Source organism: Adiantum capillus-veneris, chromosome 21 (genome assembly GCF_014529385.1).
Source record: "Adiantum capillus-veneris isolate H3 chromosome 21, ASM1452938v2, whole genome shotgun sequence".
NCBI classification, from domain to species: Eukaryota; Viridiplantae; Streptophyta; class Polypodiopsida; order Polypodiales; family Pteridaceae; genus Adiantum; species Adiantum capillus-veneris.
Window position 1 is genome coordinate 34,594,868 of NC_140951.1, and position 72,089 is coordinate 34,666,956.

Here is a 72,089-nt window from a genome sequence, read left to right on the forward strand (position 1 = left end):
TTGCATAGTGGTGTGATTGTGGATGAATCCAAAACAAAGGTTATGCTTGTGAAAACCAACCATAGGGAGAAGCCATGCATAGTGTACAACAATGAGGCACTCGAAGTTGTTGGGAGCTTTAAGTACCTTGGCCTTGAGGTTCTGTCCAATCACAAGTGGCATGAATGTGCTATGCATCATTTGAAAGTGGGAAAGAGAGCATATTATGCATTTGAGAACATGTGTAATGCGGGAAACATCAAGTGTTGGGTTCTCAAGAAGCACCTTTTTGATGCATTGGTGACACCAGTTCTTCTTTATGGAGTTGAAGTGTGAGGTGGGAGCATCTCAAAGTCTACTTGGAAACAGTAAAATTTCTCTAAGTTAAGACACAAACACCATATATGCTCCTACTTCTTGAGTCGGGATCTCTTCCAATTGAGGTTATGGGCATAGAAAAGATGCGCCAAAACCCCTCACATTGACTTCCTACAATTGAATGGGAAGTAAGAAAAAAAGTTTAAAAGACACATAAAAGCAAGATATTGAGCACGGAATGGATGCAAGACATAAAGAAGTGGTTTGGAATATGGGATGCATTAGCTTGCTACATGACGCTTCAATTGACTCCAGGTGAATGAAACTTTTCTACAACACCAATGTATTACGGCTTGGGAGAAATCCGGTGGGTCACGCTTCATACATTACACCACCCACATTGCCCCCAACAGCTACAAAACCATGTTCTTTGTTGAAAGAGGAAACCGCACTCACACTTACATGCTTGAGCCTATCCCCTTATCAGTGATATGAACTATCGCAACCATTCCGCTTAGTCCCCCGGTCCCTTTGATGCGAGATAGGGCGTTGGGGCAATGGACAAGTGTCAAACCAATTGTGCATATTATGCTCACGGCAAGTTCGAGAGTCTAAGTACCACACACTACTAGAGTGCCCATGTTTTAAACACATCTGAACTTTCTTCTTTCACATTTTCAGCCATGACTTAGACCTACACACTTTTCTCTCCCAGCCACAGTGTGGGCTCTCCATTGTGACTCTCATCACCATAATTTTGGAGCATCAAGATTCACTCATCAGCCATACACATACTACATCACATCTAACTTTGGTCCCATAGGTCATGTTTGACCTCTGAGGACAATAATAAAATTTATGTCTCTCTCTCTCCCTCTCTCTCTCTCCCTCCTTCCCTTTTTCTCTCCTCTTATCTCTCACTCTATTCTTCTCTATACTCCGCTCTCTCCCTATACCTCTCTTTTCCTCCCTCCCCTCCCCCCCCCCTCTCTCTCTCTCTCTCTCTCTCTCTCTCTCTCTCTCTCTCTCTCTCTCTCTCTCTCTCTCTCTCTCTCTCTCTCTCTCTCTCTCTCTCTCTCTCTCTCTCTCTCTCTCTCTCTCTCTCGCTCGCTCGCTCGCCTTGATAAATCTTGATACAACTATGGACAAAGAAAACTATCAAAGTCATTTGCATACATACAAAGCATTTATTCAAAATAAGAGAAGAAGATGGGAAATAAAGCAATAATTTTTTCAAGTTCAAGAAAAGGCACATGCATGTGGAAGATTGTGGAGAAACTTGAGGGGCAAGCGGGTTGAGATTTTTGGTAGCTTGAGTCTTATGAATATGAACACACATTGAAGAAAACTATATGAGCAACAAAATGCTGAAAAAATGTCATTTTTTGGTTTACTTCCATGTATGCCCTATTTTTTTACTATTGAGGATGTATGTGGTGGGATCAAAAAGTTGGCCACTCGCAAAGCGGGAGATCTTCAAGGTATCAATATAAAAATTATTAAATAGATGGGAGATTTTACACATGCGTGGATGTGTGACATGTTCAATCTTATACTTCAACATGATATGCCTTATGATTAGAGTACTAATTGGGTCAAACCTTTGCATAAAGGAGGGGATATAAAGAATGTAAATAATTGCTGGACTATAATGATTGGATCTCTCATGGCCAAGTTGTTTGGGTGTATAATGGAGATAAAATTGAGTGATTGGGATGAAGAGAATGATAAGTGTGCAAAAGGACAAGCGGGCTTTTGTTGACACCATAGCACCATTGATCATCTTGTCACTCTTTGTATTCTCATGGAGGAAAGTCGAGTGAAAGGCAAGAAATTGTATTGTTGCTTTATGGAATTTAAGAAAGCCTTTGATATGATTCGACGTAGCAATTTGTGGAGAAGGATGGAAGAACTCCAAGTGTAAAGTGAGTTTATACTTGCAATTTCTCGGATTTATGAGAAAGTGATGTGTCAATTGCGCATGAGAAAAGGAATTTCAATAAAGTTTGCAAACAATATTGGGGTTAAACAAGGATGTCCATTTTCACCTACACTCTTTGGTCTATGCATCAATCAATTGGAACAAATGGTACTTGACTTTATGCAAGAAGAAGACATTGAAGAGGTCACTATTTGCAATGCGGTAATCATGCTTTTGGTGTATGCGGATGATGTAGTGCTTCTAGCACACACTTTAGAGGATGCACAAAAGCTTATGGTTGTCCTTGAGAATTTTTTCTTGCATAGTGAGCTGATTGTGAATGAATCCAAGACAAAGGGTATGCTTGTGAAAACCAACCATAAGAAGAAGCTATGCATTGTGTACAACAATGAGAGACTTGAAGTTGTTGAGAGCTTTAAGTACCTTGGCCTTGAGGTTCTGTCCAATCACAAGTGGCATGAATATGCTATGTGTCGTTTGGAAGTGGGAAAGAGAGAAAATTATGCATTTGAGAACATGTGTAATGTTGGAAACATAAAGTATTGGGTTCACAAGAAGTACCTTTTTGACACATTGGTGACACCGGTTCTTGTTTATGGAGTTGAAGTGTGGAGAGGGAGCATCTCAAATTCTACTTGGAAAGAGTTTGAGAATGTCCAAAAGCGTTTTCTTACAAACTTTCTCCAAGTTAAGACATAAACACCATATATGCTCATACTTCCAAAGTCGGGATCTCTTTCAATTGCGGTTATGGGCATGGAAAGGATTGTGGAGTACATGATAAAGATACGTCAAAACCGCTCACATCGACTACCTAAAATTGCATGGGAAACAGGAAAAAAAGTTCAAAAGATGCATAAAAGCAAGATCTTGAGCACGGGATGGATGAGAGACATAAAGAAGTGGTTTGGGTGGGGATGCATTACACTTGCTACATGATGCTTCAATTGACTCCCAAGTGAATGAAGCTTTTCTACAACGCCAACATATTACTATTTAGGAGAAATCCGATGGGTCACGCTTCATACATTACACCACCCATAGTTCCCCCAACTACAATACCGTGTTATTTGTTGAAAGAGGAAACTGTACTCCCACTTACATGCTTGAGCCTATCCCCTTGTCAGTGATATGCACTATCGCAGCCATTTGGATTTGCTCTCACTCCCTTCAATGTGAGACAGGGCGTTGGGGCAATGGTGAAGAGTCAAATCAATTGTGCACATTATGATCACTGCAAGTTCAAGAGTTTGAGAACCCCACACTACTAGAGTTATCAAATTTTGGTCACGTCCAAACTTGCTTCTGTCACATTTTTAGCCTTGACTTAGACCTACACACTTTCCTCTCCTAGCCATAGTGTGGGCTCTCCATTGCAACTCTCATCACCACAATTTTGGAGCATCAAGAGTCACTCATCAGCCATACACATACTAAATCACATGTAACTTTGGTCCCATAGGTCAGATTAGACCTCCGAGGATGATAATAAAATCTCTCTCTCTTTCTCTCTCTCTCTCTCTCTCTCTCTCTCTCTCTCTCTCTCTCTCCTCCTCTCTCTCTCTCTCTCTCTCTCTCTCTCTCTCTCTCTCTCTCTCTCTCTCTCTCTCTCTCTCTCTCTCTCTCTCTCTCTCTCTCGCATGACACGGGGGTTCCAAATGAATACATTGGTGCCACTCGTGACACCTTCTCAAAGGCAAGACTTGAGAATGTCAAGCTTACTTGAAACTCTGAACCATCTGAGACAGTGATGAGATTGAAGGCTTAGACTAGTGGGATTAAAGGCTAGAAGTTTGCTTATTAAGCTCATAGTGAAAAGCTCAAAGGTTCAAGGTGGTAAGATCAAAGGTTAAGGTGAATAAAATGGGGAGAGAAATTATGTGCAAATGATGAGAGACAGAGTCTGCAGGTCATTGGCCTATGTAAATGGCGAGAGACAAAGTTTGCAGGTCACATCGACAAGCACAATAGAGGGGATCATAGCACAAGAGAGTGTTGAGCTTGACTGAGGGCAAAAATTGCTTTTGAAAGAGAGAGAGAACTTGTTTTATGCTTTTAAATAATTCACTCTCTCTCCCTCCATCCATCTCTCTCTCTCTCTCTCTCTCTCTCTCTCTCTCTCTCTCTCTCTCTCTCTCTCTCTCTCTCTCTCTCTCTCTCTCTCTCTCTCTCTCTCTCTCTCTCTCTCTCTCTCTCTCTCTCACACACACACACACACACACACACACACACACACACACACACACACACACACACACATATGCCAAGTGGGCACTAGCGCAAATGGTTTCTTGAATGGTTCTACATTAGCTTTTCATTGCATGTAAACTGCTAGAGTACTAGTATTGTGTTGTTTGTTTATCAGCGAGTTTCCAAGACAACAAGGAAAGAACCACAAGAAATGTCTCCATCTATTAGTTTCTGGCTTGCCAAGAGAAGGCCAATTAGCACTATGACCTTGCCACCCATTGTGACAATATCTAAAAAGGGTGCAAAAGGAAAAATAGAAGTGCAAGAAGGAGCCTCTTCTAAAGTTGTAGTAGCTGATGTTGAAGACTCTGAAGAAGAGATCAATGATAGGGATATGGAGGCATACATTTTAGCACAAGAAAACATTGGAGGTGAATTTCCAATTAACAAAGATGTTATAGTTCGCCAAGATATGTTTTCGAAACATCTTCAAAACTTAAAGGCATATAAGAGCATTTGAGTGTAATGGAGCAATAATTATTGCAAAGTGTGGGTTTTAACATATTTTGGACCATGTAGGTGGAGCACAACACTCCAGTACCTTGGGTTCCTCTTTGCTAATTGATTAAGTTGGAGAAAGAAAGACAAGCTAGTTGAGACACTAAACGGATAAAACCATTGGCCGATACATTCTTGTTGGAGGGGTATTATGTGACCAAGGGCTGCTTTATATGCTCGCTTGATGCAGCAGGCCATCCTTTCATCAATGTAGAAGATGACATCTTGCAAACATGGGATCCCTTATGGCAAGCAGCTAACAATGAGTTTGAGGCCAAAATCAAAGACACTTGCTGGGATGACTTGTCTGGAAAAATTTTATACACTTGGGATGGCAATCATAGACCGGCCACATGGATGGGAGTTCTAAAAGAGAGTAAGCTATATCGTTAATGTTTTAAACTTGCATATGTGTTCACTGCACTTATCATGTGTCATTTTCTTTTGTTTTAGGTGGTTCTTATGAGAAAGGCGTCAATCTACACCCAAGAGTTTGAGTTGAACTGGTGACAACACACTCTGCAAACGAGGTTGATATGTTGAGCCTTGTTATGCATATAAACAAGTAAGATCCTTCGGTTCTTGGTGCATGAGAACCTTTTAACATTTTGTCTTTACGCTTTCTTTTTCAATCACATGTAGATTGATTGAGACAGGTTACGTGGTTACTTCTTAGACGGACATGCCTTGGATGGTGCATGTAATGGGACTTGCTTTGAAAGAGGCTATCATAGCAAAGCTACCGTGTGTTGTCTATAGCTAGATGCGGACATAGATTGATAAGAGAGTTGGAAACAAATCTTAGTACAATGTTCCTGTCCTTCTGATGTCATGGCTTCTTCATCCTGTAAGTAGCATCAAATTGTTCAAATAATAGTTAGAAGAATTTTTTTTGTCAAAGATTTGAATCATCATTGGCACCATGTGTGTAGAAAATGTATACCCTTGCCCTAAAAAAGATTATGGCAGAGAAGGATACAATTTGCCCTCAAAGTTTCAAGCCCAATACAAAAAATCATTCTTTGAGATGGATAGGCCATCCAAAAAAAAAAGCAAAACATGCATTGGCCATTGTTGATCCAGCCTTGGGAGGTAATTGGTGGAGGTTGGTTGCATCTAAATCTATAAAGGTATATGAAAATACGCATGGAGTACAGATCAATATTGATCCATATGGATGTCCATGTAGGACACTATGCACAATCAAAAGGACCAACCGTCCAAAGTGGGTGACGGAAGAACAATTGTACAGAATGGCTTATGCAGACCTCCCCATTATTAAAACACCTACTTTCTTCAAGTGATGGCTTATAGTGATCCAACAGATGTGTAGATTTTAGACATCCCTTAGACTGGTAAGTTGGCTATCTTGCTACCTTCCTATTTTCTAGTTGGGCAAAGAGAATATTTGAAATATACAATGTGTAATTGAAATAGGAGAGTTTGTTGTCTTTCAAGATTGGTTGCACATCAAGGTTTTGTGGTCATCTACTACAAAAGAGGCAAAAAAATTCCATATCTCTATTAGAAGTCTACATTTTAAATTGATACCTGGTCTTGACCTTGACTCGTTCCTCAAGGATGCCAAAGAGTAGCATAGGGGCAAGACCTTGCTTATGAACTAGGTCTTATGAAGAAAGGATTACAATCTGAGTTGTGCAAGAAATTGGCAAGTGCAGGGAAAAGATGTCTATGCAAGTATGTACATTGTGTATATACATTAAGAGTGAACAAGTTAGTTTTTTTGCTTACAGTACACTACGGTGTGTTAGATGGTTACGGATGCGCAACTTCAACATTAGAAGTGTCAAAAGTTAAGAGACAATGCTTGAAGTTGAAAGGCAGACTATATTTTCAATCCAATGCAGATAGCATGTAACTTGGGTACTTCCCTCCCAACAAGGAAAAGGTAGAGAATGTTGTTGCAAAGGATAAGAAAGAAAGAGCAAGTGGATGTGAACAAAACCAGCTGTGGAGTCCAGTGTGCAAGTATCTCAAAGAGAAGAGATTGCTACAACATCTTAGGTAGTGTGATTGGTAGTTCATGAATTTCTTTTTGCAATTTCTTCGTACAAACTAGTATTTTATAGCAATATCAATTTTGTTGTGCAGATGGAGCATTTTGAAGAAGTTGTAGGCTCGCAAGGACCAGTTTGTAAGAAGGAAAAACGTAAGTGTCTTCATGATGTTCAAGAAAAAGGATTGGAATGTCTGTGAAGGAAGTAATTGACTTTGCAAAAAGTTTGGAAACAAAAATATTGGATGTGTCAGACCTCCCATTGGTTATGTACTCATCATCCGATAAGTGTCCTTCATGGATAGTAGTTATTGTAGGTCGCATGAACTAGGATCTTGCTCCATCTGTTGACATGTTGTGGTCTACTATGAGGATTATGTAGATAGTAATGGCAATTGCATTTAGATTGCACATTTCAATTTGGACAAGACAGAGGATGACATAAAGGATGCTTTGCTGAGCATTGTGAAGCCACACAATGTGGAAAAATTCCTTCGTCTACTCTGTGACGATACCAATTTACAAGAAAGAAAACAGGAATGTGTGCACATTGTTAGTGCCTGCAATGAGGAAAGAGTACACTTGGCCAAAAAAATCCATTGAAGATGCTTGAGGATGATATGTGGTTTGATAGGCTAGAGGAGGAAGATTGAACGGAAGATGAAGATGGCACACCATGCGGAGGTACTCTTTGGTATCTTCTATCCCAAAACAATGTTTGACTACTTTGTTTGACTTTCTTTTGTTTTGTAGGAGGTGTGGAACGTGTGCATTGCTTTGTTTGGAAATTTCTTGCATACTAGCACGACGTGTCGTCCAATACAAAGGAGACTGTGGGGCAATGGATTTATTGGAAATCCATATGGGCCGTAAGGTGAAAATATTTGAGAGCAACAACGTTTTGGATAAGCCCTTCATCTTAGAGAGATGGAACTTGGAAAGAGGCATGCAAAAGCGGTGGACCATACATTGAGAGAGGCATGTTTGGTGGGGCTGTTGCCAAATATTGTAGAGTTAGATCCAACATGCCATGGCTTAGAGTAGATATTTTAGGTTACACATTACATTGTGCAAAAAATGATTTTTTTAAAAAATCATTATAAGTGATAGCTTTTTACATGCAATTCATCAAAGCTATATTTATTGTCAAGTAAAATTATCTTGTAATTATATAGATTTATTCTGCTCTTGTGACCCTTTTTGTGAATTGTGAGAAAGATATAGAGATTTGATGTGTGGAAAAGAGAGAATGAAGGGGGGGGAGGAAAGGGGAGAGAGGAGTGTATGATACATGGTGGCAACACCTCCTTCTACGAAACGAGTTTTTTTGAGACGACTAGGGATTCCATGACAAATCAATTGGAGAAAGATTTTTTGAGCATTTTATCATCCGCTCCATTATCCCAAAAAGCCTCCCTCTAAAGCTTGCTCCAAAAGCTCGCTCGATACCCCTACTCGACCATAGTGGCTAGGTTCTGGCTCAAAAATTTGAGAGAGGTACATGGATCGCAATCCATGTTTGGAGAGCTTTTGATCCCATATTTGAACCACGTATAGATGAAGGTATTTCTAAGCTATCCCCGAAATTGTTTTGAATTTGGACAAGTATTGGTCATCAAAAAGTGAAATCCTATGTCTGACTTTGCGATTTTAAGCGTGGAATTGTTTTTTCCCCTTTACTCACTTTTTGAACTTTTTTGGCTACAATGCTTTGGGAAGTATTTCTCACAATGACCTCTACTATAGGCTGATATAGTTTCTATCCAAAGACTCAAATGAGATACATCAATCGCAATCCATGTTCCATCACATCTCGACCTAAAACTTGACCCGCTCATTGCTAATGATATTTATAGGCTACTCCAAAATCTTTTTGAATTTGGATCAATTTTAGTCAATCAAAAGTGAAATCTTCAGTCTGCTTTGGCGGTTTTTGACTATCCTCTATTTTTGGCTCTTTTGACCACTTTTTTCAACGTTTTTGCCAATGTGCTTTTCGGAAAAATTGTTTCAAACGGTCTCAGCTACCCACCATTGCTCAAATCTCAGCCAAACTCTATGATGAGGTACATGGATTGGATCCATGTTTGACCTCATTTTGACATGAAACTTGGTCAGCTAGTTGGCTATACCCAGTAGATGCTAATTCTCAACCTTTTTTAAATTTCGATCTTAAAATCTCAAGAAATGCCCAATTTTGTGTCAGTAACCCTTTTTTTACGGTTTTTGGCCTATCATTCAATTTTGATGTGATTTTTGATTTTTTCTTGCAAACAAGCTTTTTCAGAGAAATGTTTTATTGATACAGAGTGTCACTGATTAATTTTCTGCAAAAATAGCCTTTGAGGTACATGGATCTTGATCCATGTTCCTCCTTAAAATATTCTCAAACTTATGAGTTTGCTTTTGATGAGTTTTTTAAAGTTCTTGATCACCAACTTTTTGAGTATTGATCAACTTTTAGGTATCTACCATCAAACTTTAAAATTTCAATGTTATGGTCGTTTCATTCGAAATATGCAGTTTTTGCCTTTGTCTTTTAGCCCAAATTTGTGGTATTGGTTTCTACTTACCCTACTCCTATGTACTGAAAAGAAACTAAGAACAAAAACAAACAAAACATTGCAAAAAAAAAGTTCATAAAGGAGAATGGTACAACAGTCTGAAAGAAATGAGAAAATCAAAGAATGAAATGCTTTTGGCAATCTTGCTCACAACTCTCTTTACCTCTAGAGAATAGATCTAACAAGTCCCCAACTTCTAAACTCTATCAAACACTAAACCCCGTGTCTAGCTGCTTTGTTGTTGTTGTAAATGGAACAAAAAGACAAATGTTTGGAAAAGAATGCTCTAAATACGCACCCGGTCTCTCACCATCTAGGGATCATTTCTTGGCAATGGTGCTAATGTTAGCGGATCATTGCAATCCACTTGTTAGGGAATATGACATAGCTAAGTAGATAATTGAGTAGACTACTTAATGGAGAGAGATAAATTTCACACACGAAAGATTATAGAGTAGAGAGAGAGAGAGAGAGAGAGAGAGAGCGAGTACACACATATACATGGTTCACCCAATGTTGGCTATGTCCATGGAAAATCGGTAACTCAATGGCTTTAGTACTTCAAACAAGGTTACAAAGGGATTATACCCTTTTGGAGCTCCCGCCTTGCTTCACTCTCACCACCTCACACACACACCATGTTGCATCAACTTCACAATGCTTCACCTCTTCAATCTATTTTTGTGTGTACAAAAGGCCTCCTATTATAGGCCAAATGGGATGTCCTCTCTCATGAGAGGTAGCCGTGTGTAGCCGCCCTTGTATAGACAAGTCTGAGTTGAATTCTCCCATGCACCCATGTGTGGCCGCCCTTGAGAAGACAAGTCCAATTTGAAATCGGCCATCGACCATTGACTTTCGGCCATAGATCACCACCCATTGACTACTAGCCACCGGCCAACCGGGACAATCGACTAGCCGTTTTTTCGACCACTTTTTGACCGCCATCCGGCCATAATATTCCGATGAAAAGGAATATTTCGACACAAAAAGCTCGAGACAGGTCGTGAATATTTTGGTTTTCGGCGAGTGATTTTTCTTCACGCACAATGTCTTCTCTTTATAACAAGGGCCTTACAAATGTGTATTTTTAACACAAGAAATTACAAGGGAACGAGCTCAAATTGTCAAGAAACTTTAAAGAAAGCTTCATAGGCCTAAAGAAACAAGTCTACAAAGTTTGACAGTATTCTAACAAGGTGCATGGATTGAAATCCATCATGACCCGAGTTGCAAAAAACGCAACAGAACAGCCCAAACAGGTCTCCCTAAGGTCAAATAAAACTCTCCTATGGTCAAAACATCAAAAGACAATGAGTTAGGCACTCAAATATGAAGATTAGGCTCATAGATGCATAGTCACGTGCCACAACAAAATTTGTAATTCTTACACTTAATTGAAAGAGCAAGGAAAGAGAAACACAATGAAAATTTTGGGATTGAAATCTGATTATCCAATCACAAGATATATTAATTGCAATTTGAAGCCTCTTGGCTACTTGAGCATACATACACAAAGCTCCTTTCTTCTCCAAAAGATAAACCTCCTTTCACATTAGGTTATTTTCTTTTATATCTAGGGCTTTCTAAATGGCTAGTGGCAGACTCATAGGGGCAATTACACATATCATGATAGAATTACAACTCAAGGAATCGACTTCATACTCTAAAATCAGATTTACACCTAGTGTAGCTACACTAGCTCAGAAAAATAACAGAGTACAAATGTGATATCCGGCACAGTGATGTGATATCCGGCACAGTGAGCGCCCGTATATGGAATCTACCAAAGATGGGATCTCAACAACGTTGATGAGATCAACCAATAGATAATGAGTTATTTTAGAATGCTGAGTTATTTTAGAATGTGGCATCATATGGGCCAGATTTGGAGTGGTAGGATGCTCAGGAATTCCTCGAGTTTGGGGAATTTCTAGAGGACTGGTCCCAATTCAGTAAGAAGGCACTGATTATAAAGAGTATGAAGTTTAATATCATAGGAGGATCATTATACAAACTGGGAATTGATGGGTTGCTTAGACAATGTGTGTCTATGCAAGGAAGGATGTAGATCATAACAGAACTCACAATGGGGACATTTCTCCATTGACATCACTTACAAGGAAATTTTGCAGGCAGAGTTGTGGTGGCAAAGCATGATGGTGATTGATATGAGGGCTTTCTACAAGATATTTTCTAGAGAATGGGAAGGTCAATAGTAACAAATATGATACCCTTACCACCATACATCCATTGGGGTTATTCATAAAGTGGGGTCTAGACTTCATGGGTCCATTCAAAAAGGTCACCCCAAGGAAAAATAGGTATATATCATTCTTACTACTTTTGGACATTTTCTCAATTTTGCAAATGTTTATTCTAAAAACATTCAAATGAAGCAATGTAAATAGATCTCCATTTTACCTATTATTCTAAGAGTTTTAAGTGAAAAGCAAGCACTTCTACTTTGGTTGCATACATGCAAGTGATAAAGAGAGAAAGAGAACCCCAAAATTACATCATCGCATGCACCACACCTTCTCGACAGGAATGATCTTCTTGGCCCCCCACAAGGGAGACGAGTGCTCCTTAATTATCCTAATTAGGTGACCTAGTATTTTACTCCCCTTTCAAAGCCAATGGAGCCATCAAAATCTCCATTAGAACCAAGCCACCTTTTATGCTAATCTTCTTTATTAATCATGGTATACACTCTCTTGATTACGTAGATCATGCTTTCTTATCTTTCATATATTAATCTTATTGTAGTTCATGCTCCATGAGATGAATTAAGAGGCAAAAATCAATCAAGAATATCAAGAATATTACTTTTGAAAGTATCTCTCGTGGCTTAAGATGCAAGAACAACAAGCTTCATCATTTCAATAGTTTTGATTGCAACTACAAACAACCTATTCCAAAGAAAAAAATGCAAGTAATTGAATAAAAGCAACAAAAGCAAGTAATGCATCACTTACAGTCTCAAGGGACAATCACAAAGTGTTGGGAAGATATCATGAAGTCAACAAAAATACAAGTAGGTAGAAGCACTCAAGATGATAGAGAAGCTGTGGAGCTCCCTAGTGTTGAAAAAGCTATTAAGATGTGACTAGCTCTCCAATTTTGAAAAATCTTTTCAAAAAAGAAAACTCCCCAAGCTTCTTACTCCTGTACTCATGCTATTTAGTCTAAGAAATAGGGATGGAACAGTTACAACCAATTGACAAAGATAGTGGCTTTTGGGTAGAATCAATCTGAAAACTTGTGGTTCCACTTGAACTTGACTACCCGCTTGAGTTCCTTTCTCCTCATTCACTTTTTGATTCTCATTCTAAGAGGCCTTTGTGGTTGTTCTACAATCTTGTTACACACTTCTTGCTTGTGTGGGGCATGGGCTTGAGGGACACACATATGATCTCCAAGGATGGTATCCATATGGATCCTCAAAAGCTCAAGGTAATAAACACATGGCCTAGACTAAGGAGTCTATATCAACTAAGAAGCTACTGGATATTCATTGAGAATATTTCTATGATAGTATTGTTGCCTTGTATATGGTAGTGATGTGTATGAACACACTTAGGACTGCCATGACACTTTTCCCCCTCACTAGACTATATTTGTATATGTATCCCCCATATATCCATCACTCTAGGATATATTAACTTGTATTCACACACTTAGTAATACATTATCCATTATGTACCTTGAGCTTCTTCTCCATCTCCAAGTTGTATGTAGATTACTACCACCCTAACTCCAACGATTAATATCAGAGCAGTTGTGTCCTCCTAAGCATACTCACTAGCATCACTAGCATCCTCCTAACTTTCTTTAATTTGGGTGAGATTTGGTAAGCATTACATGTTAATAAATACTATGGGAGAGCGTCTTGAGAATAGTGTGCTTAGAAATTCTATTTGAGCTCATTTTTTACCTTTGTTTCCACTAGTATAAGTGCTCTTCAAGCAATTTTGTCCTTTTGTGCAAAATTTTGTGTACCACAAATTTTTCACTAACAGGTTTTGGATAGTCTAATGTGGTTTTTGCTATATAGTACGTAATATTTTCCTTCAATTTTACTCTATTTTGGTATTTTCTATATCACGTTTAGTCTTTCACTATGTTTGAGAGCAGTGATGTTTTGAAAATGTTGTCTATACTGATTAAAAAATGGATAGAGATTAATATTTTGTGAGCTTATATGATTCATCCTGTACTTGTTTCCAAGGGTGTATGGAACATTGTTAAAGGTTTTGATGGTTGCCCATGTTCTATGGAGAATGTTGTAGGTTCTGGTAGTTATGCTCCTGCTGCTAGTGTTGTTTTACCTACAACCGATCAGGCTTGTTGGGATAGTAGATATGCACAAGTACATGCATTAATTTCACCATCTATCAAATGCACCATTACTCTTCACATTTGTTCAACCAAAACAACAAAATAATCTTGGGACATTCTAGATGGATTGTATGCAGGTCCCAACGAGGCAAAAATAGCATATCTACATAAACATCTAGATGCATGAGGAATATGAAGATGGGAAGTGCTACATACTATTTCTTGAGTCACTACAAAAGATGAAAATAAATGTAGGAAAGGGTCACTTTTATGATGCACTTTTTTTGTAGGGTATTGAAGACTCCGACTCTTAAGAATGTCGTGCGTGCAAGACCCAATTCCCACAAAATTTGGTTGCTCTTTTGGTGAAGAGATTTGACCAATTATGCCTCAAGGGTCTCAAGGAAAGCTGGACATTAGAGCTCCTTCTTAAAGTTAAGAACTTGCATTCAAGGCTCATGATTTGTTGGACACTCAATATTGAAATTGTTTCTGACAACATTCAAAAACAAATTTCCTTGCTTTTCTTCTCTTTGTAAGCATTCAAGGCTCATGAGTTGTTGGAGACTCAATATTAAAATTGTTTTTGACAACCTTCAAAAACAAATTTCCTTGCTTTTCTTCTCTTTTTAAGTTGCAATCAGTCCTTCCCAAACCGGTTCAAAATCTTCAAAGCTTATCAAATTTAGCTGAAAGTTCTCTTCTTCCACTTCTCTTCAACTTGTGCTACTTGCAACCGGATTTTCATGAATAGTCTTGAAACTCACCAATTCTTCTTGTTATTCTCTTTGAATAGCACTTCTTGAATTTCCAACCATTTGACTTGTCTTCTTTGCCTACCACTTCTTCTTCTTCAACCTCCTCTTATATGTAACAGATTCTTGGCTTCTTTTTAATTGCATGTAGCACATGCAAAGGAAAAATAACCATAATTTGATGATCCAAGGATTGTCTTGAATTTTTTATTTCCAAATCAATTAGCCTAATCTCTGATACTACTGATGGGGGGATAGGATAATGGTACCCAACTACCTAAAAATATGTGAATGAAGTGGTGAAGAAAGATCGGGTAGATAAATTGCAAGATTCCTTGTAGACATTTTTGTTGAAGATGATCAATGGCGCATTCAGATTAGAGAGCTAATAAAGATCACTAATGAATTACTTTAGCTAATAGTCAAAGCCTCCAAAATTCCAAAGAAAGACCTAGCAAATAGGGAAGCTTTCTAACCCTTGTTTAGGGAGGTGGCTAAATTCCTCTTCAAAGCCAGAATCAAAGTCAACTAGCCACTTCCTAAAGGATGGATTCACACAACCTCATTTTTTCACAAGCTTGCTAGAGCCAGATTGACCAGAGGCCAATTAATGGTGTATAATGCTGACACACAGACACAAAATCATTTAACACCACATGAAATGTAAATGAGTAATGTGTGCAAGGACAAAATTGAGCAAAACGCCCTCTGCCACCTAATTTAGAAGCAAAATGTTGGTTTCGATGTCCCAAAAAATTCCAGTATTCCACCAAAAATTCTCTAGAAACCTCCAGAGCAGAATGTTGGTTCCGATGTCCCAAAAATTTCCAGTGCTCCACCAACAATTTTCTAGAAACCTCCAAAGAAGAAGGCTCTAGATTAAAAAAAGATAGTTAGGTGGATTGAGAGTTGGACTGAGAGTTCTTAGTTCATATTGGATTAATCAGAGGAATAGCTGAAATTTTGAAAATATTCCAAAATTCAAAGAAAAGGGGGAAGGAAGGGACCATGTCTAGACAAGAATCCAGACCGGTAGCAGCTAAACTGGTAATATTGAGCTCAATTATAATTAGTAACTACACAAGAGACAATCATACAAAGGCCCAATTTGATGGCTATAAATAGCGCCCACTATTCATTTTGTGGGTTTTTTGCACTTCCACTATCATGGAGTCTAGTATTGGAGCTCATTATGCTCTTGTACTCTTGTACTTCTTTTGTCATTAATCACAGAGCAGACTTTGGCTCATATTGTTGTATTTGCAGTTATACTGACCTAAATACATGTTTTAGTTCCAATTTTCATTTCAGTACCAGTCTCATATTTCATTTTAGTCTTTGTCTATTCTAATATCTAAAGTCTCTATCTGATTCTGCTTCCTTGGTCTAAACTAACTCTAACTGACCAACCTACAATAGCTATCACAAATGACCAGCTACCCATAGCTTTAGCAAGGACCTTCCATTAAGATGAAATATATAATTGCTAATGTTTTGGTGAGGCACCAAACATGACTCCTCAATAGATTGCAATAGTGCTTTGAATTTTGCTATCTAGTCATCTAGGCCAGTGTGCAAGGCCTATGATAGTAATTGTCCCTTCTTCAACATGGTTGAGCTCTACAATAAGCTTTATGTTGAGAAGGAAAATTTTCTTGAAGTTGACGGCAATGCAAACCATGAGTAGGTGGGTGTTTCAAGATTGTGTAGCAAGAGCTAAGAAAGGTGAAGGTGATCCAAACATGGTTGCAGATTGTGTAGATGATTCCTAAGAAATCTCTCAAGGGAAAGGTGTAAGAATCACAAGAGGTGAAGAATGAAACGTAAGGTCACATATGTGCCTCATAATACTCCTAATTTTGGTCATCAATGCACCATTCCTCTGGCACCTTGAGGATATGCCCACTATATATGACGTGTTGCACATGCATTTTTCTATTTTGCTAATGATTACAAGTGGGATACCCAAAAAGATTTGGCTCTTATCGCTCCACCAGTTACTTTTATAGGATTCAAAAACCTTTAGATTGTTCCTACGTGGTTCTAAAACTGAATGATATGCAACATTGTTCAGACCCTCAACTGTTCCCACCACCTCTGATATGATATTAAACAGATCCAATAGCTCATCTTTAGAAACAAAATCCAGTTTGTTGTGTTCCTTTGGTGTTGGAGGTTCTTGTGATTTGAACCTCCTCCCATATGCTTCTTACGTGTGACAATTTGAATAGAACCAACAAAGTTTCATATTTCTTTTTCTGCAAGGTGTTTGGAATAGCTAATTAAACATGTTTGTTAATTTGAATGCTTAATATTTTCTAAAATTAGCAAGGAAAGGTGAAATCTAGTTGTCATCATCACTAGTGTCATTCTTGTCATTGTTGGCTTCGTTATTGTCATCATTGGCTTCATTGACTAGAGCGGCAACTTGCTCGATATCCCCTTTGGTTGGATGTGCATTGAAATCAAGGCCATGCATGGCATTGAATATGGACATTGTGGCATTGTTGACTGTACAAAAAGCTTCCATGTAGTTGTGTGCACTCTGCGTTGTGCATAAAGCATTCATAGCATACACATTGTTGAGAATGTGATTAGTGTGCACATTGTTGATAGGGTCAACACAAGGGGGGGGGGGGGGGGGGGGGGGGGGGGGGGGGGGGGGGGGGGGGTACTTCAAAGATTGTTTGCACCATGTCCTCCATAATATTTTCACATAAAATAAAGCAAAAAAAAATCTCACTAAAAGATTAACCACCTTTGATTGACTTGCCTTCAAAAATTAAAACATAGTTACAAAAAACAAATCATAGTGGCAAGCACACAGCACATGATGCTCATCAAAAATTAAAACATAGTATGACCAACCAGTAAGTTTTGGCGTGTCATTACATAGAGAATAAATTCATATGGATTAATAAAAAAAATCGGGATTTAGGTTCCTTATGGCCGCAAATCCTGAGGCAGTTGTGCTACTGGGACATGTGCAGGTGGGGACCCCATGGGTAGTGTGGGAAATAGTGGCCGATAGAGCGGTTGACCATGGCTTGGCCAACCTAGAACTATAGCTAGAGGTCTACTTGGAGGAGGAGCAAATGGCACAATAAAATCATGGTGACATTGTAAAGGAGATGGAGGTGGCTATGAGTGTGATGAACGTGATACCTCATCCACATGAAGAGTCAATCCTAGACCACTAGGAAGTTGCTGATGCTGATGAACAGGTACTAAAAACAATTTGTGATCTCAAACAATATTGATGCAATGTCATTGTAGATGCTCCCACTCCATTGCCAAGCCACCACATCCTGCAAGACAATCCAAAACTGCATCCCCAACCTTTGTGAAGGTACCCAATAATCACCTGTTTATGATAGGAAATACATTAGCGGACATTTCAATGGCACATTAGCAGACAATTCAATGGAAAATTCAAGCATAGAAGTGCCCTCCTCAACTTACCGAGTAAATAACTCACTCTTCTCCACTCCATGCCAAAATGGTGCTACAAGGGCATCTGGCATCCATGGCAACGTAGTGGCTCTCAGATCATGTCACTATCAAACTCAAATCCATCGTTGTCTGCTGCCACATCTCCTGCTTGACAATCATATAATGGAATCACTAGAAGGCCTTCAATTTTATGTGTGAACATGACCAACAATAAGGTCTCGACCTACAATATGGTTACTGTTTAAAACAATATGGTTACTATTTAAAACAAAAAACACACCAATATCTACCAACCATGAAATTTATGGATAAATGGTTGAGAACTCAGTGGATCCATGAAGTCACCTATCACAACATACATGCGTGACACCATCTAGAGAAAAATGGTGTGAAGATAACAAAAATCACACAAGCGGGCCTCCTCGGTGATGAGTGCCAAGTGGTCTGCTCGGTACTCCATGACTATTGTGCCATCTGATAGTAAAAACTCTGCAGCTAGGGTGAACACCATGGCAATGAGCTCGGTACAGAATGCATGTCATTGGGGTATGCGACCAATACCGACTTCAAGTTTGAAGTGTGTGGGAAGGTCTTCCCACACAAGTTGCACCCCTCTAAGCTGCTAACTCGACTTCATTTTGCCGGAGTGTGAGAGAGACCCAATCCAACATTGGATCACTCGAAGACTCCTAGAATAAACAATACCATGCGAAGAAGATTGATTGAGTTCTTATCAAGTTCAGGTTTGAAATAAAATGCCAAAGTGTCATAAACTTATAACTTTTGTCATTTTTGCATTAGAGTGAACCAAAACTGTCACGTGCATAATTTAATCAAATGTTACCACCAAATTTTAAAGAAAAAGCATTGATTTGTGGTTGTGTTTCTTACCTAGTGTAAAGGAGGCAAGTGGTTTGAGTGGCCGAATTGAAACTGGGTGGCTGCCCTCACTTTACCTAGTAGCAACGGATATGGTTCGCTCGGGACCCTTGGATCTCAAAACCTAGGATGGACTAGATCTCCATGACTCCAAGTGACACTCGAAGTCACCCTGCTCATAGTTTGACCCGCCACCTTGATGCTCACTCCTTTCACTCTGAAACTATTCCAAGAACTCAAAAAAATCTTTGATGACTAGTTGTCCTCTCTTCTTACTTTGTTTTGGTCTATCCACTGCAGTTTTTGGGCTTTGACATCCCTTGGTCGTGCTAGAGGAAATGGCATCAGTGGGAGACTGATTGATGGTGAAACTTTTGCTTTATTTCTTTCCCCTAACCTTCTTGTGCAATACTGCAAGTCCAAAAAGAAAATGAGGACACTATAGCAAACCAAACACATTAGTTGAAGAAGAAAAAAAAACTTATCGTTGTATTCTTCAGCTTCGTCTTTGGAAAACTTGTCATCCACATAGTCCAAAAACATGAAAAATCTCTCCACATTTCCTTACCATGGAGCTTCTCTATCCAATTGTCGGGATAGATCTTGCTCTCCTCTCATGCTTCATTGGGATTCTTGGGGTATGGACTGTAAAGACCTAACTTAAGGGTATCCAGCCACCATCTACAAATAACAAGAGGAATAACTCCATCATTCAAAACACACAATTTTGATATTGCATCTTAATAAAGCTGTATAGTTCAATACCTATATAGAAACCGTCGGGTCAGTACATGAAAAATTCAAATGCTCCTCTGCGTTGTGTGTGGCTTGTATGGTTGGTTTCCACCATTAAAAGGCCTTGCTAGAGTGCTTTTGTCAAAAATCCTGCATTGCCCTGCCAAGAGACATTCCACAATCGCATGGGGCACATGCATGTAGCTTCTTCAACATAGAGTTCTCGGCCTCCATCTTCTCCGCCACCCTCAATACATCCCTTCAGTTTAAGTATCAATAATGTGTCAATATTAGATAAGACCACGTACTCTAATGTTATTACACACACCTTTCAAGCTGCCACCAATATACGTGCATTCTCAACCATTGTGAGAATGGCTTCTCCTGTGTTGGAATAGATGCCTCCACCAACGACACATTGCCCTTGGCCAATATATTAGTCAGGCGACATTTTTGCATTTTATCATTAATTAACAATTTTAATAAATTAAGGAGAACAAATAGTGCTTTCAAAAGTAGATAGTACTTACTCCACAAAACTAATGTGTGTCCGTGCAACCTCAGAGACTCTAAAGGGAGTCAATTGCAACCCTTCTCTCTGTAACCCGCGAAAGAAATGAATTTTCAAAAAAAAACTGTCATTCTCAGGATTGTCTATGACCGCTATCTCTAGTCTCTTACGCACAAAAAAGTTCTCGATCTCTTTCACATGCAAATCATAGCTTGCCTTGTAATCATCTTCGTGCATGTGGTACTCTCTACTCCCCTTGGATGGCAAATTTTGTGTTTTCAGTTGACCCATTGCATCAAACTCTTCTTGCAATACAAATCACCAAAACAAAGTGATTTTCTAGAAAAAAACCCGTGTACTTACCTAATGCATGGGTATTATCATTATAGAATTACCTTCCACAGTAGTTGCGCTAGCAAAGACATAGGTAGTCTAAGACATTTTGAACGGTTCATTGCCGTGCCACGAAGTGCCCTCTCAGCTTTTGCCCTATCTTCTTCATTGAATTTGTCCAATAAGGACTGTGGGTCGACAAGTGCTTATTTTTGGATCATAAATATGTCGTGGCCTTCTCCCAAAATCTACAATGGCAAATGTGTGTTGGTAGCCAATCACGCATGAAAATTGAATATCATGTTTTCCAACAATTCCATGAGGTGTTTGATGTGCCGACCTGTCGATTGCAATTTTATTCTTTGTGGGGCTCTCTGAATGATGAGCCTTGCTATCTTATTGTAGTGACGGCCCTGAGAACCACCAACATAAATTTCATACCGTGGGACTTGACTAGTGCATGGAGGCTATGGGAGGTTTTCAATCTCTTAAAAAACACACTCAATCTATATCTTACTCAAATCTACACTCTATAGAATGTCAGGCAGCAGAAGCGAACTATGATGCTACAAGAAAATCTCAACAATTTACCAAGCAAACATAGTCCAAGTGAGACAAAACTTATATGAAAGGTAGACAGCATCTAAGACACATGTCCATGCCCTCAAATCCCCCTTTTGACCACTTACCAAAATTGCACTTATTGCACTTATGATGCTACAAGAAAATCTCAACAATTTACCAAGCAAACATAGTCCAAGTGAGACAAAACTTATAGGAAAGGTAGACAACATCTAAGACACATGTCCATGCCCTCAAATCCCCCTTTTGACCACTTACCAAAATTGCACTTATTATCTACAGGGCAGATTTGCCTTGACCATTTTCAGCCCGGATTACACCGTAGAGCTTAGCAATGATGCCCCAACACCCCTCCAATGCATAAAATGTAGTTTTGTTAAGTAAATCTTGAGCTATGAGCAGATTAAGGAGCAAGTGAGCAACAACAAAAACATAGTTTTACCACAAGAAAAGCACAACGTCGCGAAGAGCTTTCACATGTGAATGTAATGAAGCATACAACACTTCACAAGAGAGTTATGAGCTTGAGAAGAAAGCAAAAGAGTACACAATTCTCTAGGATAGTCGTAACGCTTAATATCCAAAAAGTCTCTTTTACGTTTTATAAAAAATGGCTTTTATATCTTAGCCAAAGGTTATGGGTTCAAAAATGAGAACTTTTTCTATCTCTTTGTAGCCTAGGATTTCATTGACACAATTTGAAAGCATTTAGCCCCACTCTACCTCGCTCATAATCACATAATGGTTTACAAATTAGTTTTGAGAATAAAAGCATCACAAAGGCTTAGGGCTATGGATTTCTAGATTAATTAAAAAAGTGAAAAATTACATCATATGTTGAATATATATAGGTTGCAATGTTAGTAGTGTACTAACATTTCCCCCGTCCGATGTTAGTAGTGTGCTAACATCCCCCCCCCCCCAGTTTGGATCATCCATGACGTAGCTTTAGAAATCGAGTAGTGTTCATGCTCGGGGGATTCACCATGGAAAACTTACCGCACCACATAAGTGCAGGGGAGGGGGGTTTTTTTACAAGTTACATAAGCGTATAAGTTAGGGGCAGGTCCTCAATAATTTATCTCCCAAGCTTAAAAATTAGGGAGGGGGGTATCATTTTTTTTTGGGGTGGGGGGAGGGGCTGATGTGGGTTGATTACTTGTAACGATTGGTCATCGATGTGCACTAGAACTCGGATGAATTTAGGGGAAGCTTTTTATCAGGTCACACATTAAATTTTGCATCAAGCCGATCATAGATAAAGACTGATTTGGAGCAGGTCAAGAGTTGATTTACACCAACTTTGGATGGGTCAAAATTGAATGGAATGCTTATTACATAGACCAATGAGGAGTAAACGCTTAAAATGCAACTAAGTGCATACTTTGACACTTGTCTTTTAACTTGAATTGGCGAGTGGACACACACATACTTGTCTAACTCCATAAATCAAGTGCAAGCTACTTTGGATATGTGGCCTAGCCAAACATAGAAAAGGACCATAGTCAACTTTCTTAATATGGTAGGACTGATCTAACCTTAGTCCTTTTCTTTTCTCTTCAAATAATCAAAAACATAGACTTACCTTTAATGTAACTAGCTCATTTGCAAGATCTTTGCAGTATGCTTTAGAGGTTCGATGAAGGTGACATGGGCTAGAGTCCACTTGCTAATTTAGGACCTATTAAACTAGCACAAACTCTGATAAAATTAAACCTACCCTTGGGTTTTAAAGCTTCACCTCCTATCTAAAACCTTAGTACAATCCTTAGAAGGTTCTATGAAGTTGGCCCCAAAACTTACTAAATTTAAATCTATTAAATTTACACTATCTTTGGCAAATCAAAGGCTTCCCAAACTTCAAAATTTCATGCTAAGGCCTCCCAAACTTCATACTTGGAGTTTAATGAGAAAATTTAATTACATAAAATTTATACAAGTAGTTTTTATTTTTAGACTCTTATAATTGCTCTACTTAACCCCTTCGTCCCGTACCTTTGATCAAGGTTGCTCGGGATAGACTTATTTTTCCTTGACCTATACCTTTGACTTGAGATAATTAAATAGCAATTATCATTGCTCTTTTATAGACTTCTTTCTTTTGGTCCCAAGCCTTTGAATGAACTAAGTTTATAAGCACTTTAATCAATTTCACTTATTCTCTTTTATTTTTTACAGACTTAAGTGACCAATTTAAGATGGAAAATACGTATAGAAGGTTAGAAACAAATTTTCATGACAACAGACAAGGCCAAGAAGCTCTCACCTATTTTCAACAAATGCAGAGCCGAGCTTCTCTCTAAATGCGAGCAATTATGGTTTCATTTTGAAGACATGTGATATGATGCAAGAAGTTGACATGGACAAACAGATGCCTGGTGAGATTGATAGTCGAGGACTAATGAAAAACATTGCCGTGCCTTGATGGAGGTTTCGTTGGCATGTATGCCAAGTGTGGTATACTTTTGTGAACACAAGTTTTTTACACGCTTCTAGTGTGAAATGCTCCCTCGCTGATTGCATTATTTGTAGGCTATTCTCTCTCTCTCTCTCTCTCTCTCTCTCTCTCTCTCTCTCTCTCTCTCTCTCTCTCTCTCGTCCAAGACTCTCCAGATAGATCCTTGAGGTCTCTTGGGATTGTTCATATGACGTTGAAACTTCTTATCACATGGGTGTGTTCTCATGCGCGTGCGTGTGAATAAGAAGAGGAAATTGGAATAATCTCCTTATCACATAAGTATGGTAGATTGGTTTAACATCAAGTCTTGAGTTCAAGACTCATCGGATAGATCTTTGATGTCTCTTAGAATTCATTAGGAGGATTTTAGGGTTTCAAGAGGGCCCTTTAAGAAATTCAATGTTCTCACCTCTCCTTCACCTCTTTCAAAATCGGATATCCGATAAACTTTTTGTAAACGAGCTCCAGACTTTGCAATGGTTGGAAAATTGGATTCTTCTCGTCAAGAGCTATCCGCTAATGTATGGATTGAAAAGGTTTGGCAGTGAGAGACGGATGCTACATGAAAAATTCTATTTCAACCAATAAAGTAGTCCTCTCACCTCTAAACCCTATAATCAACCCATGGGCCAAACATCCCCGGATAACTGGGCGAAAAGAAACTAAATCTCCAACATCCACAAAATTTGGAGCTCGTTGGAGAAAAATTAATTTTGCCAGACTCCAATTTAGAGAAGAAGAAGAAGAGAATTAATTTTGAGCGAGAGAGAGATCCCGAGAGAGAGAGAGAGAGAGAGAGAGAGAGGCTATGGATGTCTTTAGGGACCCTTTTGACGTCCTAATAGTCTTTCTAAGGACTTCCGTTTCTAAGGACTTCAGCACTTGGCATTGCACAACGCTGGGTTGAGAGTCTTGAGACGACGTGGTGGAAATCATGTGCACAGGGTAACAAAGTTGCATAGCCAGAGCTCGAGTTTCTCTTCCCCAGGCCTGCCATTGTTCTTTCAAAAGAAGACTGCTCACCACTCTCAACCTCTCTCTCCTTTCCGCTCTTCCTCCTCCAATGTCGTTCAGACGAGGCGGTGGCAGACTTGAAAAAAGCTTTTCTTCCTCCGGGCTCGTGTGAACACAACCAGGATTTGTGTATGTTTGGGATAAAGGGTTTTCCCTAACATGATGCCATGGGTGTTGTTATATACACTGGGTGTGCCTACACAGTTGTCTCACTTGGATCGGTTTTTGTTCTGTAACATGGCGACACAACCTAGAATGTTTTCCAAACTGCAATTTTTGTTCTCAGAGGAAGAGTTGCAAAGCACTTCAATGTTTGAAGGTTGCATCAACTTCTACTTTACCTGTTTCAAAAGAGAAGGCACCGCCAATTGCTTGATGCCTTCTCACAATGAATGCAACATGTTAATTAGACAACTGCATTTCTTCCAATGCGAGGTGCTATCAACATCTTAGAAGTCATTGCTCCATCGACAAGGTAAACGGCACTCGATGTATGCTTCGCTCGTACACGCGTTATTGCTTTGGAATGTCCCAAATTCCATGCAACACTTTGAAGCTGATAATCATAGGGTCATGAGTTCAAAGTTGGTAATCAAAGCGGGGTCGATTTATTAACCGTAACGTATGGCAAACAAACCTTTCCACCATAGGTCAGACACACAAAAGGGCAAATAAACCCTCTTTATAAATTTTGGTCTTTCTTTTCCATTGCATCAATGGGCCCTCTTTTTATTGCAAGACACATATCTTCATGTGATCACTTCTTACTCACTGCAGTAATGTTACATGGTTAGCATCATCCAACATTCCAAGAGAAAGAGTAGATGTATGTGTTTGTTGGGATGATGAAGACATACTATACCAAAAATATTATCTTACAGTGTTATGCTGCTGCTGTCGCAGCAAGCGTTGTCGCTAGACACCTATATACACTGCTCCACTTGAATTGCCAAGCCGCGCTTTGCTTCCAACAATGGCCAATCCACTTAAGTCTTGTCCGTCACTCAAAGTTTGGCATGTAGTAACCTTAATCCCCATGCTTGCCTCTGATGGCAGCCAAGAAGAAGAAAGTCCGGCCCCTAAAGCGACCCTTCTTGATACTCCTCTTATTTGCATTGACTGACAAGACCTCGAGCGGATTGGCCACTGCTGGAGGTGAAGCGCAACTAGCCATCACTAGCCTGAATGCCGCATCCGGGTCACTTTGATTACTAATAAGCATTTCAGCCATGGCAGCAGGGGTGATCCGGTGAGGGGCCCTTGTGAGAGCGTCCTCAAGCTCCGTATACATCGGATGGTCCTGAATGCCGAGATAATTGCTCGCAAGCTTCTTAAAAGCTGGAAAGGAGCAATAAGATAGCAGGATGTGCATGTCCATTCGTCCTGGCCGGAGCAGAGCAGAGTCGAGCCTATCCTTGTGGTTGGTAGTGAAGATAAAAATGCGCTCCTCTCCGCAACATGACCACAACCCATCAGTGAAGTTGAGAAGCCCAGAGAGGGTAAGCTTCCTCCCTTCATTTGATACGCCCGTGCTAGACTCATGGGACTCACTTGACATAGAGTCCATGTCTTTGGCTGCTGTGCGATTGGAGAGCTCGACACTGCAATCAATGTCCTCAATGACAATCACTGCCTTGCGGGTCGTCTGTATCAAAAGGGACTTAAGTTCTGCATTGTCAGACACTTTAGTGAGCTCAAGGTCGTAGATGTCATACTCCACATGGTTGGCAATGGCTGCAATCATGCTAGATTTTCCAGTGCCCGGAGGGCCATAGAGGAGATAACCACGCTTCCAAGCACGCCCATTCTTGTGATAGAAGCTCTCCCCTTTGCAGAAAACATCTAAATCAGCTTTCATGCGATCTGCAAGGCCATCGTCCAGGGCAAGAGTGTCGAAAGTGGAGGGGTGCTTGAAAGGAGTTTGCTCCCAGCTACCATAATTGTTTGTGTAGAGAAGGCGTTCTGTATTCCTGTGCTCAATCTCTGCACAAACCATGGACACGTGATCCAGATATGCAGGCATGATGATACTCCTCTCAGCTTTCATGAAGCGAAGGGTGAACCCTCTCTCATCCCTGCTGCCATAGCCGTTGTTGCCTCCTTCCCTCTCCCTAGATGTGTGAGTCCACCACACATGCAGCCCTTTAAAGCTGTCCTCCAGCGCCTCATTGTCGGGAAGGCTAAAGGCAAGACTGCCATTCTCCAGAGATCTGCACACTTTGAGGTGTGTGTGCGAATCTATGGATGAGCGAAGAGAGCCGAGGTAGATGCCTACCTGCCTGTAGAAAACATTGACATTGTGGTTGCCGCCCATTTTCTCCTCCACTTGGAGCTCCATGTATGGATCTGCTGTTTGGAAAAGCTTCTCCCACAGCAATTCCAGGCCACGATCCAGGTACTGCCGCAAGGGAGGAGGGAGGAATGTCTGCAAAAGAGCAAATGCGCCCATGTAGGAGCAGAGTTTGCTAAACAAGCTCTCCATTGCACTAACTCAGTAAAAAGCACAGGATGTGGAAGTTTCAGCAGCAAGAACCCTAAAACAAGGGAGCAACAGTTGCAACAGGATGGAAAATATTCAAGCGATTCTTTGCAGGCTGGATACTTGCAATGGGTGAGGAATGACTGCATTTTGTACCTCTGGCTGTCGATCTTCCTTCGTAGGCAAGGCTCCATGTCTTTCTTCGTCCTCACGCAAGCAGGTAGTGGACAGATTCCACCCACCCACAATACCTTGTCACTTTACTTGGAATAGCCTGTTTTTGTGATTTGAGTGAACGGCTCTTGAGTCTGGTTCGATTCTTAGCAGGTTCAATTGTGTCATAATAATCAATATCTAATTCTCCTAAATGACTTTCTCATATTAAACTGATCATTTAATGTGGGGAAGTGCTAGGGGAGAAAAGGTTAGAATATTGGTGAAGCTAGCAGACCGGCCACAGTAGGGATCCAAAGGAGGGAAAATAGGGATCCAAAAGGGGGGGCATATGCAAAAGAGCCATGTGCAACAATGGGCTAAAAAGACCATAAGGTTCAGCCCATTAAGACTTCCAAAATGCTAAGGTTCCAAAATTCAAAGGTTAGAATATTGGTGAAGCTAGCAGACCGGCCACAGTAGGGATCCAAAGGAGGGAAAATAGGGATCCAAAAGGGGGGGCATATGCAAAAGAGCCATGTGCAACAATGGGCTAAAAAGACCATAAGGTTCAGCCCATTAAGACTTCCAAAATGCTAAGGTTCCAAAATTCAAAGGTTGTGTCCAAAGGTCAAACCTAGGGAAAATTGGATGCTTTGTGTGTGTAAAAAAGTCTTTGCATATCCCTACATGGGAGGGTTAAGCCCTAAAGGTAGGGGATGAGAGAGAAAATCACACACACACACACACACACACACACACACACACACACATGCTCCCTTTACACAAAGGGAATGAGGGACCCATATCAGCTCCCTAGGCCAGATGCCCACAAGGTGTGCCCAGTTTCTATTGGATGACCCTTGAAGTGGACCAATGAGAATTTAAAAACATTTAATAAAAGAAACCAATGAGAATTAAGTCTCCTAGAAGACTATTGGACAGTCTCCCAAGGGGTCCAATGAGCATTCAGGAGCCCAATGGCTTGCCTGATTCCTATTGGCCAGGAGGCAAAGGGGTCCAATGAGAGTTTAGTTTAATTATTTAATTACTTAAAGCTCTCACAAAAGGGAAAAGGGGGACACATGTCAAAAGGCTATCACTTATGCTGCTTAATGGTCATTGGCTTGACTTGGGGAGAGTCAATGAGGGCTCAGCAAGAGCAAATAGCAAGAGGGCTCGCCCAAGAGAGAGAGGGGGCTGATTTTTGCAAGGCATTATCACACACACACACACAGTCTAGGTGTGAAGCAAAGAAGACTATCCCTTCCCAAGCTTTAATGGAGAGCTCATCACCTACTCCAAGCTTGTGAGATAGAAGCCTACATCAACACTCTCTTGGCATGTGGATGCAAATCCAACCAAGAGCCAAGCTTCAATGCATGCTCATCTCATCTACCAAGCTAATTACTAAGCTAAGCTATGCTAATATGAGTGATTATGTGAGGAGATGTACATCTTTCTCGTAAGATACTCCTTCTTCCTCTCAATCTACTCTCATACCCTGCTAGCTCTCACCATCTTCGAAGGTGTGTGAGGTCTTGGGTCTAAGAACGGGGATAATTAAAGTTGTGTTTGTTAAGTGTTTTGCTTAGTGCATGAAGCTTTCATCTTCATTGCACTAGCTAGTCTTGAAGGAACACAAAGAATTGTATTGTACAATGTCTCTCTTGTTGGGAGAAACCATAATACAAAGCCTTTTGGAGGGGGGACCGGCTCCATGCAAATCCGGTCCTCAACTGTTGTCAATAGCTTAATTTCACTCTCTTTTGAAAGTATTGTCGATGCTATCTAACTAGGTGTTATGATTTTTGTTGCTCTCTCCACCCAAGTACTCTTGTAATTCTCATTAGGAATCTATTCTAATGAAATGCCCACTATGTTCATGCTAATTTCCGCTACACATAAGTTATTAGGCCATTAAATGTTACATTGGTATCAGAGCTCAAGGTTTCTCTTTTGTTGCTCAAGAAGGGAGGTCCTCATGCTAGCTACAAATGGTTGGTATTATTAATTGCCTGTGAGTAAGTAGAATAGGGATTTTTCAGCCTTGCAGTGCGCCTGCCTTCGTGCAGTTAACGGGGCATCACCGTCGAGAGCTATGGTCTTAATAGTGGAGTCCTACAGGGCTTGCCTACGGCTTAACCACTATTGAGCTATTAGAAGCTTGACAGAGCCGGTGCTGTTTTGGTGTCGAAAGACCCTCTCTTCTATTCCTTGCAATTAATGGTATTCGAGCCGCGGGTACAGTAGCTTGAGTGCTTTTTCTAAAGGGGTAAAGAGGAGTAGCAACTAGGGCTTGAAGTGCCAAAGTACACCTAAAAAGTTTACACCTAAAAGTTGTTAGAATGGCTGACAATAGTAAAGAGAGTGAAATTAATGTTGATAACTTTGATTTTGCTCATGAGCAAGCTACTAATGATGCTTCAATGCTTGTTAACTATCTTGTTTCTAGGCTTCAACAAGCCATGGGCAATCCATCTCTCCAAAGTGAAGTGCAACGGCAGCTCCGTGCTCACGGGATTCTCCAAGCTCATCACCATGATGAGAGAACACCTAGGAAGCCTCCTTGTGAGACTACCAAAAGAGGTCTCTCTCCGATTCGGGAAGAAGAAGAGAATCCATATGAAGGGCTCAAGAATTTACTTCTTGATGATGCATCTCCTTCCCAAAGGAGAACTCAAGAGCCTCCACCGAAGGAACGAGAAAGAAGCGAGTCTCCCGCCACCTCGACGGAGATGGCTCCACGAAGACGGCGGGCTAAACGCTCTCCATCACCACCAAAGCGGAGAAGACCATCACACTCTTCTCCACGCCATAATTCAAAGAGGGATGATAAAAAGCAAGAGAAGAAAAAGGCGAGAAAGAGGACACCCTCTTCTCCATCTTCTTCATCCTCTTCCTCTTATGAAAGCTATGGTGAAGACGACAAAGATCAAGACAAGAAAAAGGCGAGAAAGAGGTCACCCTCTTCTCCACCTTCTTCAAATTCTTCACCTTCTGAAGAAAGTGATGGTGCAACCTTTGAACCATCAAAAAGAAGAGGCCATAGGAAATCCTATGCCGCATGGAAGAGGTCATCCAAGCTGAAGAAATTCAAAGAGGGAGGGAAGAGCATCTCTTTCCTTACCTATGATGGTACCTTTGGTGCTACGGACAAAGTCTTGGCCTTTATCCAACAATTCGATGCGGCGTTTGGAGATGAGGGCTTCACGGAGTCCTCTAAGCTACGCCATGTAGCTATGTACTTTCAAAAGTCCGCCAGACAATGGTGGTCTAGCCTATGAGCCAACGGTGAAGCTCCACGAACATGGAAAACTTTAAGAGCTTCCATTATGAAGCAGTTTTTGGCCATCGATGCCAAAGACAAAGTACTCACCGAATGGCGAAGCTTAAAGCTCTCTCCCAATGAATCCATCCACAAATATGTAGACAAGTTTTGGGACCTACAACTCAAAGCCACTGTCTTCAAAAAGTTGGATTTTGGAGATCAAAAGCAACAATTTTGTGTGGGCTTAACCGAAGAAATGGCGGAGTATGTCAACTCCCAAAGGCCACGTACCATATCGGCGGTAATACACCACACTATGGTGGCCTCTCGAATCAATTTCCAAACGGGGGCTAAAAGAAATAATAAGCCCCCGGAAAACAAGGGCTCCAATGAGCCTAAGGGGAAGGAAAATATCCAAAAGTCTCCTAAGGGCAACTCCAACAAAGCTAAAGAGAAGGGAGTTTACAAAGGTAAGAATAAACTCTCTCCTGAAGAGCTTGAGCGTTATCGTAAGGATAACCGGTGTTTCAAGTGCGGCGAACAAGGGCATGCGTACCGCGCTTGTCCCCAAAAGAACAACCGTCAAGATCCTCCTAGAGCTTCCTTGGTTGAAATCCAAGAGGAGGAGACTCACCAAACTCACCACAAAGGATCTCCTCTATGCCATGCTTGGGAAAAGATAAGAGAACATGATGCTTTTATTCTCTTTGACCGTGGTTCTACTCACAATTTTATATCTATAGAGTTGGCCACCAAGCTAGGCATACCATCCTATGAGATGGGAGATGTCCTACCCGCAGACAGTGCCTTCAAGGGGCAAGAAGCTTCAGTCACTCCCTTAATCGGGAAATTGAGGCTTCATGTCCAAGGCTATGTGGACAAAGAGGACTTCTTTATCTCTCCTCTCAACCATGAGGATGTAATCCTAGGGGCACCATGGTTTGACCGCCTGGCTGCCGATGTTAAATTTCCTGAAAGGAGAATCTCCTTTAAGTTTAGGGAAAAAGACATGTATATAGATGCTAAGGAAATGGGTAACACTATCCCCATTGTACATACACCAGATTTCAACAAGTCAATAAAGAGCTCTATTTTTGTGTACATGATTTTTGTTAAAGATTCTCAAAATGAACCTAATGCTTTAGCAAAAGAAAATAAAAGCAACCAAAAGGAATTAGAGTTATCCAATTTTCTCAAGGGGTTTCAAGATGTTTTTATTGACGACATCCCTTGTGAGCTACCTCCTAAACGAGGTAATGATGACCATGCAATTGAACTTCTTCCAGGAAGTTCACCGCCTAACAAACCTCCTTATAGAGTTTCTCAAGCTCAACAAGAGGAGATTATGCGGCAACTGCATGAGTTAGTTGAGAAGGGTATGGTTAGACCAAGCTCATCTCCATTTTGCTCACCTGTGCTATTAGTGCAAAAGAAAGACGGCACATATCGTATGTGTGTCGACTATAGAGCACTAAATAGGATCACTATCAAAATAGGTTTCCCGTTCCACGGGTAGAAGACCTATTTGATAAGCTACAAGGATCGACCTACTTTAGTAGGATTGACCTAAAAAGTGGCTATCATCAAATAAGGATAGTTGATCAAGACATTGTAAAGACCGCATTTCGCACCACATTTGGTCTTTACGAATACATTGTCATGCCTTTTGGCTTGACCAATGCACCAGCCACATTCAACCGCTTGATGGAGAAGCTGTTCAGGCCTCATCGAACCTTCACTGGAGTGTTCTTTGATGATATTATCATCTACTCTAATTCATTGGAGGAACACAAGCAACACCTCCAGGTAATATTTCAAGTTTTGAGAGAGAATAAACTTTATGTTAATCGAAAGAAAAGTGAATTTTTCTTGCAAGAGATTCAGTATTTAGGTCATATTATCTCTCAGGATGGCATCCAAATGGATCCATCAAAGTTAGAGGTAATAAAAGGATGGCCTAAACCAAGGAATCTTCATGAACTAAGAAGCTTTATAGGTATGTGTGCATACTATAGACGCTACATAGAAAAGTTCTCACAAATTACGGGACCATTACATGACCTAACAAAGAAAAGCGTTAGGTATACATGGTCTGCTAAGGAGAACAATGCTTTCGAAAAGCTTAAAGAAAAGCTTATCTCTCAACCTGTGCTTACACTACCGGATCTCTCAAAACCATTTGAGGTCCAATGTGATGCTTGTGGTGATTGCCTTGGAGTTGTTTTGCTCCAAGAAGGGCACGCCATAGGCTTTGAGAGTCGAAGGCTCGACCCTGTTGAGCAAGCTCTAGGCATATACGAAAAGGAACTCCTTGCAGTTTTACATGCCTTAGACTCATGGAAGCACTATTTATTGGGGACTCCTTTCATTCTGCGAACGGATCACCAAAGTCTTAAGTACTTCATGACGCAGACCAAGCTCTCCGACAAACAAATGAGGTGGACAAATTTCCTTTCGCAATTTCATTTTCATATTGCTCACATTGCTGGCAAGCATAATCAAGTAGCTGATGCACTCTCAAGACGGCCGGGAGTGAATGCGGTTTCCATAGCAACTCACAATGATCTATCTTCAATGATAGATGAGTACGCTATTGATCCCGATTTTAGAGATGTGATTTCAGCCCTTGCATTAGGGAAGAAAGAAGAACCATTTACCTTACAAGATGGTTATCTTCTCTATGGCAATAGACTATGCGTTACTAACTGACTACGTGAGAAAGTAATGTATGAATCTCATGCTCCACCTTATGCGGGGCATAGAGGGATTCAATCTACCTTAAAGGGAATTGAAACATATTTCTATTGGCCTACCATGAAAGTGAACATACAAGAGTATGTTTCTAAATGTGTGGTATGCCAAAAGACAAAATTTGATAGAGGGAAGCAACTTGGATTGCTTCAACCCTTGCCAATCCCTAATTCACCATGGGAGAGCATATCCATGGACTTTATCTTTGGATTGCCTAAGTCTATCCATGGGAATACGGGAATATGGACGATAGTAGACAGGTTCAGTAAACAAGTTCATTTTATACCTGTCAAAAAGACTATCAAAGCCCATCAAATGGCAACCCTCTTCATTTCACAAATCTTCAAGTACCATGGCTTGCCAATGTCCATAGTGTCGGATAGAGATCCTAGAATAACCAATAATTTCTGGAAGGGTCTCTTTGAGAATTAAGGGACAAGGCTAAACTTCTCTTCGGCCTATCATCCACAAACGGATGGCCAAAGTGAAATAGCTAACCTAACCATTCTCGATCTACTAAAAGCCTATGTAACGGAAGTAGATCAAAGATCCCAATGGGAGAAGTACTTACCCTTAGTGGAGTATGCTTACAATAACACTGTACATACTTCCACGAGAAAAGCACCTTTCGAGGTAATTGAGGGAAGATCAAAAAGTCCTTTGCTACAAAAGATTAAGGATGCTATCTCTATCTCACAACAAAGGCAAGAAGCTGTAGCTGACAAGCACAGAAGAGCCCAAGCCTTTAAAGAAAACGATTGGGTCTTGTTAAAGTTTCCCAAGGCTCGATTAAGGCACACGACGGGCAAGAATCCTACGGGCCACCAAAAGTACTATGCTAAACTAGCAAAAAGGTACTATGGTCCCTTTCAAATTCTTAGGCCAATCAACGAGATGGCCTATCAACTGAAGTTGCCCAATCATTGGATCATACACAATGCTTTCCATGTGAGCCTATTAAAGCCTTACAAAGGAGAGCTACCTCAAGAACCAACTATTGAAGACCCACCGGAGATCTAGGACCAATAGGAGGTGCTGCAGCCCGAGTCCATTCTCCGACATGAAGACAAGGTATTAAGAGGCGGTAAGACTATCCGACGATATCTTATTAAGTTTAAGAATTATCCTTTTGAAGATGCTAGATGGATGCAAGGCATACAATTAAAGGATAACCTAAACCTTGTCAATGCTTACAATGCTTCCCAAGAGTAAGCAAATGTACAAAATGTTAAAAATGAACAAAGTTTTTGTCTTATAAGACTCTCTTTTTCTTTATTTGTGCACAAAATTGAAGTAGTATGCATGCTTAGATCAAGTTTGGGGAGACGACGTCTCCCAAACACCAAGTAGAGCTTGTCACTCTACTATAAAAGATTGATAGGACTAATGTGCAGACATGCTTGCGGCAGCCTCAGGCTCTCAAGTGCCAAATGGACTAGTCATCCATTGTGGAATGATGTCGTAGGGTAACATAGGGATCCTCTACCCGCTAAGAAAAGGACTCATGAACATGCTTTATCTTCTCTACACCATAGTCGAGGACGACTATGATTTCAAGAGAGAGATAATGTCATAATAATCAATATCTAATTCTCCTAAATGACATTCTCATATTAAATTGATCATTTAATGTGGGGAAGTGCCAGGGGAGAAAAGGTTAGAATATTTGTGAAGCTAGCAGACCGGCCACAGTAGGGATCCAAAGCAGGGAAAATAGGGATCCAAAAGGGGGGGCCATCTGCAAAAGAGCCATGTGCAACAATGGGCTAAAAAGACCCTAAGGTTCAGCCCATTAAGACTCCCATTAAGCTAAGCTATCGCGTACTCGTCAAAAGATTTGTGTGTGTTCAGTTTATAGATCATGTCATTGTGGATAAGTTCACATCAAGCTCACGCTTACTTCACATCAAGTTCACACCAAATTTGGTGTGGTGTACATACCCTCCCAAGTTCACATCAAGCTCACACCAAATTTGGTGTGGTGCACATACCTCCCAAGTTCACACTTAGCTCACACCTAGTCCAAAAAATGATCAAACGGCCCGGATTGCACCCATCTGGCGACACCTAATGTGGGCCATTGATCCCACCTCCCTAGGGAGGTGTCAATTAGTGACGAGGGCTAGCTAGCCCATAGCTGAGATAGGTGGAGGGACTTTATGCATGGGCCATCCACTTAATTCTTTTTGTAAATGTTGACCCACCACTCGCGATCATGTCCGTATCCTATTGGTTTTAACTTTCAATGTTCCGTCAAGGTCGGGGGTCGACGGGCAGAAGATCAGGGCCCTCCATTTACACAGCATTATATCCCATATTCTTACGATGCAATCGTTTGATTGTTGACAGATCAACACGCGGAATGTGTCAAAGCTAGCATCCACTTCAAAAGGTGACAACTCAGCGCACGGAATTTCCTGCAAGAGCGACAGTTGCAGCAGTTCGCCATCATCCAACAAATCAGCATAAGGAACTGCAGCAGCATCCGACACGTAAGCAGTGGGAAAATGTGTATTCTGCAGCGGATCTGCAGAAGCAGGGAACGATTGGTTGCATGCTTTCCCTATGAGCCTTGGCATAGCAGCGAGTAGCCCCTCCTGTTGCCTCTCCTCCAGCTCGACTGTCACCACTATCGACTGATGTATCCTGCTCGCGACTGTCACCACTATCGAGTTTCAGAACCCATTGTCCTCTCTCTGCACTTAGTCTTAGAGTGCCACATGGCAGCATACTATTGGCCCACCTTCCCCGCGACCCTTGACGGTCTGGAAGGGACCATTCCCTGCAATGTAACTCCCACGCGGCTCCCCGCCTCCGCCAATCGCCATATGGTCGTTGCATTACAGGGAAGGGACCATTCCCTACCCCTTGAATTGAATAGTTCAAGGTCCAAGCTCCCTAAATGATACAGCCTACCATTGATAAAGGAATTGCATGATGTTTGCCACATATTTCAAACTCAAATCCATTGTCCTTCAATTTCTTTTGTATTAAAGCCACATCACACCCCTCAAGTGGCATAATATGCAAGTCCTCCTATTCAACATAATATTGACAATGAAGTAATGTCTTGCTATGATACTTTGCCCTTCTTCATCATCAACTCTTTCAAAACATTTAAGTGTCCTTGCTAACATTTTGACATGCTTCTTTAATTCCTCCTTGTTCTCCTCTGCATGTGCATACTGCAAGCTTCGCAATTGGACTGGATTCACCATCACGATTTCCTCAGTATTCGACCATGGAAATCCTTGACCTAAGCATATGATTCTTTGCTTCCAAGGTGCCAATCTTGTATATTATGCTCTACTTGAAAATGCCAGGGGTTTCTACCATCAAATGGATTTTGGCCATAACAGTTCTTCTTTAAAAATGGCCAAATATTGACCTCAAGGTCCAACAATGTTAAATATGGGAGCAGGTCTTCCATTACAATGTTATCTTTGCAACAACTAAAAATTTGATGGATAAACACAGTTCTCATGAGCTGTCACACAACCCTTGTAAGGCATGCCATCAATTAGCAATGTATGCATAGGGTCCAAGTGGAATGCTCTTCCGACTTTGAGAGGGGCTTGAACATGGCCTAAACTGAGCAATATATATTATCATGAGGGTATGTCTCGCAATCCTCCAATCCCCAAATCATTAAAAAACAGACCTACATGACCCTTGAATGATATTTCAAGGCTTTTACCAATAGATGCACATTACGTTTCGTACATATGTAGCACAATGCCGATGTTGAAATTTTTCCGTACTTTTGACAAAAACTCTAGACAAAAACTCTAGACATACTGCTTTCAATACAACCCACCTTGTCTCATATTTTATGCTTGTATGTTTGTATGATCTTTTAAGACATCGCTCCATCAATAATATGTTAAGAGAAAACATTGTATTGAGCTTTTCACTCTTGTTGTGTTTTAAAAATAAAAGAAATTTTCTACTCTCACAATGCTAGATAAAAGGTATCGCATGTGTGTTCTAAATTCATGAAATACATGCACATATCATAAACTAGAGCACATATTATATAATAGATTGATGAAGTTCAATCCAGAAATGAATAGAGAGAGAGAGAGAGAGAGAGAGAGAGAGAGAGAGAGAGAGAGAGAGAGACTACCCAAGATAAGCATGCCTTCAAGAGATATCAATGTTCTCACTGAGATATGCCCTTAACTTTCGGATGATTATCCAAATTTCTAGCAAAACCTCTCCTTAACATCTCCTTTTTCTCTAGCAAGCTTAGACCGTCGCAAGAACACACCTATAAAGATCGAGCACTTTCTATCTCTAACATTTCTCTCCTAGTTATTTCACAATCTCCATTTAAGTTAGCTAACTCGTTGTCCATTAGGCTAGATCTTAAACTATCCAATGCCATCATAGAAATATTTTTTTTCACTTTTACTTTCTACTTAGTCTCCTATTTGAATCATACACAAGTTGGCACAAGACAAATAGAAATTAATTAACTAGAAAAGATGTATATATATACACACACACACACGAGAGAGAGAGAGAGAGAGAGAGAGAGAGAGAGAGAGAGAGAGAGAGAGAGAGAGAATAACTTGATGGACCATGGGACAATAAGATCTGTAGACATTTCAAGAAGTTCTTGTGAAAAACATTCTTAAATGCATATAGGTCCCATGTAATGTCTTTGGAAAAGCTGAATATCAAGTCTAGAAAAAATGTCAATTGAGACCTTTTTCTTCGATGACTAATACACACATGTGACATTATATCCCGCAGTGTAAATGCTCCATGGAAGTGCACCTCACACTGAGGAAGCGCCTCGTTTTCTATCAATAAGCCATTGAAGTGTTGTCAGAGCAAAGTTTATAAACTTTTCACTCTTTGTCTCATGAATGAGCTCATCTTATTCTTACAAAGTCCTTGCAAATATTCATAAATAATGTTAGAGATATCAAAAATCTTTATTGCACTCATCCCAATTGGTAAACCCATTTGAGACTAACCTTTCTTGAAGAATCATAAAAGTTCTTTAGGAGCACTCTATTCTCTTCTATCATCCTATCACATTGATGTTGTCATAAAATCTAATATCTAACCAACCCAAATGATTTTCTCATATTAAACTGATCATTAAATGTGGGAGAATAGACAAGAACAAGGGTTAGAATATAGGCATGTGCTTATGGATCTATCTAACACGGGGCCAAGGTTAAAGGGGTCCAAATGAGAGATGATTTGTCAAAGTGCAAGGCTAGCTAATGGAGCCTAAAGACCTTAGGGTTAGCTTCATTAAAGACCTTTAATGGTTAGTGTTAAAAGTCCTTTAACCTTAGGCAAGCTAGGGCTGTACTTGAGGTGGAAACCCGGCCCAAGCTTGAGGTGCTTGTTGACTAAGGTGCTTGAGGTGCTTGTCGTACTTGCTGACTAAGGTGCTTGAGGTGATTAATGACTAAGGTGCTCCAAGGTGCTTGAGGGGTTAAAGTGTTCAAAAGTCAAAGCATGTAATAGAAATGACCCATGAAATTTGAGAATAGAGGAATTTGAAGGTGCGAGAGCAGAGAGTAAGTGTATAATGGTTAAGCTAGTAGATGTTTTAGTAGTAAGTGGGATGTCCGGCCAGTTGGCCTGAATCCCAACAAACTCCTACTTGAAGGCCAACATAGCCCAAGTGACTTGGTATGTATAACCGTGAAGCAATCTAGTGGCTTCAACCTATACCCATCAACACATTGCAATGTGTAAACCGCTCCAAAGCTAAGCCTTTTGTCAAAGCATCTACTGGGTTGTTGTCAGTGTGTACCTTGACCAAATCAATGAGCTTTTTGGCCAAGAAATCCCTCACAAGATGATACCTGACTTTAATGTGTTTCAATTTGGAGTGAAACACGAGACTCCTCCCAATGCAAGAGCAGTCTGACTATCACAATATATCACTGGAGTCTCATCAATGCCAAGATTTTCGACCAAGCGAGATAACCATACAGCCTCTTTACTTGCATCCGACAATGCAAAGTACTCTGCTTCCGTAGTGGAATACGACGTACAATTTTGAAGACATGACCTCCAAGATACTACTGCTCCAGCAAATATGAAAACATAGCTAGATGTTGATCTCCTATTGTCAACACAACCCGCATAGTCTGCATCCGCATAACTCATGATAGATGCATCACTGTTCCCGAAGCGTAAACACCTGCCGACCGTATCTTTGAGGTACCTAAGAATGTGCTTCACTGCTTCCCAATGCTTGCTGCCAGGATTTGCCATATATCGGCTCACCACTCCCACTGCAAAAGCAACGTCTGGTCTTGTGGCCACCATAGCATACATGAGACTGCCCACTGCCGAAGAATATGGTACCTTAGCCACTTCAGCTAGCTCAGCATCAGATTGGGTGCATCTTCCTTGCTGAGTTTCAAGAATGCCTACATTGGGATACTCAATGCTTTCCCCTCCCTGCATATTGAAACGCTGCAAAAATTTCTCAATGTATGTTTCCTAAGATAACTCAAGAATACGACGTTTGCTATCTCTTTTGATTCGCATGCCAAGAAAGTGTGTAGCATCCCCCAAATCTTTCATTGCAAAATTATTGCTAAGTATTTTCTTCAAGCTGGCAATTTCCGCAATGGATTTCCCAGCTATAAGCATGTCATCAACATACAAAACTAGAATGATCATCGAGCCATCATCTAGCTTTCTTGTGTACAAGCAGTGATCCTCTTCGATCCTTTTATATCCTTGAGACCTCATACATGCATCAAATTTATGATACCACTGCCTTGAACCCTGTTTTAAGCCATAAAGTGCCTTTTTGAGCTTACATACTAGCTCCTCACGAGATGCGCTCTCCTGAACAAACCCTTCAGGCTGTTGCATGTAAACATCCTCATCGAGATCCCCGTGAAGAAATGCTGTCTTCACATCCATTTGGACAAGTTCTATGTCCTCAATCGCTACAAGACCAAGTACGGTTCTAAGTGTTGTCATCTTGACCATAGGCGAGAAGATTTCATCAAAATCGACTCCCTTTTGCTGTTTGAACCCTTTGGCTACAAGTCTAGCCTTGTACTTTGGATTTGGATCACCTGAGGTAAATTTCTTCTTGTAAACCCATTTGCAAGGTAAAGCTTTCGCATCATTTGGCAGTTCCACCAAGTCCCAAGTGTCATTAGCCAGAATCGAGTTATACTCAGATCCATAGCCTTCTCCCACTTCACCACATCATCCGTCATCATGGCTTCTTGGTAGCAGCTTGGCTCACCGCAGTCGGTCAACATGGTGTAATCAAGACTTGGCTCGAAATGTGCAGGTGGACGAGAGACTCTAGTAGACCGTCTAACTCCTTGACCATTGCTATCCGCTCCCTCTGGAGCATTTCTAGTGGAAGGTACATCACTAGCCCGCTGAGTTGATTTCACTGTCTCCGAGGCAACATCCTCAAAAGTGACTCTCCGAATCTCTATTTCCTTGATAGGTTGTTTATGCATCTTCGACTCATTGAAGATCACATCTAAACTACGGATGACTTGACGAGATTCCGGGTGCCAGAGACGATATCCCATCTCTCCATTTGCACCATATCCAATGAAAATACATTTGTGTGACTTTGGCTCTAACTTTTGTCGAAGTTGTTCAGGCACATGAGCATAGGCTTCACAACCAAAAACACATAGATGGTCATAGTGGGGCTTACATTTAGACCATAACTCTTCTGGAATATCATAATTCAATGGCGTACTAGGCGAATGATTTATAATGTGCACTGCAGTCAAGACGGCTTCTGCCCAAAACCCTTGTGTGAGATTTGCCCTAGAAAGCATGGCTGTTACTCTTTCCTGAAACGTACGATTCATGCGCTCAACAACTCCATTTTGAGCTGGTGTGTATGGTGCAGTAAACTGCCTTTTAATCCCCCTTTTAGCACAAAAATTTTCAAACTCCTTGGAGACATACTCTCCACCGTTGTCAGTCCGCAACCTCTTGAGTTTCTTGCCAGACTGATCTCAACGAGTGCCAAAAAATTTTGGAACACAGGAAGAACTTGATCCTTATGTTTCAAAGGATATGCCCACACCTTTTAAGTAGGGTCATCTATGAATATCACAGAATAGATGGCCCCCCCTAGAGATTTGGTTGACATAGGACCACAAACATCACTATGTACTAAATCTAGAGGTTCAGCTCGCTTTTGACCCAATGGTAAGTGCACGGACCCAGCATTCTCATTCCTTTTTGGCTAATATGATCTAGCCAGCAATGCCACAACTCAGTAGACGGCAGCTCAGCTATAGATATGTAATCATGACCAACATGTGACACATGCATGGAATACAAGGTACCATGCTTCTGACCTCTGAGTACAACAAGATTACCTTTACTATCTACGAACCACTGCCAAATGTGGTGTTGTAGCCCAAATCATCAAGCTGACCAACAAAAATCAAGCTTTTAGTCAACTTGATCACATGTTTGACATTACATAAAGTAAAGTGCGTGCCATTCCTTAGATGCAATTTGACATTTCCGACACCCTCAATGTCTAGTTCATAAGCATAACCAAGTCTCAGTTTTCCACAAGAGTGAGAATAAGTAGAGAATCACTCTCTATGTGGTGTCACATGGAAACTCGCACCAGAATCTACTATCCAATTCTGTGCATACTACGCATCTTCTGTAACAAGAGCATCGACAGGTAGATCTATTGTGAAGACCAATACGTCAGAGGTAAGTGGCATAACAACCGCTAGAAGAGTCTCTACAATAGGAGCATTTGAAGGCTCTAGCACATTGATCTCCTCTAACTTTGCTTTGCCCATGTTTGAATCATCAGACTTAGAAGTTTCACCGGATTGTTTATCCTTCTTGCTTTGTTGCCATTTCCTGCAATCCTTCTTCACATGCCCTTTTTTATGGCAGTGATAGCACTTGACATTATGCATAGAACCCTGAGACTTACTGCATGAGCCCCCACGTTCCTTGCTTTTGGCACGACTTTGAGTGCGACCCCTCTGTCTATCAGTAGCAACATACGCATCACCATCCTTCTTGCCTTCGAGAGATTTCCTGCAAATCTCCTCGGTAAACAGACTCCCAAGGACGTCATTGTACTCTAGACCGGTACCAGGTGCTGAGTTGCTAATCGTAGTACAGAACGTATCCCAAGACGAGGGTAAACTGCATAGCAAGAATATACATTTGATTTCCTCATCGAAGACCAAACCCTAAGTGGTCAACTGAGAGTGAAAATGATATTGAACTCACTAATGTGAGTAGAAATAGTGCCCTCTTCCTTCATACGAAGGTCAAATAGCTTCTCCATCAAGAAAACCTTTTGTCCTCATAACTGGAACAAAACTTATCCCATACATCTCTAGCAGTCCTTTCTTCAACTATAGTAAAGTACACAGATTCGGCCAAATGCAAACGAAGGGTAGATTTGGCCTTAGCATCAAATTTCTCCCACTCAACATCTGTATACTCTTCCTCTAGGCGCTCCATGATAGGATCCAGTTGGCCTTTTTTTTATAAGAACATCTTGAATCTGCTCTTTCCAGATAGCAAAATTTGTCCCATCAAATTTACGGATATTGTAAATATCCTTTTCACCATTAGATGACATGGCTGTGAGCTAAAGATAATATGGAGATAAACACTAGTAATTTTGGGAAAAATTCGCTAGAGTTTCCCCAGAAAAATTGACAAAATCTCAATCCAAAAGTGTCACAAGAGATCAGTAACGCATCAAAAGTAATACTCTCAAAGCATAACACAGGCGCATCAACCACTAACTATGCATAAAAAGTCAAAAAATTGACCCAAGACTGCTAACACGGCATCAAATTCACCTAGCTCTCTCTATACATGTCCTATGGCGAGGCCACAAAAAAGGGGTACTCCAACAATTTGTATCACCAAAAGGATCTCAACATTCGAGAATCCCCCAGCTCAAGAAAACCCCACGCTATCGACCCTCACAAAAGGTTATGTAGACAAGAAACTAGCCCAGTCTTAGAAAGGGCCTCCGAACCGAGTCTCAAAAACAATTGGGACTGCCAAAAACAAGCCAAATCAGCTCATATGGCAATTTCCGCAACTCAAGGTACATCCACTATCAACAATACTGCAAGGTGCAGTATACGTGCTCAACACGCGCCAAACAAAATTTGCAAGCAATAAACAAATCCCTGCGGGGAGTAAAACCACTCTCAAAAGAGCTCAAGCACTATCAAAAGTGCCAAAATAATGCATATGCACATCAAGTACTCCCACTGAAATCTGTGCTGATGCTAAACACTGCAACCTGTAAGAAACCTGGATGTCTTGTATGTATGCAAGAACATGTGAGGAGATGGATGCCTGAAAAACCCGTGACAATGTTGATGCCAAAAAGTGCTCCTAATCATCCCATAAACACCATCTCAATAACACATAATAGCCGTAAATCGGCTATATACCATCCCAAAATAGTCTCTGAACAACCTTCACCTGTGTCCTGTACCTGTACCTGTAGCTATAGCAAAAGTGGAGTTGAAAAATACAACTCCTGAAGTGTAGCTCGGATGAAGCTTTCGACTGCACGAACAACTTTGAAAGGGGGGTAAATCGTCAAGGGACACCTGATGAAAACTCTCTCGGAACGTTGAATTTGCCGATGCCGAAATCAAAAACCTGTTTGCACTTTTGGAAGTGCACACGTGTACGAACGCAAAAACGGCAAGCAAAAACCCTGCTCTGATACCAGTTGAAGGTGCCGCGGGAAACGTGTGCGAGTGCAAGTGCGAGAGCAAAGAGAGAGAGACCTACTTTGGGTGGAGTGCATAGCAACGTTATCCTGTTGTAGCTCCTTATTCTGTTGTATTGAAGAATAAGTGTATAATGGTTAAGTTAGTAGATGGGTTAGTAGTAAGTTGGATGTCCGGCCAGTTGGCCTGAATCCCAACAAAATTAAGAGAATTAGAGTGAGCATTTTTATGAGACTACTTTGAGAATATAGAGGGTGAACTTAATTATCAATTTAACGGTAGCAACAAAACCATTATAATTAATTAACTTAGCATGAACAATACTTTTGCAAGAAAGAGAGAGAATTAGAGAACTTGACAACAATTGAGGATCGGATTTATGTGGAGCCGGTCCCCCCTCCAATAGGCTTTTGTATTATAGATTCTCCCATAAAGAGAGACTTGGTATAATAAAATCTTTGTGTTCCTTGTGACCTTGGTGATGATATGAATATGGAAAGCTTCATGGATCACGCGCATAACATAAACTTTGTAAAAGCATTAACCATCCCCGGCCTCAGTCCCAAGGCCTCAAACACCTTCAAAGGTGGAGCGAGCTAGTAGGAAACAAGGATAGGGAAGAGAAAGAAGAAACATTCATAGGAGGAAGAAATAGTTCCTCACTAATCATCACTCTTCTTGTTTTGCATACATAATAGCATAGTAATGAAGATGGAGAAGATGGCAATCTTAAGCATTGAAGCATGTTCCATAGCCAAGAGTGTTGGTGTAGGGTCTCAACTTCTCAACAAGCTTGGAGAAGGAGATGGAGTTCTTGCACTTTCAGCAAGTGAGAATGTGTGAAAAATGTGTGTGTGAGAGGGTGTATACCCTCGAGAACACCCCTTGCTTGCTTGGTTGACCCCTCACATTCATTTTTCCAGTGATCATCAGCACCACAGTTGTGACAGTTTCCCATTCTTGGCTTAATCATGGGTTTGACCATGGGAGGTCTGACACCTTGATTAGCTACATAATACATTGGTGTGAGCTCTGGTGGAGCATAAGTCACGGTTTCTTCCATTGGTGGTGGATGTGAATTATACCAATCTCCTTCTACAATTACTGTAGATGGACTATGCTCCACATAGGGTGTAACAGGCACTAATGCTTGTTCATCTATGACTCCTTCGGAGTGCATGTACTTTACAGGCACTGCATTATGTCATGGATACGGAGGTTGTTGACCCAACACAGGTTGAGGTCTTTCCATGTCTATTGGTGGTCTTTGAGCTTGGACCATATTAGGCTGATACCTGTACATGGGTTGTCCTTGTGGCCTCATAGGCACGTACTAAACATTCCCATCATACTTTGATTTGAAGTAGCACTCGTGGGTCTCATGGTTGGTCCATTTACCCTCAATTGCACACCATTTTTGTGGCCTAATTGGTTGTCCCTGTTGAGGTATCCCTTGTCCTGGTCCCCTCATAGGTGCTTTTTGTATGTTGTTCATCATGTCGTTCATCCTTTTGAGCATGTCTTCTATGGCTGAAAGTGGTGCTGCAGCAGCCGTTCCCACAGGTGCTGGTTTAGTGGATGTTGTTTTCTCACTTTGGTTATCCTTAGGGACATCTTCTTCGTTAAAAATATCACAATTGTCTCCTAAGTCAATAGCATCTGACACACTCTCTTCTAGGGTTGTATGCTTTTTACTATAGAGTATAGCATGAAGTTCTTTGTTTAGAAGTCCCTCTAGAAACAAAGATACAAGTCGTTCTTCTGCAGGTATCTCTAGCCCTGGGCATCTGGCAATGTATTGTTTCATTCGAGTTGCACAATACCTAACAGACTCACCATGTTTCTGTTTAAAGCTATAGATTTTAGCTACCATATTATGTTTGATCCCCGTTTTGAAACAAGCAGCTACAAATCCTTGAGCTAATGTGTTCAAGTCCATGATTGACCTTGGTGGAATGTTTTGAAACCATGTCAATTCTTTTCCTTCTAATGTCATTCCAAAACCCTCGAATTGAGTATGAAAATCGAATATGCGTTCTGCTCTTAGCACTTGCTTAAAGCTTGCTAAGTGGTCGTATGGATCCCCTGATCCATTGTATTTATTGATTCATTTCTGAAAACCAGCTAGTCTGACGTGTCTGTTTGGTTCAACTCCCGATCTCCTAGCAGTTGGTCCTGTTTCGAGTCTTTCAAACCAGTCTGCTGGAAATAGTGACTCATGTAGCCTTGGACTGGCCTCAATGTCACCCGGTTTTCTATGTGATGAGGTGGTTTTGGGTTTCTTAACATTACTCTCAGATGATCTCTCACGGTGTTCATCTCTTGGAATTGTTTCGGGTCCTTGTCCCAATATCCAACCCCTTAAGGAATACCCTTGGTATTTGGTTTGTTCTACCTCCTCAGGAACTCCTCAGGAGTCATCATAACAAAGTTGTTGTTATAACAATCCCTAAACAGGCAGGTTGGTAGGTCTGTTGATCCCTTATCTTTGATCTTGAAGATATAGATGATCTTCATGGCCGTTAGTTGTCCTGGTTTGGCATGCGAAGTCCACAGAAGATCTTTTATGTTTCTATCTTCCCAACAATAGACTCCGATCCTAGGATTATCCGTACTAAGCTGTTTCAAAGGCTTCAAATCTACTTGATGGTATCCCTCGAATTCTAAAGATGGTCCTTCTTTTGCTGACATATATGGGATTATGGTGTTTACTTCTAATCCCCATTTGTCTACCATATCAGGGTTTTCGACTTGTCCATACTGAGTTTCATTTCTGTCTATGTACATTTTCCCTTGTTTGTTTGCCCTAATCTCTTCTTCGAAATCAATACCATGGTCATCAATGTGAATAGCATACTCCTCATTAGGGTCCAAGTAAACTTGGGCTCCATGGCGGTTAGTCTTGTAAAAAGAGAGTATATGCTTATAGCACATTGTCATTCCGGTTTCCAAGTGAGTTGAGTAAGAAGACATTTCAGATGTTGAATCTGAAAAAGTGTTTGAGACTTCTTCAAGAATTGTGTGCAAGGAATTGCCTTGATTCATGCTTTCTTTAGTGGATACTCTACTGGAGGTTTCTCCAAGTATGCCCTCATTTCCTAGTACACGATCAGATCTAAGGTTCATATAAACTTATGAAGCCCTGGGTAGAGTACTCACCTTTGGATTGACTTGCCGCCAACTTCCACTTGATTCGATTGTAACTTTTTGTCAAGCTACTGATTCCTCGTCTGCAACCTGATTCTTGTACAAATTTGATCAAGTTAGCTATTCTTCTATAAAGACAGTAGAGTTTTTGCTAACTCTCGTGATTGGTTTATGTGTATCACTTCAAATTGAGCTATGGGAGTCAAATTGACTTTCAGATTTGACTTTAGCAAAAAATCAAAGGTTTAATCTGCAATATGAAAACTGAGTGAACATGTACCAATTCTGATCCAATTGAACCCAAAATTGCGCGGTGGCTTTGTATTATGTTAGTCTAACACTGTACAAGTTCAAAAGTCAAAATTGATGTCCCTGGGTAGCAGTAGTAAATGATCACGATTATTTACTTTTACCAATTTTTTACACTTTTTGGATTGGTTTGGCAAGTATACAACCTGTTAAAGTCCCTGGACAAGTTTCAACAAGTTTGGACAAAATTTGATCAAGTTTATCAACTGTTTTGTGTCCGCAGACTCTGATTTCAAGAATTTGGCTTAAATCTCACTTTTATGATCCAAATTTCACCAAAATTGATTTGTGAGGTCTACTTGATATGATTGACCTTGTGGTATACTCAAATGTGCAAAATTTTCAAGTTTTGAAGCAGATGTAAATAATCACGATTATTTACTCCAGCTATATTTTTGCAAATTTTTGTCCCAACTTTGGCACAGATCTGTTAAGCACCTCAAGTTAAGGTCACTAGCCAAGTTTCATCATGTTTGGACATTTTTGGTTAAATGGTCATCAATTTTTTGTCCACAGACTAACTTTGCAAATTTGGTCACAATTTCCAATCCACTGATCCAAATCTTACCAAATTTGGTTTGTGGGCTTATTACAACATTGTAAAACTAGTGGTATGCTGACTTGGCCAAAAAAGTTGAAAAATAGAGCAGATGTAAATAATCGTGATTATTTACTACCGACAACTTTGCATCTTTTTGGTCAACCGAGCATGTACACATGTTTATCACATCAATATAAGCCTATGAATCAAATTTCAACAAGTTTGGGAATTTTTTTTTCCAATTTACACTCAAAATTCAAAAAGTTAGTACAAACTTTAGTTTTTACCTAGTTTTTTGTCAGTTTGGTGATCCAAATCTTTTGGGCCTTTACAAAAGTTGTTTGTACACATGCAATGAGTCAATGGTATGAACCTTGGTATGAACCTTGGTCAAATCTGAGATAAAAGTTAATAATCGTGATTATTAACTTCAGGCTTGAAATGAACACTTTTTTGCAATTTTTCCAAAGACAGTCTTTACATGAAATATTTTAAGCGTACGAATCAAGTCAAAACTTAATTTGGCATAATATGTCAAGAAAAAGTAAATAATTAGAGTTTTGGCCAACTCTTGAAATTTTTACCTCGAAGTGTTCTTGAGCTTACCAATTGATTCAGACAACTTTTAAGCTTACTCTCCAGTCGGATTGAGTGGTTTCGAGTCTTTTTGTGCTATTTCTAGCCATAGACCTGAAATTCTGCAACTTCCAATAACAACTCACACTTGATTTTTTGAGAGAGAGCAATGTTCTGAAATCCACCTCGGATCCTACTTACCCTACTCCTAGATTCTCATGCAATGGGGTTGTGGAAAGTGTCCTCAAACACTCGTTTTCTTGTCTTTTATGTTTTTTTGAGCATTGATATTAAGACTTGTTTCGTCTACCAATCATCCTCAAAATCCTATTCTAATTTCTACAATCCTACAATCCTAAAGGCACTCAGCAAGTACGATTACTTCCAAGCTACCTCTACACAGCAACATATGACAATCTTAAGCTATGCGGTTTCTAAAAGAAAGTTTTGAACTGTATGCGATCCTAGAGGAAGTTAAAGGATAACTTCACAAGATCCTCGTGTTTTTCCCTAGTTTAGGTCTCTTCAATCCTCGGCAACGGCGCCAAATGTGGGACGCATGTCTAACCTCACCATCCTATCTTATTGCAGTATTAACGAGCACCACGATTAAATTGTCAATCCATGGGATGAAGCTGGCTCGACTAGTGCATAGAGGCTACAAGAGGTTTCCAATCTCTCAAAAAACAACTAACAACTCGCATCTAACTCAAGCTACACTCAAGTGACTGAAATCACCAAAAGCCAATCGCTCATTGGCAAACAAATCACATCCGTTATAGCATCAAATGACATCCCAATGTAATGAAACTTCTAGGTCATGTTTATAAAACCGAAGCACATGCTTATGGTCTCAAATCCCACTTTAGGTCAAGTTCCAAAATCGCGATTATTAACAGCAATGGATTTTTGACCTAGTTGTTTTCGACCCAGAATGCATCTAAATGCTTAGCAATGATGCCCCAATACCTTGCCTATGCTTAGTTTTTGATTTGAAAGTGTAAATTCCTACTTATGATGAAATTAGGCCGTGGGTCGGTGATGCCAAACACTACAAAATACTGTGAATTTCTTACGTCAATGCATAGAGCTCTTACCTACGGTTGCAAGGCAACAAACGTAAATGCAATGTGACAACCGGGGAGGGAGTAGGAAGCACGAAAAGGAGAGGAGTGAGCGCCGTTAGCTCACGGTGTGTATTTCATTATCCAAAAACTTAAAATTAACTTACAAAAATTGCTTTTATACCTTAGTTAAGGTTTTTGGTGGTCAAAACTAATAATCTCGGAGTTCTACCAAAGATGGCTAATGACAAGCTGATACAATCTGGAAGCTTGTAGCCCCAGCTCATTAATTACAGAGTTTATCCGAGAAAATAGGAGTTACAATATTCCTAATTTATCAAAATAATAAGTGTTTTACAATGAGAACTTCAAAAAATGGTATCCGTGTTAGCTTGCTGCTAACAAGTATCCTCTCCACCTTCCATAGTAGAAATCAAGCCAAGGAAACAATACAAAAAGAATCCCGGCAAGAGGAAAAGATAGATCCAATTCCAACTAAATCAAGCATGACTGAGACACAAGAAGTAGAAGAACAAATGGAGATGCAAGAAGATATAAGGGTGAAAGCATGAATAGGTGGAAAGCTATATATGTGATATCATTAAATAGCATAGCATGACATTGGGGGTGTGGTCACTAGTGCCATATTTCAGACGTCCAAATTTATATTCTAAAAAATGTTATACTGAAAAAATCAGCCTTCACACACCCACTTTGTTTCATGAGTAGTTGGCAGTTTCAAACACCGTGCCCCCCCCCCCCCCCCCCCCCCCCCCCCCCCCCCGACCCCCCGCCTCTCTCTCTCTCTCTCTCTCTCTCTCTCTCTCTCTCTCTCTCTCTCTCTCTCTCTCTCTCGCGCGCGCGTGCTCAAGGTCTATTGTGCTTAGAGCTTCTACTGTGCAAGCTTAGCTGCTTCAAGGACGATTGCAGTAACCGCCCTCTTCTCTTCGAGGTATGTCTCTCCCATTGAACATGTACACTCTCTACTGCTTGAGCACGCACGCCCCACCTGGGATCATTAGCTACATTAAGCTGCATTTGGAGCTACATGAGTGCCACACCTTGCTCATTTGCAACAAGAGGCGAGAAAAACCTAATGGTGCTGCTGGCTGCATGAGAGGACATAGACTCCCGAGGTAATTTGCTAGTCCACAAGCTGCATGCAATCTTGGGGAAAATCCCATAGCACATCACCTTGAATGCCCTGCTTACAAGAGCAGGCCCATGAAGTTCTTGTTTCTTTTTAGCAAGGATGATAAGCAAGGGCACACCACTCTCATGAGTTCATTGGATGATGTGCAGGTATATCACTTGAGACTGCATCATGGCACCTTCCTCAAAGCATCCGATTCAAGCAAGCAGCAGTCTAGTTAGGAACATCAAACCACCTCTGCATACGAAGTTTTGTCGTCTTGCCGAGGAATTTTATATGGAGCGTGGATTGCCATTGGAGGGAGTTGATCCACGTATCTTGACATGAAACAATGAAATCTCTGAGGAGGACTGGGAAGCTGTCTTTATATGCCCAAAGCCTATTCCGGGTAGCCAAAAGAAAGTGAAGGCATACCATGCTCGGTCGGAGTTCTTACAAAGCTTGTGTGGAGACATTGGGATGTCTACCAGGAGGGTCCCTTCATGTATGAAGTAGGGACTCAATTTGCAAAGGATTTTGCATTGGAAAACTGCAGTGAATCTGGCAAACATCAAATTTCTTGGGCTATCTTTGCAGAGAGGGCAATGAGAGCCTCATAAGAAAGACATAGCTTGCAAAACAAGATCAAGAGGTGGGAAGAGAAGATGAGTGGTAGAGGGAGAGGTTCCAAAACCACTATTGACTCTACCAGATCATCATTGAAAACAGAAGGTACGTCTGTACCATTGTCAAGCGTGCCTACAGGAGGATGCCTGGTACAATTGGCAGAGGAGGATAGCAGGGCACTTGCAGAAATGAAGAATATTGCAGAGGGTAGATGCAAGACTATAAGTCAAGACTTGAGGGTGCAAAGAAGCAGGTAGAGGATCAAGTCAGAGAAGTGGATAGGGCTGAGGGTGCTCAAAGCTCAAACACTTTTGCCATAAATTTGCAAACGGAGATTGATTGCGTGCAAGACCCTGTAGCTCGACAACGCCTGATTGATTTGATTGGACAATTCTCGAGTACTACTAGAGAGAACGTTGCTGAATTAGAAGCCAATGTGGCTAAAGCAAAGGTGCATACCCTCCTACATGTGCTTCCCTTTTTTTTGGAGTATGTGGTTCACTTCCATGTGGTTATGTGGTTAGAGTGTTATGGATTGTATGGTTATGTACTGTATGAGCATATTCTATTTCTGCTATGTGCTATATAGCACAAAATATGTGCTATATGGTCACAACATAGCCATCATCTTCATGGAGTGGGTGGTTATATGCTATGTGCTATGTGCAATATGGTCACAACATAGCCATCATCTTCATGGAGTGGGTGGTTATATGCTATGTGTGGTTATGTGCTATGTGATTTATAGTTCAATCTAGGTGCAGCATGTTCACAATAGTACCCTCATCTATTTGGAATGTGTGTGATTCTATGCTATGTGCTCTGTGTGGTTATGTGCTATGTGATACATAGCACAATGGACATGTGTAATATGTGCTATATAGCATACCTATATGCTATATGCTCACAGTATAGCCTTGAAGTGTGTGTTAAATATTGATATGTGCTACATAGCACAATCTTTTTATGTGCTATGTGCTAAATAGCATATTTTGTGTGTTATATGTTCACAATATAGCCCTGGAGTGTGTGGAATAGTGAATTGTGCCATATAGCACAATCTCTATTTTTGCTATGTGCTACATAACACATCTGTAATTGTGATATGTGCTACATAGCACAATATTTGTGCTATATGCTATGTGCTATGTCTCATATAGCCCATTGCATATCATATACCCAACAAGCTTGTGCTATATAGCATATAGAGAAAATGTTTGGGCTATATTTGGTATTTTAAAAAGTCTCTCTGCTATGATCTACAGTACATCCTCTATGTAGCACTTATAGCACATTATACTTGGACTGTGCTATGTGCTATATAGCACAATGCATATCATATACCACATCAAGATTGTGTTTATAGCATATAGAGTAAGTGCTTGTTTTATATGTGGTACTGCAAATAAAGGGATAAGATTCACACTGCATATTATTTTCCGCAATCTGCTTTTGTTGGGTTATTGAGACTTAAATTAGATGTGTTGTCTTCTTTGTTTCATAGGCACTACTTGCAGAAGTAGAGACCAACATAACACAGGAATCAGAGCACTTTAAATTTTGTGTTACCATGGAGAGGACTTCACATAACGTAGGAGCCAGTTTGATGAAGCCTTTTCCTCCTGTGGATTTTAAGCAGAGCATTAGCGAGGTGGCACTTAATGGGTTCTACCATTGTGTAGGCTGTGGATTCCCGTTCGATGCCAGAAGCTTGGATGTATTCTCCCTGCCTTGCACCCATGTGTACCATATGCTATGCTTCGGGCATGTATGTAGGGACTATGGCTATTGTGTTGCACTAGATTGCAACATGTATGTTCCCTCTAGAGCTAAGCATATGATTGGTCTGCAGGTGAAGAGTGAGATGAAAGAATCAAGTGCAGGTAGTCACTGTGTCAATTATTTACTACTACTATCGGAGGCCCACTTTCCATTGGTAGTTTAAACTCTTGCATTTAATGAAATCATTTGTAGGTACAGACATCGCAACAGAGACCTGTATACAAGAATCATTGAGGACAAAAACAGAGAGAGTCTCTACGCAGGCCACTGGTAGGTACCAAAATCAGTATTTATGTGTGTATTTTGGGATACTCCAAGTGAGACTTTGTAAATAGCTTGCTTTGTAGAACAATCATCGCATGCTTGCTCCAACAAGACGATGCATTCCACAAGGAAGAATGGCCTGAGTACCCTAGGGATGCAGCCAGGCCTTGAAGCGGAGTCTACCAGAGGGATGTCGCCAGCCCTTGAAGCCGAGTCTGCCGTAGGGGATGCAGTACGTGGAGTAGTTGAAGACATCTTGATGGCAAAGTCTTCTGTAGTCAAATCACCTAGGCAACAACTAACTCCAAGAAGGCTGTTGCGTTCTCCGTTGAGTGCCAAAGCATCACCAAGTGTGGACACTAGAGATGAAGCATCAGATGAGGCAGTTGCAGATGCGGTGAAAGCAACACCCCCTCCAGCAGGAAAGAAGCCAACACCAAAGCGCAAGAAATTGACTCCCAAGAACTTAGGTGGAAGTCCCACAATGGATATACCTCTTGATTCATTTAGGAAGAGAAAGAAACCAAATGCAAAGAGCTGAGTGTGTTTTTGTTGTAACTTCATGCAATTAGAAGATGTCTTTAGAAGGCATGTGCAATCCATTGCACCCCTATTGTATCCATGCTCATTGATGAATCAAGTGTTAGAATTTGTTAGTGACATGTCTCTTAATTCTTTGCATCGAGTAGTTGCAAACTATTTGATTTATTTTCTGTACATGTTTAGTAATATGTTTCTACTTTCTCTTGTCGTAGATAATCAAGAAGCTGAAAAAAGAGGAACTTTCATGAGATGCACTCGCTCTTCAGGGTTTCTAGATGAGGGGTTTGTAGGTTCACTGGCTCAGTCTTATCCTGTGAAGAATCCAAGAAGGGGTGCTACAGCTTCCAGGGGGGTTACAAGCAAAAAAAAAGTGTCTTTTGATACAGTTGAGGGGTCTGTAGGTTCATTGGCTCAGTCTTATCCTGTGAAGAATCCAAGAGGGGGTGCTATAGCTTCTAGGGGGATTACAAGCAAAAAAAAAGAGTCTTTTGATACAGTTGATCCCTGCACACCTACTAGTACTGCTGAATTTGTTCCAAATGTGCCTAATGTAGTTGATGTGTAGTTGTGCATGATGATGTGCATACAGATGTTGACCGTGCTAAACTTGAAACTGGTACATTACCCACCCCCACCACAATTGAATCTGGCACAGATGCCATTGATGATGCTATGGTAGTTGATGCCTGCACAGATGCCATTGCTGATGCTACGCTAGTTGCTGCCTACACAAATGACATTGTGGATGCTATGGAAGTTGATGCTCGCACAGATTCTGCTGCTGATGGCAATGTTAATGATGGTGGAATAGAAAGTATTGTTCATGCTGTCATAGATGCCCTTCTTGATGCAGTTGTGGCTATGGGTAAAGATGCCATTGATGATGCTACCACAGTTGATGCCTGCGCAGATTCCATTGTTGATTCTACGGTAGTTGATGCCTACACAAATGACATTGTGGATGCTATGGAAGTTGATGCTAGCACAGATGCTGTTGCTGATGGCAATGTTAATGATGGTGGAACAGAAAGTATTGTTCATGCTGTCATAGATGCCCTTCTTGATGCAGTTGTGGCTATGGGTACAGATGCCACTGTTGAATCTGGCATAGATGCCATTGATGATGCTACCACAGCTGATGCCTGCACAGATGCCATTGCTGATGCTACGGTATTTGATGCCTACACAAATGACATTGTGGATGCTATGGAAGTTGATGCTAGCACAGATGCTACTGCTGATGGCAATGTTAATGATGGTGGAACAGAAAGTATTGTTCATGCTATCATGGATGCCCTTCTTGATGCACTTGTGCCTATGGGTACAGATGCCACTGTTGAGGATACCAGAGGCATGGGTGAGGAGGTCCTCATTGAGAGAGAAGCTGGAACACGTGAGGCAGTGGGTGCAAGTGATGTCACAGCCCAAGCCGAGGTGGTCTACCCAAGTGATGCAGCTGATGACATTGTTGATGCAGAGGAGGCAAAGGGTACAGATGCCGCTGTTGAAGATATGGGAGGCTTGGGTGAGGAGGACCTCACTAAGAGAGTACTTGGAATAGGCTCAGCAGTGGGTAACGGTGATGTCGCGGCTTCTACCGACACAGCTGAGGCATACGACAGAGAAGTTCAATCGGGAGAGGCAATGGAATAATTTCTTGTGGCTGCTACGGACATGAAAGAGGCAAATACACATAATACAACTGAGGCATGTACAGAGCAAAACAATGAGGCAGGGAAAGGCACAGAGGTGCCCACTGACAGAGCAGCTCAATCGGGAGAGGCAATGGGAGAACATTTCATGGATGCTGTGGACACAAAAGAGGCAGTTTCACATGATACAATTGAGTCTTGTACAGATCCCACTGTTGGGAATACCAAAGGTAAAAGTCCAGAGGTCCCTATGGGTCGAGCGACTGCTATAGATACAAATGAGGCAGGTACAAAGAATGCTGATAAAGAGGCCAAAAATGGACATGAATATGAGAGGCAAGAGAGGCCGTGTCTTGTGGTAATGCCAATATAGATTTTTGCATTGCCTCCTGCGTCTTTTGAGGACAAGAAGAGAAGGGACAATTTATGCATCATACTAGATGTGAATGGGCTTCTCATAAGGAGGTATAAGGTCTCCTTCTACAAAGGAATAACGAGAAGCAGTATTCTTGATTGGGCAAGATCAAGGTATCAGGTAGTCACTGGGCCAAATGCTACAGAAAAGATGAAATTTGAATATGTGGTCAGGCCCAATGCATCAATCTTTTTGCATGCACTGCTGCAAAGAGCACAAGTTGCACTATGGAGCTGCATGACCCAGGACAATCTAGCACTTGCTTTGAGTGCATGCTTTCCTAGGTTGAACAAACAACATTTCCTTGATATTATCGGTCAAGAGGGGTGTAGAGAGGCGATCTTTAATCTAAATGAAGTTCCTGGGATCCCTCCATGTAGAGATAACGCAAAGCCCATATTTTTCACGTGTTTGAAAGACTTTTGGAAGCACCATCCTAAGTTCAACTCTGATAATACACTGGTGGTGGATGACACACTCTACAAGTGTCTGCTCAACCCTCCCGGGACTTGGGTCTGTCCTGCTTCATTTGAACCAGCAGATATTTGTCAGTCCCCAATTTACCTGGTTAGCACATTGTTCCCTTGGTTAGTCAAGTGGACAGTCTCACCCAGCCCTAATGCTTATGCAAAGATGAACGAGTTTGAAAATCCTTCGGACATAGTGTCTGCTCGTGTCATCAGCCACTATAGAAGTCAACGAGAAGTATGTAGGGAAGGTTGATTGTGGTTATGGAATCATGTATACAGCATTTTGCGCACTGAATGTACTTGTGATTACTATACAAAAAACTGACCTGTTCAAAGTTCTCTAAACTTAATGATTGAATGATGTAATTTTATTTTGCTGATATGATGTTGTCATACTCTGATAGAGTCCTGCTACATGGCACACATAATAGCATAGACAGGACCATCGGGCTATTATTACACATAGTTATGCTATATAGCACTCATACTGCAAGAAATACTATGACATAATAGCATAGATAGGGAGATTGGCCTCTTATTACACACACTTACGCTATATGGCACACATAGTGCTCTCAATATGTAATATAGCTCTTTCACATACCACACATCATATCATAAACAGGAACATTGTGCTATGTGATACACACACTTTTACTGTATAGCACACATGTTGCTATCTTACTACAATAGAGTCCTTTTATAGCATAGACAGGGACATTGGGCTATTATTACACACACTTGTACAATATAGCACACATAATAGCCTAGGTAGAGACAATGGACTTTTTTCAAGGTGCAACATGTTCACAATAGTAACCTCATTATCTGAAATGTGTGTGATTCTATGCTATGGGCTCTGTGTGGTTGTGTGCTATGTGATACATAGCACAATGGACATGTGTAAGGAGGTACTAAATGGTGAAGGCTATATAGAACATAATATAAGCCTGTTAAATAGGTATCATGCTACTTCATAGGGCATGGCATTGTAAATGGTTTCATGTAGTTCCAAAGATAATAATATGTCTTTGAGGTAGCATCTACCAAAGGCATGTCAAACTTGATTGCCCGAACAAGGTGAGAGTACAGGTTAGTAACTCCCCTATCATCAAGTAGAGTGTAGTGATTTGGGTCCCCATCTTGCTATTGATAATAACACCCTGTGACAACATAAGTGTTCTCATCACATTTATTTTTCCACTTATCTCTTAAGATGCAATCTGTCATCCATTTTCTCTTTGTACATCTCAAAAGAAAGAACTCTACACCTTCTGCATTGCCAGCATCTGCATTGACTGCAAAGTTATCACCTTCAATGAGATACTCACTCAGCATATCCTGGGATCCCTCAAACATTGCAGCTTCATATTCTGGTACAAGTCCTCCAATGGCCCTTCATGCAAGCATCACAAAAACAAGAAAGCCGCCTGGTCCTTAATTGAGTAGGATCATGACGACAAAAGCCTGAAATGCAATGGAGTGATCGAGATCCTGGTACTCTCTCACAACCCCATAGATTAGACCTGTCCACTTCTGTCTCTTTTACTAGCCAATTTCCTGTTATAGTAGGACCTGCTTTAGTGGATTGTGCATAAGAGCTACATGCAGCATTGGACATTGTTCTCTTAAAAAACGCAACCACGTCTGCAACTTGCCTAAGAAAAACTCCATTACTCTTGAGTTGTTCATGTGTAAGGGCTCTCTTTATCACAGTGCCAGCGCCATCATGCTCCCCCTTGCCATGGCCAGAGCCAAAAAAATTCCATGTCATCTCTGTACCTGTTAGTTGGTAATATCTAGTAACAAAGTAAAATGGCCTTGCAGCCTTGAATTGCGAGGCTTCACCATCTGACCACACCCAGTGCTTCTTGAAATTCATCCCCTGGTCTTTAAGCCACTGATCACAAAGAAGAAAACAATGCTGGACAAATAGCGTATCATGTTGCCTATCATCGGAGATGTAGAAATGCATATGCTTGATAATACTGTCATCTTCGTTGTCATGCATGTACGTTATGTGAACAAGGATGGTGCATTGATCTGTATGCCAATGCATGGATTGTACTTCATTTTTCTCTTTGAACGAGTAATTTGCAGCAAAGTCTACTACAGATATAATGGTATCTGAAGGGAACACCTTCAAACATTCTCTGTATTGATGTGCCTGCCATCTGTAAGTGAAATTGTGCTCGATGAAGATTCTGATGTCGCCTCCCTGTCAACTCACTTAAAGCCACCTGTTTGAGTGACAACATCTTTCTCTTACTTAGACCATGCTTAGTTTGAACTTTAATGTCCTTGAAGACTTGCAGTGGAGCTGTCTTTGTCATCTCTGTGGACAAAGGCTGAGCTTTTCCACACCACAGTTTTTGCATTGGCCCATCAAGCAGGTGTGTTTATGGAACATATCCCCCTCAGCCTTTGTACATAAGCATGATTCCCATACTTCGTGATCCTTGAAAACGAGTGCTCAACAGCAAGACATTCTGCATTCACTCCATCTGATTTGCAAACATTGCATTTACATGTACATGACCTCCCATGAAAACCAAAAGCAGATGAGCGCATAACATTAAATGCATCTTTGAGATACATCATTTTGATATGATAAACACAACATCAAGTATTTAAATCTTTCAACTTTCGCACGAACCAAGGCTTCAGCTTCTCAAAGGACCTTTGCCCAATTGTCACATGTGGGTGGCTATCTTTAAACTTCAAGAAATACTCTGTCTGCTTGAAAAAAAGATGCATTAGAATTACATTTTGCTATATATCACACATAATAGCATAGCTATAGATGCATTGGTATAAATACATATAGCTATGCTATATAGCACAGATAATAGCATAGATAGATAACTCAGCTTTCATTACATGCTCAATTTTGTTATATAACACATAATAGCATAGATAGGGATTTTTAGATGTTATTACACACACATCTGCTATATAGCACACATAGTGCTCTCATATTATAACACAGTTCTTCTACATAACACACAAAAGAGCATAGACAGGGATATTGTGCTATTATTACACATATGACACTCTGCATAGCACACATAAATAGCATAGACATGGATACCGTGCTACTATTACACTAACATCTGCTATGTAGCACACATAGTGCTCTCATAATATTATAAAATCTGATAGCACACATAATACCGTAGATAGGTATATTGTGCTATTATACACACATGTCTGCTATATAGCAGACATGATGTTGTCATACTGTGATGGAGTCCTGCTACATGGCACACATAATAGCATAGACAGGACCATCGGGCTATTATTACACATAGTTATGCTATATAGCACTCATACTGCAAGAAATACTATGAAATAATAGCATAGATAGGGACATTGGCCTCTTGTTACACACACTAACGCTATATGGCACACATAGTGCTCTCAATATGTAATATAGCTCTTTCACATACCACACATCATATCATAGACAAGAACATTGTGCTATTCTTACACACACTTTTACTGTATAGCACACATGTTGCTATCTTACTACAATAGAGTCCTTTTACATGGCACACTTATAGCATAGACAAGGACATTGGGCTACACTTGTGCAATATAGCACACATAATAGCGTAGGTAGAGACAATGGACTATCTTGACACATTACTTGGCTACATATCACATATAGTAGGATGTACACAACTCCATAACACCCAATGGGTAGCTATTCATAAGAGTGAGATGTTTCACTTGAGAGTTATTCATTGTAAGAATGAGACATGTTTACCTGAGATTCATCAAGTAAGTGTATGGGATGCTCTTGATAATGTTTTCTGCCCAATCGTTTTCGACAAATATCTTTCTTGTTTGGAGACACCCTACTGTGCTCTATCCAAAATGTAATAATTGTCTGCTTCAATTCCTCCGATAAGGACCCAGCATTTCCAGACTTCCTTTTGCATAAGTCGAACCTCAGCGTACTTGACATAGGATCGCTGTCAAGTCTACCCAAAGCTGAATATAAATTCCTTGGATGAACATTTAATAGCTTTGCCACTTTATGTAGAGTAACACCTCTACCTTGGCTCCCATTATCATGCAGTAATCCATTCACCAGCATGCTGAATGTGCTTCATTTTAAAAACATCTCGTCAGCTGATTTTGGAATCTTTAATTCCTATAAGGAGACCTTGAGTGCAGAAATAAGGCCATTTGCAGGAAGATACAAATCTTCACAGAATGGCAAGATTCTATCATCATTGAAAACACCTTGAAGAATTGCATTCTTATCTTCTTTCCCATAACTATGCAACTGTCTCACAATGTGCTGAACAATATTCTGAATAGTATGTTGCTTCTTGTCTTCCTTTGTGCGTACATCGACGTCCTCCCTATGACAATCTTCCCTATGAAAATCTTCTGCTCCAATGTTGACGCTTGGCTGTACTTGCTTTCTTGCACGACATCGCTTTCTGTACTCACGTTTAGCCTGTGCTTCATACTTCCTCACTGCAATAATTTCATCCTCATTTAGACAAGTCTTTCTCTTGGAGTGCACCTGCATATGAATGGTGTCTATTCCATGTGCCTCATCATAAAATCCATCGTCCACCATCCTGGAACAATCTGCAGTAGTTTGAAATGAATGAAGTCGTACAAAACTTCCTGATTGTAATAGTGAACTGAAATCCATTTGTGTTGCATTGTTGAGTTCAAGAAGCTCCATTGCTTCTTGTGAGGAGGTATGAGTTGGAACCAAAGCGAGAGGAAGGGAGTCTCCATCATCCATATTCTGAATAGGAGAGTAGGAGAGAGAGAGAGAGAGAGAGAGAGAGAGAGAGAGAGAGAGAGAGAGAGAGAGAGAGAGAGAAAGGGAGAGAGAGGGAGAGGTCCACGCGTGCTAACCGCTCCATGTCTTTCAATCCGAGTAGTGGAGTCGTGAAGTCAATTATCTTACCTATATTCTTTTAAAAATTATTGACTTAAAAGCCCAACTATGGTGCCATCCATAGCATCATACTTTTTGTCCATGGACACCAAGTATTTAGACACCATTCTATGCTTTCACCCATAAAGAGATGCAGCTACACAAGTGCCTGCACCACAAGAGGACACTTCAAGAGAGATCAAAGTGGAAATTCCCAAATATGAGGCACCTACTGAAGAAGAAAAGAATGATCCAGATACAATGGCCACATCACAAATGACAAGAGAATGAAGAATACGATCAATTTTCTCATCATTTAGTAGAGAAAAGGAAGTCAGCTATCTATGCCAAAGAATAAAGAGTCAAGGAAATTGAGGTTGCCAATGCATATCTCATGACAAGGATTGAAGTGGTAGATGCATTTGTAGAGGAATATTGCTCTCTACACAAGCAATCCCAAGAACATATTTCTAGATATTGAAGGAAACAATTGCTCAAAAACTAAGTGAATCGCAAAATATGACTACCCTAGTGGAACATATGACTACGGCCTGTGAAGGTCAATAAAAGAAGCTCGAAGAGGTCAATGCTACATTGTTGGACACGAACGCACATGCCTAGTGGATACCTACCCAACTAGAGGTAGCAAACTTCCAAGCAACCCAAATTGAAGCTTGACTCAAGGATCAAATATGATGCTAGACAAACTTAAAGCCAATCTTCAAGTTCTCACATTGCAAGGCTCCAACTTAGCCTATCAAGCACTGGAAAAGAGAATCAAAGACTTGGAGATAGAGATGCAGTGGAGAGAGTTGTTGCTCTACTTTATGGCCAAAGAAGAGAACTATCATAAGCAAATAGCTAGCTTAGAAGCAACATTGGCAGCGGCTCAAGAGCAGTCAAAAGGGAAATAGAAAGTACATGAAGAAGAACTGCCAGACACATTGCCAATGGAGACTGGGGCACTAGAGTTCTTATAATTAAAAGAGGATGTTCACCCAACTACAATTCCCCTAGAATCCTCAATAATTGAGCTAGAAACTATACAAGGGCCCATTGACAACTTCATGGCCGAGGTAGAGAATGATCTAAGCCAATACAGAGCTTTACAGGATTATATGGTCCATACAGTCTTAGAAGATCTAGAGATTTTCAAGTGGATACCTGATCTTGCTTGCGTTATTCTCATTGAAATTGCCAAGATGCTACTTACATGCATCCAAACTTTCCACCAAGCAAATCACACCAATGCACCATGGATGGCTTTCCTTGAGAGCAACCAAGTGCTGTGCTATGATTTATCAGATCAAACCGCCATATGAAGTCCTTTATGGATTCTATGTTTGATTTATGTTTTTGCCATCTTGCTACATGTAGATATTTGAGGAAGCCTTCTACATAAAATTTTTCACTTTCAGATCCAATCTGTTCTGCCCCATGGTAGAGAACCTTCGTGTCAAGTTTGTTGGCTAAACAACAACGGTGCTCCACACTCCTATTGACTTGCAGTTCCTGGTGAAAGCTAATAAGAAATTATGCATCAACTACTATGATGCTTTGAACACACTAAAGAAGCACAAGAAAGCCCACAAGCATGAACACTACTCGATCTTCTAAATCTATGTCATGGATGATCCAAACTAGGAGGGGGGGAGATGTTAGCACACTACTAACATCAGAGGGGGGAAATGTTAGTACACTACTAACATTGGAACCTATATATATCCAACGTATGATGTAATTTTTCACTTTTTTAATTAATCTAAAAATCCATAGCCCCAAGCCTTTGCGATTCTTTTATTCTCAAAACTAATTTGTAAACCATTATGTGATTATGAGCGAGGTAGAGTGGGGCTAAATGCTTCCAAATTGTATCAATGAAATCCTAGGCTACAGAGAGATAGAACAATTTCTCATTTTTGAACCCATAACCTTTGGCTTAGATATAAAAGCCATTTTTTGTAAAACCTAAAAGAGACTTTTTGGATAATAAGCATTACGACTATTTCCTAGAGAGCTGTGTACTCTTTTTATTTTTTCTCAAGCTCATAACTCCCTTGTGAAGTGTCCATTTGAAGTGTCGTATGCTTCATTACATTCACATGTGAAAGCTCTTCGCAACATTGTGCTTTTCTTGTGGTAAAACTATGTTTTTGTTGGTGCTCACTTGCTCCTTAATCTGCTCATAGATCAAGATTTACTTAACAAAACTACATTTTATGCATTGGAGGGGTGTTGGGGCATCATTGCTAAGCTCTAGGGTGTAATAGGGGTTGAAAATGGTCATGTAAAATCTGCCCTGTAGATAATAAGTGCAATTTTGGTAAGTGATCAAAAGGGGGATTTGAGGGCATGGACATGTGTCTTAGCTGTTGTCTACCCTTCCTATAAGTTTTGTCTCACTTGGACTTTGTTTGCTTGGTAAATTGTTGAGATTTTCTTGTGGCATCATAGTTCGCTTCTACTGCCTAACATTCTGTAGAGTGTAGATTTGAGTAAGATATAGATTGAGTGTGTTTTTTGAGAGATTGAAAACCTCCCATAGCCTCCATGCACTAGTCAAGTCAACTCCATCCCACGGTATGACATTTATGTTCGTGGTTCTCACTGTCACTACAATAAGATAGCAAGGCTCAACATTCAGAGATCCCCACAAAGAATCAAATTGCAATCGACAGGTTGGCACATCAAACGCCTCATGGAATAGTTGGAAAACATGATACTCAATTTTCATGCGTGATGGGCTACCAACACACATTTGCCTTTGTAGATTTTGCGAGAAGGCCACGACATATTTACGATCCAAAAAATAAGCGCTTGTCAATCCATAGTCCTTATTGGACAAATTCAATGAAGAAGATAGGGCAAAAGCTGAGAGGGCACTTCGTGGCACGGCAATGAGCCGTTCAAAATGTCTTAGACTACCTATGTCTTTGCTAGCGCAACTACTGTGGAAGGTAATTCTAAAATGATAATACCCATGCATTAGGTAAGTACACGGGTTTTTTTCTAGAAAATCACTATGTTTTGGTGATTTGTATTGCAAGAAGATTTTGATGCAATGTATTGGCTGAAAACACAAAATTTTCCATCCAAGGGGGGTAGAGAGTACCACATGCACTAAGATGATTACAAGGCAAGCTATGATTTGCCTTTGAAAGAGACCGATAACTTTTTTGTGCGTAAGGGACTAGAGATAGCGGTCATAGCCAATCTTGAGAATGGCACTTTTTTTTTTGAAAATTCATTTCTTTTGTGGGTTAGAGAGAGAAGGATTGCAAATGACTCCCTTTAGAGTCTTCGAGGTTGCAAGGACACACATTAGTTTTGTGGAGTAAGTACTATCTACTTTTGAAAGCACTATTTGTTCTCCTTAATTTATTAAAACTTTTATCCAATGCAAAATTGCAAAAATTTTGCCTGACTGATATATTGGCCAAGGGCGATGTGTCGTTGGTGGAGGCATCTATTCCGACACAGGAGAAGCCATTCTCATAATGGTTAAGAATGCACGTATATTGGTGGCAGCTTGAAAGGTGTGCATAATAACATTAGAGTACATGGTCTTATCTAGTATCGACACATTATCAATACTTAGAGTGAAGGGGTGTATTGAGTGTGGTGGAGAAGATGGAGGCCGAGAACTCTACGTTGAAGAAGCTACATGCATGTGCCACATGCGACTGTGGAATGTCTCTTGGCAAGGCAATGCAGGATTTTTGACAAAAGCACTCTGGCAAGGCCTTTTTGTGGTGAAAACCAACCAAACAAGCCATGCACAATGCAGAGGAGCACTTGAATTTTTGATGTACTGACCTGACGGTTTCTATATAGGTATTAAATTATATAGTTTTATTAGGATGTAAGATCAAAATTGTGTGTTTTGAATGATGGATTTATTCCTCTTGTTATTTGTAGATGGTGGCTGGATACCCTTAAGATAGGTCTTTACAATCCACACCCCAAGAATCCCAATGAAGCATGAGTAGATTCTGAGAGAGAGGAGAGCAAGATCTATCTCGACCATTGGATAGAGAAGCTCCATGGTAAGGAAATGTGGAGAGATTTTTCATGTTTTTTGACTATGTGGATGACAAGTTTTCCAAAGACAAAGCTGAAGAATACAATGGTAAGTTTTTTCTTCTTCTTCAACTAATGTGTTTGGTTTGCTATAGTGTCCTTTTTTTTTGGACTTGCAGTATTGCACAAAAAGGTTAGGGGAAAGAAATAAAGAAAAATTTTCACCATCAATCAGTCTCCCACTGATGCCATTTCCCCTAGCACAACCAAGGGATGTCAAAGCCCAAAAACTGCAGTGGATAGACCTAAACAAGTTAAGAAGAGACGACAACTAGTCATCAAAGATTTTTTTGAGTTCTTGGAATAGTTTCAGAGTGAAAGGAGTGAGCATCAAGGTGGCAGGTTAGATTATGAGCAGGGTGACTTCGAGTGTCACTTGGAGTCATGGAGATCTAGTCCATCCTAGGTTTTGAGATCCAAGGGTCTCGAGCGAACCATATCCATTGTTACTAGGCAAAGTGAGGGCCACCCAGTTTCAGTTCGGCCACTCAAACCACTTGCCTCCTTTCCACTAGGTAAGAAACACAACCACAAATCGATGCTTTTTCTTTATAATTTAATGGTACTTAACATTTGATTAAATTATACACGTGACAGTTTTGGCTCACTCTAATGCAAAATGAAAAAAATTATAAGTTTATGACACTTTGGCATTTTATTTCAAATCTGAACTTGATAAGAACTCAATCAACCTTCTTTCTCATGGTATTGTGTATTCTCTTCGAGTGATCTAACATTGGATTGGGTCTCTCTCACACATCGGAAAAATGAAGTTGGATTAGTGGCTTGGAGGGGTGCAACTTGTGTGGGCAGACCTTCCCACACACTTCAAACTTGAAGCCGGTGTTGGTCGCATACCCCAATGGCATGTATTCTATTTTGAGCTCGTTACCGTTGTGTTTACCCTAGCTGCAGAGTTTTTACTATCGGATGGCACAATAATCATGGAGTACCGAGTAGACCACTTGGCACTCATCACCGAGGAGGCCCGCTTGTGCGATTTTTGCTATCTTCACACCATTTTTCTCTAGATGGTGTCACACATGTACGATGTGATAGATGACTTCACGGATCCAGTAAGTTCTCAACCATTTATCCACAAATTTCATGGTTGGTAGATATTAGTGTGTTTTTGTTTTAAACAGTAACCATATTGTAGGTCAAGACCTTATTGTTGGTCATGTTCACACGTAAAATTGAAGGCCTTCCAGTGATTCCATTATATGATCGTCAAGCAGGAGATGTGGCAGCAGACAACAATGGATTCAAGTTTGATAGTGACATGATCCGAGAGCCACTACGTGACCAGCCATGGATGCTAGATGCCCTTGGAGCACCATTTTGGCATGGAGTGGAGAAGAGTGAGTTATTTACTTGGTAAGCTGAGGAGGGCACTTCTATGCTTGATTTTTTCCATTGAAATGTCTGCTAATGTGCCATTGAAATGTGCGCTAATGTTTTTCCTATCATAAACAAGTGATTATTGGGTACCTTCACAAAGGTTGGGGATGCAGTTTTGGATTGTCTTGCAGGATGTGGTGGCTTGGCAATGGAGTATGAGCATCTACAATGACATTGCATCAATATTGTTTGATATAGCAAATTGTTTTTAGCACATGTTCATCCGCATCAGCGGCTTCCTGGTGGTCTAGGATTGACTCTTCATCTGGATGAGGTATCGCGTTCATCACAATCACAGCCACCTCCATCTCCTTTACGATGTCACCGTGATTTGATTGTGCCATTTTCTCCTCCTCCAAGGAGAACTCTAGCCATAGTTCTAGGTTGGCCAAGCCATGGTCAATCGCTCTATCGGCCACTATTTCCCACACTACCCATGGGGTCCCCACCTGCACACGTCCCAGTAGCACAACTGCCTCAGGATTTGCGGCCATCAGGAACCTAAATATCAATTTGTATCAATTAATCCATATGAATTTATTCTCTATGTAATGACATACCAAAACTTATTGGTTGGTCATACTATGTTTTAATTTTTGATAAGCATCATGTGCTATGTGCTTGCCACTATGATTTGTTTTTTGTAACTATATTTTAATTTTTGAAGGTAAGTCAATCGAAGGTGGTTAACCTTTTAGTGAAATTTTTTTTGCTTTATTTTATGTGAAAATATTATGGAGGACATGGTACAAACAATCTTTTAAGTAAAGTCGCTCGAGGTTCTTTATAAATAGCCCAAAAAACACTAGTTTCATTGATTCATTTATTTGCAAGTTTATCTAAGTTTCTATTTTCAAAAGTTATTCCTTTAGTTTTCTCTCATTCATATATTTACCATGTCGAGGAAAAATCACAGAGAACGCTGTCAGCGCCCGGGTGACGCGCACAATGTGGGCATGGCCCTCAACGTGTTCAACCAACCCCCTGTGTTGACCCCATAAACAATGTGCACGCTAATCACATAATGTGTATGCTATGAATGCTTTATGCACAATGCAGAGTGCACACAACTACATGGAAGCTTTTTGTATAGTCAACAATGCAACAATGTCCATATTCAATGCCATGCATGGCCTTGATTTCAATGCACATCCAACCAAAGGGGATATCGAGCAAGTTGCCGCTCTAGTCAATGGAGCCAATGATGACAATAACGAAGCCAACAATGACAAGAATGACACTAGCGATGATGACAACTAGATTTCACCTTTCCTTGCTAATTTTAGGAAAATATTAAGCATTCAAATTAACAAACATGTTTAATTAGTTACTCCAAACACCTTGCACAAAAAGAAATATGCAACTCTGTTGGTTCTATTCAAATCATCACGCGTAAGAAGCATATGGGAGGAGGTTCAAATCACAAGAACATCCAACACCAAAGGAACACAACAAACTCGATTTTGAATCTAAAGATGAGCTATTGGATCTTAATATCATACCAGAGGTGGTGGGAACAGTTGAGGGTCTGAACAATGTTGCATATCATTCAGTTTTAGAACCAGTTATAGGAAAAATCTAAAGGTTTTTCATTCCTATAACAGTAACTGGTGGAGCAATAAGAGCCAAATCTTTTGGGGTATCCCACTTGTAATCATTAGCACAATAAAAAAATGCATGTGCAACACGTCATATATAGTGGGCATATCCTCAAGGTGCCAGAGGAATGATCCATTGATGACCAAAATTAGGAATATTATGAGGCACATATGTGACCTTACCTCTTGTGCTTGTTAGACCTTTCCCTTGAGAGATTTCTTAGGAATCATCTACACAATCTACAACCATGTTTGGATCACCTTCACCTTTACCTTCACCTTCACCTTCCTTAGCTCTTGCTACACATCTTGAAACACCCACCTACTCATGGTTTGCATTTCCATCAGCTTCAAGAAAATTTTCCTTCTCAGCATAAAGCTTATTGTAGAGCTTAACCATGTTGAAGAAGGGAAAATTACTATCATAGGCCATGCACGCTGTCATAGATGACCAGATAGCAAAATTCAAAGCACTATTGCAATCTATTGAGGAGTCATGTTTGGTGCCTCACCAAAACATAAGCAATTATATATTTCATCTTAATGGAAGAACCTTGCTAAAGCTATGGGTAGTTGGTCAAATTGTGATAGCTATTCTAGGTTGGTCAGTTAGAGTTAGTTTAGACCAAGGGAGCAGAATCAGATAGAGACTTTAGATATCAGAATAGACAAAGACTAAAATGAAATATGAGACTAGTATTGAAATGGAAATTGGAACTAAAACATGTATTTAGATCAGTATAACTGCAAATACAACAGTATGAGCCAAAGTCTGCTCTGTGCTTAATGACAAAAGAAGTACAAGAGTACAAGAGCATAATGAGATCCAATACTAGACTCCATGATAGTGGAAGTGCAAGAAACCCACAAAATGAATAGTGGGCTCTATTGATAGCCATCAAATTGGGCCTTTGTATGATTGTCTCTTGTGTAGTTACTACATTATAATTGAGCTCAATAATTACCAGTTTAGCTGCTACCAGTTTGGATTCTTGTCTAGAGATGGTTCCCTTCCTTCCCCCTTTTCTTTAAATTTTGGAATATTTTCAAAATTTCAGCTATTCCTTTTATTAATCCAATATGAACTAAGAACTCTCAGTCCACCTGATTATATTTTTTTAATCTAGAGCCTTCTTCTTTGGAGGTTTCTAGAGAATTATTGGTGGAGCACTGGAATTTTTTGGGACATTGTGTTACCATATACATGTGGTAGTTATGTGTGTGAACACACTAGGACCGTTGGGGCATTTTTTCCCTCGTTAGGAGGTTTTTTCCCCCGTGCATTGTATATATGCCCATCAATCTAGGGCTATCTATCTTTCCATTGCACACTAAGTAACTCACTCTCTATTGTGTGCCTTGAGCTTCCTTCGTCTTCTCCAAGCTTTGTGTGTTTCTCTGCAACCCTAATTCCAACACATCGGAACCAACATTCTGCTTTGGAGGTTTCTATAGAATTTTTGGTGGAGCATTGGAATTTTTGGGGTCATCGAAACCAACATTTTGCTTCTCAATTAGGTGGTAGAGGGCTTCTTGCTCTATTTTCTCTTGCACACATTACCCATTTCCATTTCCATTTCATGTGGCACTAAATTGGCCTCTGGTCAATCTGGCTCTAGCAAGCTTGTGACAAAATGAGGTTGTGTGAATCCATCCTTTAGGAAGTGGCTAATTGACTTTGATTCTGGCTTTGAAGAGGAATTTAGCCACCTCCCTAAACAAGGGTTAGAAAGCTTCCCTATTTGCTAGGTCTTTCTTTGGAATTTTGGAGGCTTTGACTATTAGCTAAAGTAATTCATTAGTGATCTTTATTAGCTCTCTAATTTGAACGCACCATTGATCATCTTCAACAAAAATGTCTGCAAGGAATCTTGCAATTTATCCACCTGATCTTTCTTCACCACTTCATTCACATATTTTTAGGTAGTTGGCTACCATTCTCCTCTCCCCCCAAAAAATAGTATCAAAGATTAGGCTAATTGATTTGGAATAAAAAATTCAAGACAATCCTTGGATCATCAAATTATGGTTATTTTTCCTTTGCATGTGCTACATGCAATAAAAAATAAGCCAAGAATCTGTTACATATAAGAGGAAGTTGAAGAAGAAGAAGTGGTAGGCAAAGAAGACAAGTCAAATGGTTGGAAATTCAAGAAGTGCTATCCAAAGAGAATAACAAGAAGAATTGGTGAGTTTCAAGACTATTCATGAAATTCCGGTTGCAAGTAGCACAAGTTGAAGAGAAGTGCAAGAAGAGAACTTTCAGCTAAATTTGATAAGCTTTGAAGCTTTTGAACCGGTTTGGGAAGAACTGATTGCAACTTAAAAAGAGAAGAAAAGCAAGGAAATTTGTTTTTGAAGGTTGTCAAAAACAATTTCAATATTGAGTCTCCAACAACTCACGACCCTTGAATGCTTACAAAGAGAAGAAAAGCAAGGAAATTTGTTTTGGAAGGTTGTCACAAAACAATTTCAATATTGAGTGTCCAACAAATCACGAGCCTCGAATGCAAGTTCTTAACTTTAAGAAGGAGCTCTAATGTCCACCTTTCCTTGGGTTTGAAAGCTAGGCCTTCCATTTCAACAGAAAATCAAGATAACCCTTGAGCCATAATTGGTCAAATCTCTTCACCAAAAGAGCAACCAATTTTTTTGGGAATTGGCTCTTGCACGCACGACATTCTTAGAGTCGGAGTCTTCAATACCCAACAAAGAAAGTGCATCATAAAGGTCACCCTTGCCTACCTTTATCTTTTGTAATGACTCAAGAAATAGTATGTAGCACTTGCCATCTTCATATTCCTCATGCTTCTAGATGTTTATGTAGATATGCTATTTTTGCCTCATTGGGACCTGCATACAATCCACCTAGAATGTCCAAAGCTTATTTTGTTGTTTTGGTTGAACAAATGTGAAGAGTAATGGTGCATTTGATAGATGGTGAAATTAAGGCATGTGCTTGTGCATATCTACTATCCCAACAAGCCTGATCAATTGTAGGTAAAACAACACTAGCAGTAGGAACATAACTACTAGAACCTACAACATTCTCCATAGAAAATGGGCAGCCATCAAAACCTTTAACAATGTTCCATACACCCTTGGAAACAAGTACAAGATGAATCATGTAAGCTCACAAAATATTTATCTCTATCCAATTTTTTATCAGTAGACAACATTTTCAAAACATCATTGCTCTCAAACATAGTGAAAGACTGAACGTGATATAGAAAATACCAAAATAGAGTAAAATTGAAGGAAAATTTTATGTACTATATAGCACAAACCACATTAGACTATCCAAAACCTGTTAGTGAAAAATTTGTGGTACACAAAATTTTGCACAAAAGGAAAAAATTGCTTGAAAAGCACTTATACTAGTGGAAACAAAGGTAAAAAATGAGCTCAAATAAAAATGAGCTCAACGAGCTCTCCCAAAGTATTTATTAACATGCTAATGCTTACCAAATCTCACCCAAATCAAAGAAAGTTAGGAGGATGCTAGTGATGCTAGTGAGTATGCTTAGGAGGACACAATTGCTTTGATATTAATCATTGGAGTTAGGGTG

The 72,089-nt window shown here is 40.4% G+C and overlaps 1 long non-coding RNA gene and 1 pseudogene across 2 annotated transcripts; both read right to left on the reverse strand.

Moving 5' to 3' along the window:
* Nucleotides 1-17,556: 17,556 nt before the first annotated feature.
* On the reverse strand, nt 17,557-22,273 carry LOC147430763 (uncharacterized). The gene is made up of 5 exons (XR_015185646.1): nt 19,762-22,273; nt 19,565-19,677; nt 19,009-19,407; nt 18,127-18,261; nt 17,557-18,028 (listed from the first exon to the last, which is right to left on the reverse strand). It is a non-coding gene; the product is annotated as an uncharacterized LOC147430763 (long non-coding RNA).
* A 3,012-nt stretch (nt 22,274-25,285) lies between these two features.
* LOC147430764 (AAA-ATPase At4g25835 pseudogene) lies at nt 25,286-27,394 on the reverse strand (annotated as a pseudogene). Its single transcript, XR_015185645.1, has 2 exons — nt 27,265-27,394; nt 25,286-27,163 (listed from the first exon to the last, which is right to left on the reverse strand). The product of XR_015185645.1 is annotated as an AAA-ATPase At4g25835 pseudogene (transcript).
* Nucleotides 27,395-72,089: the final 44,695 nt, after the last annotated feature.